This window comes from Heptranchias perlo, chromosome 12 (genome assembly GCF_035084215.1).
Source record: "Heptranchias perlo isolate sHepPer1 chromosome 12, sHepPer1.hap1, whole genome shotgun sequence".
In the NCBI taxonomy this organism is placed as follows: Eukaryota; Metazoa; Chordata; class Chondrichthyes; order Hexanchiformes; family Hexanchidae; genus Heptranchias; species Heptranchias perlo.
The window spans coordinates 74,489,310-74,561,149 of NC_090336.1; the positions used below are offsets into that span (position 1 = coordinate 74,489,310).

The window sequence follows — 71,840 nt, forward strand, 5'->3', positions numbered from 1 at the left end:
CCGGCCTCGCCAGCGACGCCCACATCCCATGAACGAATAAAAAAAAAATCCAGATCCATCAATTCCCTGCTGAATGGGAACCAGCCCATGCTGCTCCTGTTGGCCAGAGTGTGTTACACACAGAGCTGTTTCAGGTAGTGGAGTTCCTGTTAGTATTTTCTTGCGATGCTGTTAAAAGTTTCAGGGCGGATTCCTCAGCACTGGGACAATGGGGAGACAACTGTGATGTTCATGTCTTAGTTTGTACTAAAAAAAAAGTTTTAATCACATACCATAATAGTGGACATTTAAATATATATTTTTGAGGCTTCTAAGGATCTATGCCCCCTGCCCGCTCTGCCCCCTCTCTCCCCGCTCTGCCCCCTCTCTCCCCGCTCTGCCCCCCTCTCTCCCCGCTCTGCCCCCTCTCTCCCCGCTCTGCCCCCTCTCTCCCCGCTCTGCCCCCTTCTCGCCCCGCTCTGTCCCCCTCTCTCCCCGCTCTGCCCCCCTCTCTCCCCGCTCTGCCCGCTCTCTCCCCGCTCTGCCCCCTCTCTCCCCGCTCTGCCCCCCTCTCGCCCCGCTCTGCCCCCTCTCTCCCCGCTCTGCCCCCCTCTCGCCCGGCTCTGCCCCCCTCTCTCCCCGCTCTGCCCCCCTCTCGCCCCGCTCTGCCCCCCTCTCGCCCCGCTCTGCCCCCCTCTCGCCCGGCTCTGCCCCCCTCTCGCCCGGCTCTGCCCCCCTCTCGCCCGGCTCTGCCCCCCTCTCGCCCGGCTCTGCCCCCCTCTCGCCCGGCTCTGCCCCCCTCTCGCCCGGCTCTGCCCCCCTCTCTCCCCGCTCTGCCCCCTCTCTCCCCGCTCTGCCCCCTCTCTCCCCGCTCTGCCCCCTCTCTCCCCGCTCTGCCCCCTCTCTCCCCGCTCTGCCCCCCTCTCGCCCGGCTCTGCTCCCTCTCGCCCCGCTCTGCCCCCTCTCTCCCCACTCTGCTCCCTCTCTCCCCGCTCTGCCCCCCTCTCTCCCCGCTCTGCCCCCTCTCTCCCCGCTCTGCCCCCTCTCTCCCCGCTCTGCCCCCTCTCTCCCCGCTCTGCCCCCCTCTCGCCCCGGTCTGCCCCCTCTCGCCCCGCTCTGCCCCCTCTCGCCCCGCTCTGCCCCCCTCTCTCCCCGCTCTGCCCCCCTCTCGCCCCGCTCTGCCCCCCTCTCTCCCCGCTCTGCCCCCCTCTTGCCCCCCTCTCTCCCCGCTCTGCCCCCTCTCTCCCCGCTCTGCCCCCTCTCTCCCCGCTCTGCCCCCTCTCTCCCCGCTCTGCCCACTTTCTCCCCGCTCTGCCCACTTTCTCCCCGCTCTGCCCCCTCTCTCCCCGCTCTGCCCCCCTCTTGCCCCCCTCTCTCCCCACTCTGCCCCTCTCTCCCCGCTCTGCCCCCCTCTCGCCCCGCTCTGCCCCCTCTCTCCCCGCTCTGCCCCCTCTCTCCCCGCTCTGCCCCTCTCTCCCCGCTCTGCCCCTCTCTCCCCGCTCTGCCCCCTCTCTCCCCACTCTGCCCCTCTCTCCCCGCTCTGCCCCCCTCTCGCCCCGCTCTGCCCCCTCTCTCCCCGCTCTGCCCCCCTCTTGCCCCCTCTCTCCCCACTCTGCCCCTCTCTCCCCGCTCTGCCCCCCTCTCGCCCCGCTCTGCCCCCTCTCTCCCCGCTCTGCCCCCTCTCTCCCCGCTCTGCCCACTTTCTCCCCGCTCTGCTTCCTGTTTCCCCGCTCTGCTCCCTCTGTCCCCGCTCTGCCCCCCTCTCGCCCCGCTCTGCCCCCCTCTCTCCCCGCTCTGCCCCCCTCTTGCCCCGCTCTGCCCCCTCTCTCCCCGCTCTGCCCCCCTCTCTCCCCGCTCTGCCCCCCTCTCTCCCCGCTCTGCCCCCCTCTCGCCCCGCTCTGCTCCCTCTCTCCCCGCTCTGCCCCCTCTCTCCCCGCTCTGCCCCCCTCTCTCCCCGCTCTGCCCCCCTCTCTCCCCGCTCTGCCCCCCTCTCTCCCCGCTCTGCCCCCCTCTCTCCCCGCTCTGCCCCCTCTCGCCCCGCTCTGCCCCCTCTCTCCCCGCTCTGCCCCCTCTTGCCCCGCTCTGCTCCCTCTCTCCCCGCTCTGCCCCCTCTCTCCCCGCTCTGCCCCCTCTCTCCCCGCTCTGCCCCCTCTCTCCCCGCTCTGCCCCCTCTCTCCCCGCTCTGCCCCCTCTCTCCCCGCTCTGCCCCCTCTCTCCCCGCTCTGCCCCCTCTCTCCCCGCTCTGCCCCCTCTCTCCCCGCTCTGCCCCCTCTCGCCCCGCTCTGCCCCCCTCTCTCCCCGCTCTGCCCCCCTCTCTCCCCGCTCTGCCCCCTCTCTCCCCGCTCTGCCCCCTCTCTCCCCGCTCTGCCCCCCTCTCTCCCCGCTCTGCTCCCCTCTCTCCCCGCTCTGCTCCCTCTCTCCCCGCTCTGCCCCCTCTCGCCCCGCTCTGCCCCCTCTCGCCCCGCTCTGCTCCCTCTCGCCCCGCTCTGCTCCCTCTCGCCCCGCTCTGCTCCCTCTCGCCCCGCTCTGCCCCCTCTCTCCCCGCTCTGCCCCCTCTCTCCCCGCTCTGCCCCCTCTCTCCCCGCTCTGCCCCCTCTCTCCCCGCTCTGCCCCCTCTCTCCCCGCTCTGCCCCCTCTCTCCCCGCTCTGCCCCCTCTCTCCCCGCTCTGCCCCCCTCTCGCCCCGCTCTGCCCCCTCTCGCCCCGCTCTGCCCCCCTCTCGCCCCGCTCTGCCCCCCCTCTCTCCCCGCTCTGCCCCCTCTCTCCCCGCTCTGCCCCCCTCTCTCCCCGCTCTGCCCCCCTCTCGCCCCACTCTGCCCCCCTCTCGCCCCGCTCTGCCCCCTCTCGGTCTCCCCAGGTCACATACCAGTTGAGGCCCCGGAGAATGGCCGAGGACCCCACCCCACAGTGGCACTCTGCAGCTGGGGGATGTACGAGAAGGGGCCTTGGGATGGCTCTCCGTCTGACCATTCTCTCCCCGTTGCGTGAAGGTCCAAGGTCTCTACCCTGGTACCCTACGCAGTATAGCTGCGATCCAGAACTCAGTGGCAAAATGCTGCACCGAGGGCCATGCGTGCAGGAAGGCCACGGTGGTCTTCTGAACCTTGGTCTCTCGGTTTGGTATAAAGGTAGACATCCTGCTTTCAGTCCCTCGGTAATGACCACGGGTGTAAATGTCATAGGAGCATAGGAACAAGAGCAGGCCATTCAGCCCCTCGAGCCTGTTCCGCCATCCAATTAGATTATGGCTGACCTGCACCTCAACTCCATTTACCCGCCTTGGTTCCATATCATTTAATCCCCCCAAAAAAATCAATCTCAGTTTTGAAATTTTCAATGGACCCCCAGCCACAACAGCTTTTTGGGGGAAAGAGTTCCAGATTTCCACTCCCCTTTGTGTGAAGAAGTGCTTCCTGACATCACCCCTGAACGGCCTGGCTCTAATTTTAAGGTCATACCCCCTTGTTGTGAATAGTAGACGGGTTGAGACTCGGCGTGTGGCACAATGTCGGGCCCTGCAATGATCTTCTCAGTTTCCCCGTTCCCGTTCCCATCTGATTCATTATCCAATTCACAAATTCCAATGAGACAATCACCTGGGCATTCAGTCACTTGTTGATATAATTCTTATTGTAAATATATCTGAAAGTTGTAACCAAAATGCAGCCACATTATTGGAATATTAAACCCACCTGGATCTGATTGTGTTTCTCTTAACACATATTGTGGTTGAAATTCATCCTGTGCTCGCTGACCGACATTGGCTCCCGGTCTGGGAACGTCTCGATTTTAAAATTCTCATCTTCGTGTTCAAATCCATCCATGGCCCTCGCCCCTCCCTATCTCTGTAACCTCCTCCAGCCCTACATCCCTCCGAGATCAGAAGAACATAAGAACATAAGAAATAGGAGCAGGAGTAGGCCAATCAGCCCCTCGAGCCTGCTCCGCCATTCAATAAGATCATGGCTGATCTGGTCCTAACCTCAAATCTAAATTCATGTCCAATTTCCTGCCCGCTCCCCGTAACCCCTAATTCCCTTTACTTCTAGGAAACTGTCTATTTCTGTTTTAAATTTATTCAGGATGGTATGTTGCCTCCCTGGTGCAAGGGTCAGGGATGTCTCGGAGCGGCTGCAGGACATTCTGGAGGGGGAGGGTGAACAGCCAGTTGTCGTGGTGCATATAGGCACCAACGATATAGGTAAAAAACGGGATGAGGTCCTACAAGCTGAATTTAGGGAGTTAGGAGTTAAACTAAAGAGTAGGACCTCAAAGGTAGTAATCTCAGGATTGCTACCAGTGCCACGGGCTAGTCAGAGTAGGAATGACAGGATAGCTAAGATGAATACGTGGCTTGAGAGATGGTGCAAGAGGGAGGGATTCAAATTCCTGGGCCATTGGAACCGGTTCTGGGGGAGGTGGGACCAATACAAATTGGACGGTCTGCATCTGGGCAGGACTGGAACCAATGTCCTAGGGGGAGTGTTTGCTAGTGCTGTTGGGGAGGGTTTAAACTAATGTGGCAGGGGGATGGGAACCGATGCAGGAAGTCAGTGGGAAGTAAAGTGGTGACAGAAACAAAAGGCAGTAAGGGAGAGTGTACAAAACATGACCGGACAGATGGTCTGAGAAAGCAGGGCAAAGACCAAGGGAAGTCTAGATTAAACTGCATTTATTTCAATGCAAGAAGTCTGATGGGCAAGGCAGATGAACTCAGGGCATGGATGGGTACATGGGACTGGGATGTTATAGCTATTACTGAAACATGGCTAAGGGAGGGGCAGGACTGGCAGCTCAATGTTCCAGGGTACAGATGCTATAGGAAAGATAGAGCAGGAGGTAAGAGAGGAGGGGGAGTTGCGTTCTTGATTAGGGAGAACATCACGGCAGTAGTGAGAGGGGATATATCCGAGGGTTCGGCAGCTCAATGTTCCAGGGTACAGATGCTATAGGAAAGATAGAGCAGGAGGTAAGAGAGGAGGGGGAGTTGCGTTCTTGATTAGGGAGAACATCACGGCAGTAGTGAGAGGGGATATATCCGAGGGTTCGCCCACTGAGTCTATATGGGTAGAACTGAAAAATAAGAAGGGAGAGATCACTTTGATAGGATTGTACTACAGACCCCCAAATAGTCAACGGGAAATTGAGGAGCAAATATGTAAGGAGATTACAGACAGCTGCAAGAAAAATAGGGTGGTAATAGTAGGGGACTTTAACTTTCCCAACATTGACTGGGACAGCCATAGCATTAGGGGCTTGGATGGAGAGAAATTTGTTGAGTGTGTTCAGGAGGAATTTCTCATTCAGTATGTGGATGGCCCGACTAGAGAGGGGGCAAAACTTGACCTCCTCTTGGGAAATAAGGAAGGGCAGGTGACAGAAGTGTTAGTGAGGGATCACTTTGGGACCAGTGATCATAATTCCATTAGTTTTAAGATAGCTATGGAGAATGATAGGTCTGGCCCAAAAGTTAAAATTCTAAATTGGGGAAAGGCCAATTTTGATGGTATTAGACAGGAACTTTCAGAAGTTGATTGGGAGAGTCTGTTGGCAGGCAAAGGGACGTCTGGTAAGTGGGAGGCTTTCAAAAGTGTGTTAACCAGGGTTCAGGGTAAGCACATTCCTTATAAAGTGAAGGGCAAGGCTGGTAGAAGTAGGGAACCTTGGATGACTCGGGAGATTGAGGCACTAGTCAAAAAGAAGAAGGAGGCATATGACATGCATAGGCAGCTGGGATCAAGTGGATCCCTTGAAGAGTATAGAGATTGCCGGAGTAGAGTTAAGAGAGAAATCAGGAGGGCAAAAAGGGGACATGAGATTGCTTTGGCAGATAAGGCAAAGGAGAATCCAAAGAGCTTCTACAAATACGTAAAGGGCAAAAGAGTAACCAGGGAGAGAGTAGGGCCTCTTAAGGATCAACAAGGTCATCTATGTGCGGAACCACAAGAGATGGGTGAGATCTTGAATGAATATTTCGCATCGGTATTTACGGTTGAGAAAGGCATGGATGTTAGGGAACTTGGGGAAATAAATAGTGATGTCTTGAGGAGTGTACATATTACAGAGAGGGAGGTGCTGGAAGTCTTAACGCGCATCAAGGTAGATAAATCTCCGGGACCTGATGAAATGTATCCCAGGACGTTATGGGAGGTTAGGGAGGAAATTGCGGGTCCCCTAGCAGAGATATTTGAATCATCCACCGCTACAGGTGAGGTGCCTGAAGATTGGAGGGTAGCAAATGTTGTGCCTTTGTTTAAGAAGGGCGGCAGGGAAAAGCCTGGGAACTACAGACCAGTGAGCCTGACATCTGTAGTGGGTAAGTTGTTAGAGGGTATTCTGAGGGACAGGATCTACAGGCATTTGGAGAGGCAGGGACTGATTAGGAACAGTCAGCATGGTTTTGTGAGTGGAAAATCATGTCTCACGAATTTGATTGAGTTTTTTGAAGGGGTAACCAAGAAGATAGATGAGGGCTGTGCAGTAGACGTGGTCTACATGGACTTTAGCAAAGCCTTTGACAAGGTACCGCATGGTAGGTTGTTACATAAGGTTAAATCTCACAGGATCCAAGGTGAGGTAGCCAATTGGATGCAAAATTGGATTGACGACAGAAGACAGAGGGTGGTTGTAGAGGGTTGTTTTTCAAACTGGAGGCCTGTGACCAGCGGTGTGCCTCAGGGATCGGTGCTGGGTCCGCTGTTATTTGTTATTTATATTAATGATTTGGATGAGAATTTAGGAGGCATGGTTGGTAAGTTTGCAGATGACACCAAGATTGGTGGCATTGTGGACAGTGAAGAAGGTTATCTAGGATTGCAACGGGATCTTGATAAATTGGGCCAGTGGGCCGATGAATGGCATATGGGGTTTAATTTAGATAAATGTGAGGTGATGCATTTTGGTAGATCGAATCGGGCCAGGAGCTACTCCGTTAATGGTAGGGCGTTGGGGAGAGTTATAGAACAAAGAGATCTAGGAGTACAGGTTCATAGCTCCTTGAAAGTGGAGTCACAGGTGGATAGGGTGGTGAAGAAGGCATTCGGCATGCTTGGTTTCATTGGTCAGAACATTGAATGCAGGAGTTGGGATGTCTTGTTGAAGTTGTACAAGACATTAGTAAGGCCACACTTGGAATACTGTGTACAGTTCTGGTCACCCTATTATAGAAAGGATATTATTAAACTAGAAAGAGTGCAGAAAAGATTTACCAGGATGCTACCGGGACTTGATGGTTCGACTTATAGGGAGAGGTTGGATAGACTGAGACTTTTTTCCCTGGAGAGTAGGAGGTTTAGGGGTGATCTTATAGAAGTCTATAAAATAATGAGGGGCATAGATAAGGTAGATAGTCAAAATCTTTTCCCAAAGGTAGGGGAGTCTATAACGAGGGGACATAGATTTAAGGTGAGAGGGGAGAGATACAAAAGGGTCCAGAGGGGCAATTTTTTCACTCAAAGGGTGGTGAGTGTCTGGAACGAGCTGCCAGAGGCAGTAGTAGAGGCGGGTACAATTTTGTCTTTTAAAAAGCATTTGGACAGTTACATGGGTAAGATGGGTATAGAGGGATATGGGCCAAGTGCAGGCAATTGGGACTAGCTTAGTGGTATAAACTGGGCGACATGGACATGTTGGGCCGAAGGGCCTGTTTCCATGTTGTAAACTTCTATGATTCTATGTAGCTTCCACAGCTTCCTGGGGCAGCAAATTGCATAGACCTACTACCCTCTGAGTGAAGAAGTTTCTCCTCATCTCAGTTTTGAAAGAGCAGCTCCTTATTCTAAGATTATGCCCCCTAGTTCTAGTTTCACCCATCCTTGGGAACATCCTTACCGCATCCACCCGATCAAGCCTCTTCACAATCTTATATGTTTCAATAAGATCGCCTCGCATTCTTCTGAACTCCAATGAGTGGAGTCCCAATCTACTCAACCTCTCCTCATATGTCCACCCCCTTATCCCCGGGATTAACCGAGTGAACCTTCTTTGTACTGCCTCGAGAGCAAGTATGTCTTTTCTTAAGTATGGAGACCAAAACTGTGTGCAGTATTCCAGGTGCGGTCTCACCAATACCTTATATAACTGCAGCAATACCTCCCTGTTTTTATATTCTATCCCCCTAGCAATAAAAGCCAACATTCCGTTGGCCTTCTTGATCACCTGCTGCACCTGCATACCAACTTTTTGATTTTCTTGCACTAGGACCCCCAGATCCCTTTGTACTGCAGTACTTTCCAGTTTCTTGCCATTAAGATAATAACTTGCTCTCCGATTTTTCCTGCCATAGTGCATAACCTCACATTTTCCAATATTGTATTGCATCTGCCAAATCTCCGCCCACTCACCCAGCCTGTCTATATCCCCTTGTAGGTTTTTTATGTCCTCCTCACTCTCTACTTTCCCTCCCATCTTTGTATCATCTGCAAACTTTGATATGTTGCACTCGGTCCCCTCCTCCAAATCGTTAATATAGATTGTAAAGAGTTGGGGACCCAGCACCGACCCCTGTGGAACACCACTGGTTACTGGTTGCCAGTCCGAGAATGAACCATTTATCCCAACTCTCTGCTTCCTGTTAGATAACCAATCCTCCACCCATGCCAGAATATTACCCCCAATTCAGTGATTCTTTATCTTGAGCAATAATCTTTTATGTGGCACCTTGTCGAATGCCTTCTGGAAGTCCAAATACACTACGTCCAATGGTTCCCCTTTTTCCACCCGTTCCTTTTGCGTTCCTCCAATTCCGGCCTCTTGCGCGTCCCTGATTTTAATCACTCCACCATTGGCGGCCGTGTCTTCAGCCATCTGGGCCCTGAGCTCTGGAATTCCCTCCCTAAACCTCTCCGCCTCGCTACCCCTCCCTCCTCCTTTAAGACGCTCCTTAAAACCTACCTCGGGATGTAAATCGGGCGGGATGTAAATCAGATTGCTGATTCGCTATTGCCCAAGATGGACTCCACCCCAATGTTTTAATCCGACCCTGCCCTCTTTTGATGACCTCGCTGCTTTGCATCCTAATGCCACCCCTGTTTGGATTTTGCGGATTATATATTTCCGAGCACCTGCGATTTGTTTCGGGCGGTTTGCTCAGTCGCTGTCTGCTGCTCTTGCCCTATATTTACAAACTCATCCCCGGCACCAGGCAGCTCTGCGAGATCAGACCAACCCCCAACCTCCGGCGCGAGAGAGATTACTGAAGCTTGCGAAAGCTTTTTTTAACGACGAGTTTCACTGTCTGTGCATTAAATGGGCCTCTTCGGTTTGTGTAAAACTCAGAGAGAGAAAACTCTTGATAAAGGAACTACTTTTATACCAGTTGTTTGTGTTTTTAAGTGTAGTCGGTACTGCCGTCTCAGACAGTGTTACTTCTGCAGCTCTCAGCTGAAGGGAGGTGGGGTACTGGAAGGGTTAATGTTTGACGGGCGGTATCTCGCTGATCCCCACTCCATAGCAACCCCTAGAAACAAGAAAAACGAGAGTGGTTGGGTAGATTATAGCGATGAATAGAGATTAATCCTTTGCTTCGAGCCGGCACTGTAATTGTTCAGATATGAGCTTAAATTGAACAGATACATGGGGGTCAGAGCTCAGGGGTCAGAGCTATGTAACATTGCCTGACCTTTTGGACGTATTCATCCGTTCTGACCCCGCCCGGTCAAACAGCCTTTTCTCCCATCTCCAATGTTTTTATAACTTTAATGAACTTTTTCTAATGCCCCCTAGATTTTTCTCCTGGGTTGCTCGGGGCAAGTTTCCAGGAGATTACGATCAGTGGGCATCGCTGGCATTTATTGTCCATTCCTAGTTGCCCTGGGAGTGTCTCGCTCGGCCACTTCAAAGGGCAGTTAAGAGTCAACCACATTGGTGTGGGGACTGGCGTCACACATGTCCCTTCAGGGAAGGAAGCCTGCCGTCCTTACCCGGTCTGGGCCCATTCGTGAACCGGTTGGGTTTTTAACGTCAATCCGGCAGCTTCATGGGCGGCTGAAGCACTTTCCTGTTTCAGGTGGTAGATCCCTTTTTAACATGCGAATCAGCATCCCATGACAGGCACAAGACCTAGTTTGCCATTTTAGGACAGAGCTGGTTGGCGCCTGCGCCCTGCGACCAACTTAACAGGCACTAGAGTTTAAGCGGCCCTATTTTTTGTGAGTCCAGGAATGCGTCTCTGGGGGCTGCCTTTCGGCGGAGACGCTAAACCGAAGCCCCCGTCTACCCCCTCTCGGGTGTTTGTAGAAGATCGCGTAACACTATTCGGAGATTTATTGGAGCACCTGCTCATTTGTCGCCTTGTTGTTTGTGGGCTCTTCCTGTGCACAAATTGGCTGTTATGGCTGTTGTTTTATAGGAAACACAACAATTCAAAATAAATTAATTGTGTGTAAAACACTTTGGGATGTCCTGCGGATGTAAAAAGTAACACGGGGAGATCTGCTTGGAGTAGACACTGGTGCGGCCAACCCCGGGCCACTGGTGCGGCCACACCTCGACTACTGGATACACATCTGGAACTTGATGTACACGCGGTGCAGTTTAACGATACGAAACCAGACATGTTATTACTGATCCAAGAAAACGCAGGACGTGCAATTTTCGCTCTATGTTTTAATAAACTCTAATAAAACTTTGAACAGTAACAAATGTTTTAAAGACAAAGATACAGAAAGGGAGGAATTTATTCACTTCACCCTTCGAGACCCATGGAAGTGGGTCAGGCTTTGTTGCTTTAAGGGTTTCTCCAAAGTGCAGAGATTGAAAGGGTACAAGTGGGGTTTTCTCTGTGGAAGGAGCCTTGGTCAGTGAGATAACCTGGAATGTGCCCTCCTCGTTCATTTGGCTCCCCCTCCACCCCTTTTATTTTGGGGATCTGTTAAATTCAGCCAGCATGTCTCCTGGACGTGCAAAGTGTTCCTGCTCTCGGAGACACCACCACCTGGTTCTGCCTCCTTACACCGAAACCAAAAACCGTGCCGTGCCAGGAGTGAATGTCACAAAAGTGGCACATTTCTAAACTGAATTCTCTACATATGGAATTCATCGATGGCCTGCTAGCCTCGCAGCTCAATAAACTCTCTCCCTAAATATTTCATTGGGAGATGGAATGTATCTACAACGTCTGGTAGAACAAGTTTTGCTTGTTAGGGAATCTGTGATCCCACGACTGTGCCTCGAGCAATTCCCGTCCCCATTAATGAGCACCTGGTCCATCCCCAAAACCCAGTGGGACCCCGGTCAGATCTATTTTATAACGAGTGGCAGTTTAACCAAAACTCTACCATTGAACAAGTTCCCTGAATGGTCGGCCCCAGCTGCAATGAACAAATGGAACCCAATCGGCCGTTTCGTCATCTGTTTTTTTCTAACTGGCGCTCCCACTGAAGGTTTGCTGGAGGCTTGGACTGAAGACGTGTCTTTCACACGCGAGGCTGAGCGCTGATCAGCGGGGCTGTTATAGACCGCGAGGTCAGCGGAAGGGGAAAACAGAACGTGTGTAACGGGCAGGGCGAATAATGAGGTGGTCAATCCACAATCACTGAATGATAAAATCAGCCTTGTGGAGAAGAGCGTTTAATGGGTAATTCTAAAATATCAACAATCTGCGAGATTAAATAGCACAAAATGGTATTTCTGTGCTAATTCGTGTCTTGGGAAGGTTGACGATTACTGAAATGAATGATTGATTCCATATTTCTGATCAATCAGTGGTCACACCTTCACAGCGCTGATCAGATCCAGTGCAGCCTGGGTGCTTATTGCAGTACAGTCAGCTTCTGATTCACAGTTAATCCCTAATCTACCTCTGTGCTACCTGAGGAATGTTAACTTTCTGCGATGATGGCCAGTCTCAGTAAACCCTTCACCGTGAGACGATCGCCACTTTTAATGCCTAAAATTCGTTTCAAGATCAAACCGTGTCAACTCACAAAAGGAGCTGAAAATTTCAGAGTCAGTAACAATAAAATATTAAACTAAATTAAAAATAAATAAATAAGTGCCAACTGGAGGCTTTCTCTCAAACTTCCTGACAGCCCTATAATGACGGATTCCGCCTTGGAATTAATCTTTGATTATCAGCCTATGGACTTTTAATGTGCTTGTGTGAAATTACTACCGCTGTTACTTTATCTCAATGAGCCAGCAGCTGTTGAAGGAAAGCATGCCCTGGGTTCAGAACAAATAAAGGAACTTCATACAAATACGTTCAGCGTTTACAATATTTGAAGAGGCGGTTTTGAAGTCAGAGTCCAATCTTCCCCTCCCGATCCACAGACACTGTTAAACTGACCTTCTGAGAGCCTTTCTAGAATTTTCTGCTTTGTTTCGTTTCAATTTCTCGCTCCTTTTCAATCTCGAAATTTAAGTAAACAATTTTACAACACCAAGTTATAGTCCAGCAATTTTATTTTAAATTCACAAGCTTTCGGAGGCTTCCTCCTTCGTCAGGTAAATGACGAAGGAGGAAGCCTCCGAAAGCTTGTGAATTTAAAATAAAATTGCTGGACTATAACTTGGTGTTGTAAAATTGTTTACAATTGTCAACCCCAGTCCATCACCGGCATCTCCACATCATAAATTTAAGTAGACTTTGCGAGTTCATTAGTTCAATGTCAAGTGTTTATTTTACGGTTAATAATTTCGACGTTAAAAAGATGTCGGATTTAAATGAGCCGAGGTGGGATTTGTCTGTGTTTTATTTCCCTCCCAGAAACAGGGCTCGGGGACTTTGACAAACAAAAAACCTTTTCCTAAACGTTGGGATCACAAAGGAGGAAACTCCGTTTGCTGAGAACCAGTTCCTACCCTCAGGCTAACAGAGGGCAGTGCCTCCGACCACAGACCGAAGAACAGACAGACGTTAGCCCTGGGACTGGCCTCGCGCCCAGTAGGTGACCTATCGGAGGCTGTGTAAGGGTTGCCCCTCCCAGATCTCACCCGAGAATTAATCTCACTCTGTGGCTCTCCCGATTGGGAAGATTCACTTGGGGCCTTTGTGAATAGTTTTGCCATCGCTTTGAAAAAAAAGTCTACCACGTTTGGGAATTCTGTGGGGTCCGATTTTAACAAACATTCATCAAATTATCTTACATTTTTTTTGGCGGTACCTCCCAAACCCGCGACCTCTACCACCTAGAAGGACAAGGGCAGCAGGCACATGGGAACAACACCACCTGCACGTTCCCCTCCAAGTCACACACCATCCCGACTTGGAAATATATCGGCCGTTCCTTCATCGTCGCTGGGTCAAAATCCTGGAACTCCCTTCCTAACAGCACTGTGGGAGACCGTCACCACACGGACTGCAGCGGTTCAAGAAGGCGGCTCACCACCACCTTCTCAAGGGGCAATTAGGGATGGGCAATAAATGCCGGCCTCGCCAGCGACACCCACGTCCCGAGAATGAATTTAAAAAAAAGACTTACAACTAATTTCAAATCAGGACCCTAGGCTGTAATTGACTGAAAGATCTTTAGTTCAGAGGGGAAAAATGAGGGACTTTCAAACTTACAAAAATAGATCATTTTATAAATAAAAATCGTAACTCTTTAAAAATATTTCTTTTGACCATTTTCTACAACGCAATCTCAATGCTGGTGCATGAAAAGAATATCAGATGCAGCTCTGGGCCGTGCAGTTCGAAATCCCAGTCCCATTTCTTTACCGCGTCTGGTTTATCTGGTCATTTATCACGTTGCTGTTTGTGGGATCTTGCTGTGCGCAAATTGACTGCCGCGTTCCCTACATTACAACAGTGGCTACACTTCAAAAAGTACTTCGATGGCTGTAAAGTGCTTTGGGACGTCCTGAGGACGTGAAAGGCTCTAAATAGATTCAAGTTCCTTTCTTTCTTTCTGGTGAGGGAGCTGTTGGGACCCTCATGAGGGACACCCGTTTGCAGCTCTGTTTCTCTTCCTCCCCTGCTTTCTGCCTTTAATGCAAACGGTGCCAGAGAGACCCTGCTGTGTGGGGATTGGACTGTCTTTTGGAACGTCATTTTCATTTATTAGTAAGAACGGGATGACGGGGCTGGGTGAGGGAAAGAAAGGCAGCTTTAGATCAGACTGTCGGCCACTTGCGACTGATCCAAATACATTGACTAGATGCTAAAAAGAAGTAAAAGGTGCAGCTACTCATAGACGCAGTGAGAGCCTCCTTCGAGGCGGGAAGATGAAGCTTAAGGTTTGCCCAGACTCCGATGCGCAAAGATTTAAAAAAACAGTGACGAGTTCTAGAAGATTCTTCCGGATAAGAATTTTAGGAATTGGGGCAGAGTGTTTTGTAGCTACACGTTTAGACAGGATTAAGACAACGCTCGTGACAAGCTGTCAGTGTAGATGTTTGATGTCCATCGTTTGGGACCAGTGCTCCATCTACGGTAGCTCCATGTCCATGCTGTCCAACTCTTTGATCATGGCGAGTAAGCTCTCGGTGGACGAGGTGTTGGAGAGCTGCAGGCTGACGTTCTCGCTGTTCAGTGACGACGCTCCTCCCTGATAGGCTATTTCATTCAACCAGTTGCAGACTTTGGGGACGACCTGAGGGGCGGGGGGGTGGAAAACACGATGGAGAAACGGACGGCCAAAGGAAGAAGAAGAAAAAAAAAAAACGCTTTCAAATTCCGTGAACGGTTTTTAATTAAAGTTGTTTATTGACCGGGAATCTCTGCCTCTCTGATTTGCCTTCACCCCCGGGGGGAGGGGAGCACCCCACCGCTGAAGGGGCTGGAAACCTGGCCACAGAGCGACCGGCCGGGGGGTTTAAGCGGGAGGGGGAGAAACCACAGGGTCGCTCCTTTCATAGAGTCTTACAGCACAGGAGGAGGCCGTTCGGCCCGTCGTGCCTGTGCCGGCTCTTTGAACGTGCTATCCAATTAGTCCCACTCCCCCCCCCCTGCTCTTTCCCCCAGAGCCCTGTAATTTTTTTTTCCTTTTAAAGTATTTTATCCAATTCCCTTTTGAAAGTTATTATTGAATCTGCTTCCACCGCCCTTTCAGGCAGCGCGTTCCAGATCAGAACAACTCGCTGCGTAAAAATAAATTCTCCTCATCTCCCCTGTGGCTCTTTTGCCGATCACCTTAAATCTGTGTCCTCTGGTCACCAACCCTCCTGCCACTGGAAACAGTTTCTCCTTATTCACTCTATCAAAACCCCTCATGATTTTGAACACCTCTATCAAATCTCCCCTTAACCTTCTCTGCTCCAAGGAGAACAATCCCAGCTTCTCCAGTCTCTCCACATAACTGAGGTCCCTCATCCCTGGAACCATTCTAGTAAATCTCCCCTGCACCCTCTCCGAGGCCCTGACGTCTTTCCTAAAGTGCGGTGCCCAGAACTGGACACAATGCTCCAGCCGGGGCCGAACCAGTGATTTATCAAGGGGCCCTCTTTAGAAATAATAATTTTTTAAAAAACCTGGCCTTAAATCTTTAGTTTCATTTTCACTGGTTTATAAAAACTGGTTTTAAAAATAAATTTTGAAAACAAAACCAGAATCAAAGAAAAGGCCCAAGAAGCCTCATTGGATGGCATCATTTAAATGGTGGGTAAACTAGCTGCTCGATGCCATCTTCACAAGATCGACTGTCGGTTCAAAACCTGTCACCTTCTGAATATCATCGAATTATATAGAATGTACAGCACAGAAACAGGCCATTCGGCCCAACCGGTCTATCCCGGTGTTTGTGCTCCGCACGAGCCTCCTCCCTCCCTACTTCATCTCACCCTATCAGCATATCCTTCGATTCCTTTCTCCCTCATGTGTTTATCCGGCTTCCCCTTAAATCCATCTCCACTATTCACCTCAACTACTCCTTGTGGGAGCGAGTTCCACATTCTCACCGCTCTCTGGGTAAAGAAGTTTCTCCTGAATTCCCGATTGGATTTATTAGCGACTCTCTTATATTTATGACCTCTAGTTCTGGTCTCCCCCCACAAGTGAAAACATCTCCTCCACGTCCACCCTATCAAACCCTTCGTAATCCTAAAGACCTCTCTCAGGTCACCCCTCAGCCTTCCCTTTCCGAGACGAAAGAGCCCCGGCCCGTATTCCCGACCGGATCGTTGGAGACGTCCTTACCTTGACGAGGATGAGCTTCTTGCTCGGGGTTCCCAACAATAAGTGTTGACCGAAGCAGAGGTACACGGATGAGAGGGGAGAGCCGCGTGTCTGCTCCGTGAACGCAATGATATCTGAAGAAAGAGACGCCAGGTTTTAGTTGTGTCGGTCGTGTTTGGCATTTTAACCAAGGGTCAGTTTTCAGCAGGTGAGCAATTTTAAGCTCCGTTGGCTTGGTTGGAAAACAAGGGGATTGGGAGCAACATTGCTTTAGCCCCTCGCCCGATTTTAGTCAATAATAACAGGTTGGGGTGGTAAATCCAGCGTTCTACCCGATCCCGTGGGTTACCCGCCCCTGGCCAGTTAGGTTAAAATTGCCCCTCACAGCCCTCCCACAGCAGCAAAGAAATAAAGCAGCTCCAGGGGAATTTTAACGCCCGAGTCTCACTGAAATCCTGCCGGCCGATTTTGCACCCGTTCCAGGCGCGGAGCGTTGGGAATTGGCACGGCTACTGGGGGATCCCACGATCGAGAGAGAAGGAGGGGGGGGCGGGGGGGTCGGGGGTTTGTTGTGGGGGAGATTGCGGCCGAGCAGCACTCCCATCCACTTCCTCGCTGGGTTGGCCAGGCCGGAAACTGACCAACAGTCAGGCCACTGAGTTAAAATTGAGATCGGGTCCCGATGATGTCACGGGGACCCGACACGCCTGTGTTAAGAAGGGCCTCAGTAGAGCAGGTTAAAATAGCAGCAAGTTCGAGGCTGCCTTTAGGCTGGGTAAGACGCCCGGGGCGATTTTAACTGCCCACTTGCCAGATCTCCAGCGTTAAAAGGGGACATGTGGCAAAGTGGCTTGAAAAAACGTTGAAGACTTTAAAGAGAGGGGGGAGCAGCAGAGTGATCGTTCACTCCCGTCCCTCGGAGAACAGAGTGAAGCAGTGGGAGGATTCACAGGCTGATTAACAGTCTGACGGGCCGAGACGTGAACACTCCTCCCATGGCCGTGAGCATCTTTATGTCGGCCGATAGGGGGGTTAGTCCTATCCGGGGGGGAGGGTATTCTGGGCTCCCACGGCCCGTACGATGAGGGGGGGCCTCCCACACCCACCGGACACGAGAATCCCGCTGGATGTCAACCCAGAATTCAGAGCCTGAGCTCCGGTCTCTGCCCCCCCGGCACCGTCTGGAGCTCCGGTCTCCGCTCCCCGGGACTGTCTGGAGCTCCGGTCTCCGCTCCCCAGGACTGTCTGGGGCTCCGGTCTCCGCTCCCCGGGACTGTCTGGCGCTCCGGTCTCCGCTCCCTGGGACTGTCTGGAGCTCCGGTCTCCGCCCCCCCGGGACTGTCTGGAGCTCCGGTCTCCGCTCCCCGGGACTGTCTGGAGCTCCGGTCTCCGCCCCCCCGGGACTGTCTGGAGCTCCGGTCTCCGCTCCCTCGGACCGTCTGGAGCTCCGGTCTCCGCTCCCTCAGACCGTCTGGAGCTCCGGTCTCCGCCCCCCCGGGACTGTCTGGGGCTCCGGTCTCCGCTCCCCGGGACCGTCTGGAGCTCCGGTCTCCGCTCCCTGGGACCGTCTGGAGCTCCGGTCTCCGCCCCCCCGGGACTGTCTGGAGCTCCGGTCTCCGCTCCCTGGGACCGTCTGGGGCTCCGGTCTCCGCCCCCCCGGGACTGTCTGGAGCTCCGGTCTCCGCTCCCCGGGACCGTCTCGGGCTCCGGTCTCCGCTCCCTGGGACTGTCTGGAGCTCCGGTCTCCGCTCCCCGGGACCGTCTGGAGCTCCGGTCTCCGCCCCCCCGGGACTGTCTGGAGCTCCGGTCTCCGCTCCCTGGGACCGTCTGGGGCTCCGGTCTCCGCCCCCCCGGGACTGTCTGGAGCTCCGGTCTCCGCTCCCTCGGACCGTCTGGAGCTCCGGTCTCCGCTCCCTGGGACCATCTGGAGCTCCGGTCTCCGCTCCCCGGGACCGTCTGGGGCTCCGGTCTCCCCTCCCCGGGACCGTCTGGGGCTCCGGCCTCCACCCCCCCCCCCCCCGGGACTCTCCGGAGCGGGGATTTCACATTCTGAATCAGGAGGCGGGAATGCGACTGAGCTGAAGGCTCTCGCTCTGTTTCGAATAGTTAAAATTAAAAAAAAAGTTAAATTTTTCTTTTTAAAACGAGCTTTCCTCTGAGTTTGAGGAACAGTCTGTTGACACACAAAAGCCCCTCAGAAGTGTGGGCGGGCCGAGGGGAGGAAGAAAATAATAAAACTTACGAGAACCACCATCACCGAACTCTCCCCCTCCAAAAAAAAAAATGCGTCTGTGAACCGTCAGAAACTATTCGAAGACATTGAATATGGAAAGTGAAAAGCGCAAGTGAAAGTCTCAGAGTGTCCCATTATGAGGATGCGGTCTTGTGGCAGGATGGGATTCGTTACACGAGGACGTTTTAGATATTCATCCTGGCCAGGGATGGGAGGTGAGACCTCGGGTAACTTGTCCAAGGAGGGCAGGGAGGAAGAGCGAGAGAGAGAGAAACCAATCGCAAGGAATTCACAAGCTTCCGGAGGCTTCCTCCTTCCTCAGGTGAATGTTGAGGAAGGAGGAAGCCTCCGAAAGCTTGTGAATTTCAAATAAAATTGCTGGACTATATCCTGGCGTTGTAAAATTGTTTACAATTGTCAACCCCAGTCCATCACCGGCATCTCCACATCACAATCACAAGGAAGCTCACCCCTTATGAAATCTTTCAGGCTGAATATTTTGGTCACCTCGTCTCGGTTCAACTTGTGCGAATCCTGATTCTCCGATGTTTCGGAGAGGGAGTAAAACACTTGGCATTTTCCCAGCCTCTTGCCGTACAGGTCTCCGTGTTTGCACCACAAGACGAGGCCTCCTTCCATGTTTGACAAGAGGCAGTTGGTGTATTCTCTCTGTTTGTGATCACTGATGATCTCGGTACCGGGGAACTTGATGTGCTGTAAATTGGCGAATCTCTCGTCCTCTTGATCGTGGTAAAGACGGCAGCCCAGGCTGTCACTGACCATTGTATGAAGAACCTCTTTCCCTCTGTAGTAAACGGTGATGTCCAGATCACTTGGGACTGCCGGAGAGGAAGAGCTTTGATCAGCAAACTGCTTTGATTTTGCCCTGAGATACTGATTCATCGATCAGAACGACACTGGGGCTAACAGGGTGAAATTACGAGGGCAGCTTGCATTCCCTCGAGAATAGACGATTGAGGGGTGATCTAATCGAGGCGTTTAAGGCGATTGAAGGATTCGATAGGGTCGATAGAGAGAAACTATTCCCTCTGGTGGGGGGGAGTCCAGAACAAGGGGGGCAGAACCTTAAAATCAGAGCCAGGCCGTTCAGGGGTGATGTCAGGAAGCACTTCTTCACACAAAGGGGAGTGGGAATCTGGAACTCTCTCCCCCCAAAAAGGCTGTTGAGGCTGGGGGGTCAATTGGAAATGTCAAAACTGCGATCGATAGATTTTTGTTGGGTGAGGGGATTAAGGGTTACGGAACCAAGGCGGGTAAATGGAGTTAAGATACAGATCAGCCACGATCCCACTGAATGGCAGAACAGGTCTGAGGGGCTGAATGGCCTCCTCCTGTTACTAAGTTCCACACACAAGCCAGAAGTTTTATGAAAATCGCAATGCTGCTCCATGTGCTGGCTCTGAGGGGACGACAGGAAGAGAGTTTGGACGGTCTCAACCCATTTCAGACTGGGCGAGTCCCACAGTACGATGGCCCCTTATTGCTAAACGGACTCTGGCTGGTGTGTGGGAAATGGATGATTCTACATTGGTTCAGTCGAGGCCGGTCTGGAGATTGATGGTGAGGCAGTTACTGGAACGAGGTGTAGACACAGGGTGATCCAGCACAGAAACAGGCCAATCGTCCCCCCGAATCCGCCCCCATGTTTTTCTCCACATGAGTCACCCAGAAGGTTAAAGTCAGAAGGTCGTAGGTCCCAGCCCCACTCCTGGGACTTGAGCCCATAATCCAGGCTGACTCGCCCAGTGCAGCGCTGAGGGAGCGCCGCGCTGTCGGAGGGTCAGTACTGAGGGAGCGCCGCGCTGTCGGAGGGTCAGTACTGAGGGAGCGCCGCACTGTCGGAGGGTCAGTACTGAGGGAGTGCCGCACTGTCGGAGGGTCAGTACTGAGGGAGCGCCGCACTGTCGGAGGGTCAGTGCTGAGGGAGTGCTGCACTGTCAGAGTGTCAGTACTGAGGGAGCGCCGCACTGTCGGAGGGTCAGTACTGAGGGAGTGCCGCGCTGTCGGAGGGTCAGTACTGAGGGAGCGCCGTGCTGTCGGAGGGTCGGTACTGAGGGAGTGCCGCACTGTCGGAGGGTCAGTGCTGAGGGAGTGCTGCACTGTCAGTGTCAGTACTGAGGGAGCGCCGCACTGTCGGAGGGTCAATGCCGAGGGAGCGCCGCACTGTCGGAGGGTCAGTGCTGAGGGAACGTCGCACTGTCGGAGGGTCAGTGCTGAGGGAGCGCCGCACTGTCGGAGGGTCAGTACTGAGGGAGTGCTGCACTGTCAGAGGGTCAGTGCTGAGGGAGTGCTGCACTGTCAGAGTGTCAGTACTGAGGGAGCGCCGCACTGTCGGAGGGTCAGTACTGAGGGAGTGCCGCGCTGTCGGAGGGTCAGTACTGAGGGAGCGCCGTGCTGTCGGAGGGTCGGTACTGAGGGAGTGCCGCACTGTCGGAGGGTCAGTGCTGAGGGAGTGCTGCACTGTCAGTGTCAGTACTGAGGGAGCGCCGCACTGTCGGAGGGTCAATGCCGAGGGAGCGCCGCACTGTCGGAGGGTCAGTGCTGAGGGAACGTCGCACTGTCGGAGGGTCAGTGCTGAGGGAGCGCCGCACTGTCGGAGGGTCAGTACTGAGGGAGTGCTGCACTGTCAGAGGGTCAGTACTGAGGGAGCGCCGCACTGTCGGAGGGTCAGTACTGAGGGAGCGCCGCACTGTCGGAGGGTCAGTACCGAGGGAGCGCCGCACTGTCGGAGGGTCAGTACTGAGGGAGTGCTGCACTGTCGGAGGGTCAGTACTGAGGGAGCGCCGCACTGTCGGAGGGTCAGTACTGAGGGAGCGCCGCACTGTCGGAGGGTCAGTACCGAGGGAGCGCCGCACTGTCGGAGGGTCAGTACCGAGGGAGCGCCGCACTGTCGGAGGGTCAGTGCTGAGGGAACGTCGCACTGTCGGAGGGTCAGTACTGAGGGAGTGCTGCACTGTCAGAGTGTCAGTACTGAGGGAGCGCCGCACTGTCGGAGGGTCAATGCCGAGGGAGCGCCGCACTGTCGGAGAGTCAGTGCCGAGGGAGCGCCGCACTGTCGGAGGGTCAGTACTGAGGGAGCGCCGCACTGTCGGAGAGTCAGTGCCGAGGGAGCGTCGCACTGTCGGAGGGTCAGTACTGAGGGAGCGCCGCACTGTCGGAGGGTCAGTACTGAGGGAGCGTCGCACTGTCGGAGGGTCAGTGCTGAGGGAGTGCTGCACTGTCGGAGGGTCAGTACTGAGGGAGCGCCGCACTGTCAGAGGGTCAGTACTGAGGGAGCGCCGCACTGTCGGAGGGTCAGTACTGAGGGAGCGTCGCACTGTCGGAGGGTCAGTACCGAGGGAGCGCCGCACTGTCGGAGGGTCAGTACTGAGGGAGCGCCGCACTGTCGGAGGGTCAGTACCGAGGGAGCGCCGCACTGTCGGAGGGTCAGTACCGAGGGAGCGCCGCACTGTCGGAGGTCAGTACTGAGGGAGCGCTGCACTGTCGGAGGGTCAGTACTGAGGGAGGGCTGCACTGTCGGAGGGTCAGTACTGAGCGAGCGCTGCACTGTCGGAGGGTCAGTACTGAGGGAGCGCCGCAGTGTCGGAGGGTCAGTACTGAGGGAGCGCTGCACTGTCGGAGGGTCAGGACTGAGGGAGTGCTGCACTGTCGGAGGTGCCGTCTTTCAGATGAGACGTAAAACCGAGGCCCCGTCTGCCCTCTCAAGTGGATGTAAAAGATCCCACGGCCACTATTTATCCCTCAACCAACACTAAAAACACATCATTTGGTCATTATCACATTGCTGTCTGTGGGATCTTGCTGTGCGCAAATCGGCTGCCGCGTTTCCTACATAACGACAGTGACCACACTTCAAAAGCACTCCATTGGCCGTGAAACGCTTTGGGGACGTCCTGAGATCGTGAAAGGCGATATATAAATGCAAGATCTTTCGTGTCGGACAGGACGAGGGTTCCAGTGTTGGTCTGTCTTACGTACATTGTGTGGAGAGCTGAGCTGGAGTTTCGAGCTCTACTCCCCGGACCGAATCCAGAGGGAGTTCGGGAGCAGGAAACTCGACTGGTACCTCCTGGGACAAGTCCTCCATCTCCTGGGCACTTTGGTTAAGGATTGGCTCCCAGTGCTGGCCTGATATTAGGAAGAGAAAACACCATTTCTTAAAGTGTTCAACAAGTCAAATTAACATGCAAAGTTCCCACTCCTCTCTCTCCAAAGGGTGGGGGAGGTGAGGGCGGAGACAAGTGGGACACGAGGTAAAGTCGACAGGACAATAATTCTCAATCTTTGACTGAGGGAGACCTCCCCTCGGTCAGGCCTGGTGGGTCAGGGTCGGAGGGCCAAAGGTCGAAGGAGTTTCTGGAATTAAAACAAACCATATTCCGGTCAATGGCGAGTCGACCAAACGATAATGGATCCTTGGGGAGTCAGCAATCGGGCTATACCCCCCTCCCCTCGTTACACCTTGTGTCCCCCCTCCTCGTTACACCGTGTCTCCCCCGTTACACCTTGTGTCCCCCCTCCTCGTTACACCGTGTCTCCCCCGTTACACCTTGTGTCCCCCCTCCCCTCGTTACACCGTGTCTCCCCTCGTTACACCTTGTGTCCCCCCCTCCTCGTTACACCGTGTCTCCCCCGTTACACCTTGTGTCCCCCCTCCCCTCGTTACACTGTGTCTCCCCCATTACACCTTGTGTCCCCCCTCCTCGTTACACCGTGTCTCCCCCATTACACCTTGTGTCCCCCCTCCTCGTTACACCGTGTCTCCCCCATTACACCTTGTGTTCCCCCCTCCCCTCGTTACACCGTGTCTCCCCCGTTACACCTTGTGTTCCCCCCTCCCCTCGTTACACTGTGTCTCCCCCATTACACCTTGTGTCCCCCCTCCTCGTTACACCGTGTCTCCCCCATTACACCTTGTGTTCCCCCCTCCCCTCGTTACACTGTGTCTCCCCCATTACACCTTGTGTCCCCCCTCCTCGTTACACCGTGTCTCCCCCGTTACACCTTGTGTCCCCCCTCCTCGTTACACTGTGTCTCCCCCATTACACCTTGTGTCCCCCCTCCTCGTTACACCGTGTCTCCCCCATTACACCTTGTGTTCCCCCCTCCCCTCGTTACACTGTGTCTCCCCCATTACACCTTGTGTCCCCCCTCCCCTCGTTACACCGTGTCTCCCCCATTACACCTTGTGTCCCCCCTCCTCGTTACACCGTGTCTCCCCCATTACACCTTGTGTTCCCCCCTCCCCTCGTTACACCGTGTCTCCCCCATTACACCTTGTGTTCCCCCCTCCCCTCGTTACACCGTGTCTCCCCCATTACACCTTGTGTTCCCCCCTCCCCTCGTTACACCGTGTCTCCCCCGTTACACCTTGTGTCCCCCCTCCTCGTTACACCGTGTCTCCCCCATTACACCTTGTGTCCCCCCTCCTCGTTACACCGTGTCTCCCCCATTACACCTTGTGTCCCCCCTCCCCTCGTTACACCGTGTCTCCCCCATTACACCTTGTGTCCCCCCTCCTCGTTACACCGTGTCTCCCCCATTACACCTTGTGTCCCCCCTCCCCTCGTTACACCGTGTCTCCCCCATTACACCTTGTGTCCCCCCTCCCCTCGTTACACTGTGTCTCCCCCATTACACCTTGTGTCCCCCCTCCCCTCGTTACACCGTGTCTCCCCCGTTACACCTTGTGTCCCCCCTCCTCGTTACACCGTGTCTCCCCCGTTACACCTTGTGTTCCCCCCTCCTCGTTACACCGTGTCTCCCCCATTACACCTTGTGTCCCCCCTCCCCTCGTTACACTGTGTCTCCCCCATTACACCTTGTGTCCCCCCTCCCCTCGTTACACCGTGTCTCCCCCGTTACACCTTGTGTTCCCCCCTCCCCTCGTTACACTGTGTCTCCCCCGTTACACCTTGTGTCCCCCCTCCTCGTTACACTGTGTCTCCCCCGTTACACCTTGTGTCCCCTCCCCTCGTTACACCGTGTCTCCCCCGTTACACCTTGTGTTCCCCCCTCCCCTCGTTACACCGTGTCTCCCCCATTACACCTTGTGTCCCCCCTCCTCGTTACACTGTGTCTCCCCCATTACACCTTGTGTCCCCCCTCCCCTCGTTACACCGTGTCTCCCCCATTACACCTTGTGTCCCCCCTCCTCGTTACACCGTGTCTCCCCCGTTACACCTTGTGTCCCCCCTCCCCTCGTTACACTGTGTCTCCCCCATTACACCTTGTGTTCCCCCTCCCCTCGTTACACCGTGTCTCCCCCGTTACACCTTGTGTCCCCCCTCCCCTCGTTACACCGTGTCTCCCCCGTTACACCTTGTGTTCCCCCCTCCTCGTTACACCGTGTCTCCCCCATTACACCTTGTGTTCCCCCCTCCCCTCGTTACACCGTGTCTCCCCCATTACACCTTGTGTCCCCCCTCCCCTCGTTACACCGTGTCTCCCCCGTTACACCTTGTGTTCCCCCCTCCTCGTTACAATGTGTCTCCCCCATTACACCTTGTGTCCCCCCTCCCCTCGTTACACTGTGTCTCCCCCATTACACCTTGTGTCCCCCCTCCCCTCGTTACACCGTGTCTCCCCCGTTACACCTTGTGTTCCCCCCTCCCCTCGTTACACTGTGTCTCCCCCGTTACACCTTGTGTCCCCCCTCCTCGTTACACTGTGTCTCCCCCGTTACACCTTGTGTCCCCTCCCCTCGTTACACCGTGTCTCCCCCGTTACACCTTGTGTTCCCCCCTCCCCTCGTTACACTGTGTCTCCCCCATTACACCTTGTGTCCCCCCTCCTCGTTACACTGTGTCTCCCCCGTTACACCTTGTGTCCCCCCTCCTCGTTACACTGTGTCTCCCCCATTACACCTTGTGTCCCCCCCTCCTCGTTACACCATGTCTCCCCCGTTACACCTTGTGTCCCCCCTCCTCGTTACACTGTGTCTCCCCCATTACACCTTGTGTCCCCCCTCCTCGTTACACTGTGTCTCCCCCGTTACACCTTGTGTCCCCCCTCCTCGTTACACCGTGTCTCCCCCGTTACACCTTGTGTCCCCCCTCCCCTCGTTACACTGTGTCTCCCCCATTACACCTTGTGTCCCCCCTCCCCTCGTTACACTGTGTCTCCCCCGTTACACCTTGTGTCCCCCCTCCCCTCGTTACACCGTGTCTCCCCCGTTACACCTTGTGTCCCCCCTCCCCTCGTTACACCGTGTCTCCCCCATTACACCTTGTGTCCCCCCTCCTCGTTACACCGTGTCTCCCCCATTACACCTTGTGTCCCCCCTCCCCTCGTTACACCGTGTCTCCCCCGTTACACCTTGTGTCCCCCCTCCCCTCGTTACACTGTGTCTCCCCCATTACACCTTGTGTCCCCCCTCCTCGTTACACCGTGTCTCCCCCATTACACCTTGTGTTCCCCCCTCCTCGTTACACCGTGTCTCCCCCGTTACACCTTGTGTCCCCCCTCCTCGTTACAATGTGACTCCCCCATTACACCTTGTGTCCCCCCTCCTCGTTACACCGTGTCTCCCCCATTACACCTTGTGTCCCCCCTCCTCGTTACACCGTGTCTCCCCCGTTACACCTTGTGTTCCCCCCTCCCCTCGTTACACCGTGTCTCCCCCATTACACCTTGTGTCCCCCCTCCCCTCGTTACACCCTGTGTTCTCCTCCCCCCACCCCGCGTGCCCTGTGGGCAGTTTGGGGGAGTGAACGACTCACCTGCTCCCCAGAGGCGGGCCCCTTATGAAGACGTGGTAACAAGACTCCGTGCCCCAGGGCTCGGGACACCACGCAACCCGTTTGTCGACACATCGGTGGCTGTATGTTAAGGTTCGCGCCGTGCCGAGGGGCCGTGAGAGACGAGCGGTGAAGGTACTGAGTTTTGGTGAATCTGATCTAATTAATGCCAATCCCATCCCAATGATAATCAGCAGATTCTGCTTTGCATTTACTGGCTGGGCGGAGGGGGCAGAGGACCAGGGGAATGTCGACATCCCCTTTACATCGTCCTGGGACCTCTGGGGCGTCCCCCAGGGGGGAGAGATGGGGGGAGACGGTTGCGGGGGCCTCTCTACCTACAATAGCCCAGGTTGTGGGCTGCTCGGGAACAAGCCCCAAGAGGGAGACCCTGCCTCATTTTTTTCCCTCCCTGCCTGTATCTGATCAGACGATTGGATCCGAGGAGCCGCGTCAACTCCTGGATATCCCTCGGGGACGGAGAGTGGGTCCGCAGGCCTTCACGGGTTGGAAGGAAGGTCCCTCGCGGGCCCTGTCATTTCTGCACCTTCGCCCCCGTCTCCAGGGCAAGGCCCCCGCCAGGAGTCGGGCCTGTGTCAGGGTAACGATCAGAGCCCTCAGTCGACAGGCCGAAGCCCAAGGTCAGGGGGGACACGTGAATCCGATCTGCAGTTTGAAACAATCTCTGCCATCCCATTCCCCGGGGCCCATCACTGTGGTTCCAGCAATAACTTGTGTTATTTATACGTGCGGCCGACTTATGTTCACTGCTTACCACTTGGCACAACCTGGGCTGGAGACAAACACTGTGCTTCCTGGTGAGAGGCCCTCAGAGGCATCTGTGCATTGGCCAGTCCTTCCATCACCTGGGCGTAGGGGTTCAGTGGACCAGGCACCGAGAGGGGAGGCCTTTGGCCTTCATTGGCAACACCAAGAAGGAAAGAATGAACGAACTTAGAATCATAGAATCATAGAAGTTTACAACATGGAAACAGGCCCTTCGGCCCAACATGTCCATGTCGCCCAGTTTATACCACTAAGCTAGTCCCAATTGCCTGCACTTGGCCCATATCCCTCTATACCCATCTTACCCATGTAACTGTCCAAATGCTTTTTAAAAGACAAAATTGTACCCGCCTCTACTACTGCCTCTGGCAGCTCGTTCCAGACACTCACCACCCTTTGAGTGAAAAAATTGCCCCTCTGGATCCTTTTGTATCTCTCCCCTCTCACCTTAAATCTATGTCCCCTCGTTATAGACTCCCCTACCTTTGGGAAAAGATTTTGACTATCTACCTTATCTATGCCCCTCATTATTTTATAGACTTCTATAAGATCACCCCTTAACCTCCTACTCTCCAGGGAATAAAGTCTCAGTCGATCCAACCTCTCCCTATAAGTCAAACCATCAAGTCCTGGTAGCATCCTAGTAAATCTTTTCTGCACTCTTTCTAGTTTAATAATATCCTTTCTATAATAGGGTGACCAGAACTGTACACAGTACTCCAAGTGTGGCCTCACCAATGCCCTGTACAACTTCAACAAGACATCCCAACTCCTGCATTCAATGTTCTGACCAATGAAACCAAGCATGCTGAATGCCTTCTTCACCACCCTATCCACCTGTCTACAGAGCCTTTCACCACCTCAGGACGTCCCAAAGCTCTTTACAGCCAATTAAGTACTTTTTGAAGTGTAGTCACTGTTGTAATGTAGGAAATGTGGCAGCCAATTGGCGCACAGCAAGATCCCACCAACAGCGATGTGAGACATGACCAGAACATCTGTTGGTTGAGGGATAAATATTGGTGAGGACACCGGGGAGAACTCGTCGGCTCTTCTTCGAATTGTGCCGTGGGATCTTTTACATCCACCTGAAAGGGCAGACGGGGCCTCCAAAAGACGGCCCCTCCGACAGTGCTGCCCTCCCTCAGTACTGACCCTCCGACAGTGCGGTGCTCCCTCAGTACTGCCCCTCCGACAGTGCTGCCCTCCCTCAGTACTGACCCTCCGACAGTGCGGCGCTCCCTCAGTACTGACCCTCCGACAGTGCGGCGCTCCCTCAGTACTGACCCTCCGACAGTGCGGCGCTCCCTCAGTACTGACCCTCCGACAGTGCGGCGCTCCCTCAGTACTGACCCTCCGACAGTGCGGCGCTCCCTCAGTACTGACCCTCCGACAGTGCGGCGCTCCCTCAGTACTGACCCTCCGACAGTGCAGCGCTCCCTCAGTACTGACCCTCCGACAGTGCGGCGCTCCCTCAGTACTGACCCTCCGACAGTGAAGCGCTCCCTCAGTACTGACCCTCCGACAGTGCGGCGCTCCCTCAGTATCGACCCTCCGACAGTGCGGCGCTCCCTCAGTACTGACCCTCCGACAGTGCAGCACTCCCTCAGTACCGACCCTCCGACAGTGCGGCACTCCCTCAGTACTGACCCTCCGACAGTGCGGCGCTCCCTCAGTACCGACCCTCCGACAGTGCGGCGCTCCCTCAGTACTGACCCTCCAACAGTGCGGCGCTCCCTCAGTACCGACCCTCCGACAGTGCGGCGCTCCCTCAGTACTGACCCTCCGACAGTGCGGCGCTCCCTCAGTACCGACCCTCCGACAGTGCGGCCCTCCCTCAGTACCGACCCTCCGACAGTGCGGCGCTCCCTCAGTACCGACCCTCCGACAGTGCGGCCCTCCCTCAGTACCGATCCTCCGACAGTGCGGCCCTCCCTCAGTACCGATCCTCCGACAGTGCAGCGCTCCCTCAGTACCGACCCTCCGACAGTGCGGCGCTCCCTCCGTACCGACCCTCCGACAGTGCGGCGCTCCCTCAGTACTGACCCTCCGACAGTGCGGCGCTCCCTCCGTACCGACCCTCCGACAGTGCGGCGCTCCCTCAGTACTGACCCTCCGACAGTGCAGCGCTCCCTCAGTACTGACCCTCCGACAGTGCAGCGCTCCCTCAGTACTGACCCTCCGACAGTGCAGCACTCCCTCAGTACCGACCCTCCGACAGTGCGGCGCTCCCTCAGTACTGACCCTCCGACAGTGCAGCACTCCCTCAGTACTGACCCTCCGACAGTGCAGCACTCCCTCAGTACTGACCCTCCGACAGTGCGGCGCTCCCTCAGTACCGACCCTCCGACAGTGCGGCGCTCCCTCAGTACCGACCCTCCGACAGTGCGGCGCTCCCTCAGTACTGACCCTCCGACAGTGCAGCGCTCCCTCAGTACTGACCCTCCGACAGTGCGGCGCTCCCTCAGTACCGACCCTCCGACAGTGCGGCGCTCCCTCAGTACTGACCCTCCGACAGTGCGGCACTCCCTCGGTACTGACCCTCCGACAGTGCAGCGCTCCCTCAGTACTGACCCTCCGACAGTGCGGCGCTCCCTCAGTACTGACCCTCCGACAGTGCAGCACTCCCTCAGTACTGACCCTCCGACAGTGCGGCGCTCCCTCAGTACCGACCCTCCGACAGTGCGGCGCTCCCTCAGTACCGACCCTCCGACAGTGCGGCGCTCCCTCAGTACTGACCCTCCGACAGTGCAGCACTCCCTCAGTACTGACCCTCCGACAGTGCGGCGCTCCCTCAGTACCGACCCTCCGACAGTGCGGCGCTCCCTCAGTACTGACCCTCCGACAGTGCGGCACTCCCTCGGTACTGACCCTCCGACAGTGCAGCGCTCCCTCAGTACTGACCCTCTGACAGTGCGGCGCTCCCTCAGTACCGACCCTCCGACAGTGCGGCGCTCCCTCAGTACCGACCCTCCGACAGTGCGGCGCTCCCTCAGGACTGCACCAGGGATGTCAGACTGGAATATGGGGCTCAGGTTTCTGGAGCGAGTCTTGAACCCATGACCTCCTGACTCTGGGGTGAGGGACCTGCCCACTGAGTTACGGCCGACACCTTAAGAGTCACATAACGTTTCACATCGCGGTTCGCAGTTTGCACACAGTAAGGTCCTGATTTTAACTTGGGCCGTATCCAAGGGGAGTAGGGAACACCGGCAGAGAGAGTTTACCCGAGCAATTTTAACTCCTGGGCCTCCTCCGAATATTGCTGAACCGTCTGCTGCCCGAAACCAGTGGGAATGACAACAACAGCAACGAGTGGGAGTGGGGAGATTGGGGATGGGAGCCAGAAAACACAGGGAACAGTAATCAGGAAGAAAGGAAGGGGGGTTGTGGGGTCGGAGGGGTATAGGGTGCAGGGGGGGAAGAGACCGTGAGCAGAGGAGGCCACACGGACGTTAACTGTGCCTCACTCCAGCCTCGCTGCGCCGCGTGGGACTCCTGAGTTTTGAACTTAAAATCGGGGTGCGTGAGTTTTGCCTGTAATGTTGGCCCCACCAGCCCGGGCCGAGACTCCCCCACTCCCCCCTCTCCTAGCCGCCAGGTCAGTTTTATGCGGAGCAACAATCGCGTCGGGCGGGAACGCGTCAGGAATGCACGGCACAAACTCTCCGTCCGCCATTTTAACTACTCTCTCTCCCGGGGTTCCCCACTCCCCTTGGATACGGCCCAAGTCAAAATCAGGACCTTACTGTGTGCATGACCGAGGCCCGAGAACCGCGCCGGGTTAAAATCGGGGCACGTATCTTCCTCAATTCCTCGACAGTCCACGAAACGAAGAGCTGCAGAGCCAGCGGGCCAGAGAAGACGATCGAAGTTCTCCGTCACCTCCCGATCGCCGAGTGCGGGTCCCTTCAGCTGGTGTCGGGGCAAGGACAGACCACCGGGGGGTCGTCATTTTACCGAGGGCCAGGCCGCCGGGAGATCTCGTCCTCAACTGTTCCCATCGACACCGATTCATTGGGTAGATCAAACACGGAGGGCCCATCACACGAGAGGGAGACCCCGGGAGGGTCAGTACTGTGGGGACCAGGGAGACCCCGGGGGGAGGGGGGGGTGGTCAGCACTGTGAGGACCAGGGAGACCCCGGGGGGAGGGGGTCAGTACTGCGGGGGATCAGTACTGCGGGCCGGTACTGCCGATAGATATTACTTTATCCCTAGATGCGCCCTCTTATTTTTAAGTGGGCGCATCCCTTTAAATTTAACCACTAGCCTTTGTAGGCAGCACAGGCTGACCGTGCCAAATCAGGTGGGTCTGTCGGGGAGGGAGCTAATTTTCGGGGTGGGGGGATGAGCGAATCTTCGGGGGGCGGGAGGGGGGGGGGGGAGGAGGGGGGAGGGCGAATGTTCGGGAGTGGAGGGGGCAATGAGTGGGTCAGCACGATATTGGTCAGGGCGGGGGCCGGTGATAATCACTCTCTCCGTATCGAGGGATTGCTGGTGATACCCTCTGCAATCTCGACCCCAACATTTCAGGCAGACACACCTCACTGAGGTAACTATGGAACAGACACCCAATCAGATCAAAATAACACCAACCTTCAGGACTGTCGGATAGTTTCATCAAATTAAAATCTGGCATGAATTCTTGCAGCGGTTCCTAGTTCAACAGATACAAAGGGACACATCTGGACTTTAGTCTCTCATCTCAAATCACCAAGTTTTTAATCATTACCGTTCATATTTAGGTCATAGAACCTCAAAGTGATTCGAATGATATTCTTATGTCACAAGTGTGACTGTGTTTACCAAGGAGTTTCTAATCTCTGTGGGTGGACCTTCTCTCACTGGTTGCCTTTCGTCTGGAAAGATCGGGTCGGGTGTTAACTGGGGCTCAGTGGGGAGCTGTCTCGCCTCGGGTTCATAGTCTCACTCCGGACTTGATCTCATAATCTAGGGCTGACACTCCCACTGCAGTACTGAGGGAGCGCCGCACTGTCGGAGGGTCAGTACTGAGGGAGCGCCACACTGTCGGAGGGTCAGTACTGAGGGAGCGCCGCACTGTCGGAGGGTCAGTACTGAGGGAGCGCCGCACTGTCGGAGGGTCAGTACTGAGGGAGCGCCGCACTGTCGGAGGGTCAGTACTGAGGGAGCGCCGCACTGTCGGAGGGTCGGTACTGAGGGAGCGCCGCACTGTCGGAGGGTCAGTACCGAGGGAGCGCCGCACTGTCAGAGGGTCAGTACTGAGGGAGTGCTGCACTGTCGGAGGGTCAGTACTGAGGGAGAGCTGCACTGTCGGAGGTGCTGTCTTTTGGATGAGACATTAAACCGAGGCCCCCTCTGCCCTCTCAGGTGGATGTAAAAGATCCCACGGCCACTATTTTGAAGAAGAGCAGGGGGGAGTTCTCCCCGGTGTCCTGGGGTCAATATTTACCCCTCAACCAACATGACTAAAAACAGATGATCCGATCATTATCTCGTTGCTGTTTATGGGATCTTGCTGTGCGCACATTGGCTGCCACGTTTCCTACATTACAACAGTGACTACACTTCAAAAGCACTTCATTGGCTGTAAAGCGATTTGGGACGTCCTGAGGCAGTGAAAGGCGATATATAAATGCAAGTCCCTTCTTTATCCTCCTCCCTCGTTCTAGGCTGTAATCTGAGTGCTGTCAAAAAATGTATTGTTTCTTCATAAGGAAGTGACATTAGTGATGCTGTTTGCCTTCACGGATCACTCGATAGCCTGTCGGTAACGGTAAACCTTTTGACTGGTGACAAATAAAAACCTTTGTACTTTTTTTCGATGTGATAAGAGATAGAATAAATTAATGAACGACTGGCTCCAGCTAGCTGTAACCAAGGAGTCGCTGTGCTCGTTGCCAATACACAAACACGTCCAAAGTTCCAGAGTTTCAATCAGAGGCGGCCAGGCTTTGATTAGAGTGACACTCCCTGAACTCGAAAACCGTGAGTTCAAAGGTGGTAGGGCGATGGATCTTTGAATTGTAAAAGGTGCTGGCAGATTGGGGCAAGCAGATGAAATCCATTATCTCAACTGGCTGAACTAGCAGGGCGAAGTCAGGTCTCCAAACCACGTGGGCAGCCCGTGTGGAGAGACCTCCTGCCACTCACACGTTATCTGCTCGAGTGTTTGGGTGATGTTTAAAATCCTAACGGCCTGGCCGCTGACGGAGAATTCATTTATCATCGCATGAACTTTCTTTAACATCGAAGTGACGATGGATATTTAACCGAAGTGCAGCCCTGCGGTCCCCTACTCCCTCGCTTTGTTTTGCCTCAACCACGAGGCGGGGGTGGGGGGAGAGTCGAACAGCACCTCTGACAATCCAGAACAAGGGAGCAGAATATTCGAGATCGCTCTCAGCTGCTTCGAAGTGAATCTGGGGAAAAAAAAAAACTGCTTCACAGGAAAAAGTTTGTGAGGATGTGAAATTTCCCCAGAAGGTCACAGATATAAAGTCAATTAAAAGGGAGACAGGGGGTGAGAAGTGAGAAAAAATGGAGAAACGGAGCTGAATTAGGAGCAGAGCTGCCAGATTGGGCCAATGAGGGCTGAAAATACCCAAACAGCCCACTCCTGGAGCACTGGTCTCTAATTTAAGTTCAGCTTTCTCCGTAATTCCCTCCTTTTTGTCTGACACATTTCCTGATGGTTTAAAGATCAGCACAAGCCACGTACCTGACAGTGGGACACCGGGTAAAAATGCTGGTGCTGCTCGGATGCGAAGCTGGGAAGCGGAGGGTCAGTCTGGGGGCTGATGTATAATTTCGGTTCCAGGTAATCGTCTTCATCCGGAACGCCAGCGATTTTCGGGTCTGAAACTGCAGCGTCGGAAAAACATTTTAAGGCTGAACGTATTTTGAGGCTTTTCCTTTCCCCCCCGTTACTTAGACTCACGGAGCACAGGAGGAGGCCGTTCGGCCCGTCGTGCCTGTGCCGGCTCTTCGAAAGAACAATCCAATTAGTCCCACTCTCCCCCCCCCCTGCTCTTTCCCCCAGAGCCCTGCAAATTTCTCCCCTTTGAGTATTTATCCAATTCCCTTTTGAAAGTTATTATTGAATCTGCTTCCACCGCCCTTTCAGGCAGTGAATTCCAGATCAGAACAACTCGCTGCGTAAAAAAAATGTTCCTCATCTCCCCTCTGGTTCTTTTGCCGATTACCTTAAATCTGTGCCCTCTGGTTACTCAGTTTCTCCTTATTTACTCTGTCAAAACCTTTCATGATTTTGAACGCCTCTATTAAATCTCCCCTTAACCTTCTCTGCTCTAGGGAGAACAATCCCAGCTTCTCCAGTCTCTCCACATAACTGAAGTCCCTCATCCCTGGAACCATTCTGGTAAATCTCCCCTGCACCCTCTCCGAGGCCATGACGTCTTTCCTAAAGTGCGGTGCCCAGAATCGGACACAATTCTCCAGCTGCGGCCTAACCAGTGATTTATAAAGCTACTTCTGATTTTTGCACCAACCTATGCAAATAATTAAAGGGGCAGATTCAAATATTTGGGATTGTTGCATGATTCAGCAATGCTTCCCCAAACAGCCAGGGCAAGGCATTCTAGAAAACTCCACGTTTCTACGTTCATTTTGAAGCAGGCAAAGCTTTGTAACGCGACTCCCTCGGGGCTTCTGCGGTGCCTCCAGGGGGCAAGCACGTTCCGAGTTCAGTCCCTGCTCTGTGTTGAGTCGGTGGATCTGGGCTCGGGCTGTGGTAGAGTCGGAGAGATGGAAGGATAAGTGATTAAGGTTATTATCATCTGGGGGGACCTTGGATGCTCGGTCAGGACAAGATCAGGCTTGGGCGCGATGCCCCGTGTAGCCGAATTGCCGGTTGTACTGAAGTGTGCCAGTCACTGATGGGCCACACCCAGCAATGAGCCCACTCCTTGAGCGGGGGGAAAGGGCAAACTTGATAGAAAAAGGAATTGGAAGAGGGGGAATTTTAAAAAGAAAATTTGGAGCAGGGGCACTGATGATGGCAGGGCTTAATAGAGTGAGTCGGCAACCTCTGCTCAGAATGAAATCAGAATGAAATGGTGAGACCGCACCTGGAATACTGCGTACAGTTTTGGTGTCCATACTTAAGAAAAGACATACTTGCTCTCGAGGCAGTACAAAGAAGGTTCACTCGGTTAATCCCGGGGATGAGGGGGCGGACATATGAGGAAAGGTTGAGTAGATTGGGACTCTACTCATTGGAGTTCAGAAGAATGAGAGGCGATCTTATTGAAACATATAAGATTGTGAAGGGGCTTGATCGGGTGGATGCGGTAAGGATGTTCCCAAAGATGGGTGAAACTAGAACTAGGGGGCATAATCTTAGAATAAGGGGCTGCTCTTTCAATACTGAGATGAGGAGAAACTTCTTCACTCAGAGGGTGGTAGGTCTGTGGAATTTGCTGCCCCAGGAAGCTGTGGAAGCTACATCATTAAATAAATTTAAAACAGAAATAGACAGTTTCCTAGAAGTAAAGGGAATTAGGGGTTACGGGGAGCGGGCAGGAAATTGGACATGAATTTAGATTTGAGGTTAGGGTCAGATCAGCCATGATCTTATTGAATGGCGGAGCAGGCTCGAGGGGCCGATTGGCCTACTCCTGCTCCTATTTCTTATGTTCTTATGTTCTTAGTGTCTCAGGCCAGAAGGTGAGGTTGCAGTTAACTGAACCATGAAATACCAGTGAACACAGTGTCCTGTACAACTGGACGCAAGACGATAAAACACATGGGATGGGGATTACTGAACGGGCGGGATTGGTCTCACAAAGAGCTGACAGGGTGCCGTAACGAGTCTGTGAATCTACATCACACGCGCACACGCACACACGCACACGCAATCGCTTTGAAGCTTGAGCTTTTCAGGGATTGCCTTTAAGGGGCGTGATTTTAAGGTGCACAAATGAAAAATGGTTTTGATTTCAATTGCTGTTCTTATGATAACAGGTTAACTCAGCGGCCGCTGGGTGAAGTGCTGGGGGCTTTGTTCCCACATTAAACACCTCAGTCCTTTTTCTGTGAATTGGATCATTTAACACGGACGCTAACTTTTGCGTACAAACCACACGTACCTCGAGCCGCAGTGCGATTGTGGCCGGTGATGGAGTAGACTTTATGTGGGTCCGAGGAGTCCTTCGAGTTGTCCGTCAATAAATCGAATGATTCGATGCTGTTCAGGGCGCATCGAAAGTTAGTTTTCCATTTGGGTGGGTCAGCGGTCTCCCCGTCGGTGAATTTCCCACTCGCTATCGCCCATCCCTGCAAGAAGAGGCACAGTCCTGACCAACAAGCAGCGTTGATGGGTTCGATTGGCCCAGGTAGAGGGTATGGAGAGAGTGCAGCTAGCTCGTGTACAGGACGATCATTACATCGCAACTTGACCGAGCTTGTGGAACCCGTCACTAGAAAACACCTGACCTCGAAAAGGCCCGTTGGACATACTACTGCCCAAAGACCAACTCATGCTGAACTGTCAGAGGTTCTGTCTCTCAGATGAACGAACTTGCATTTGTATAGCGCCTTTCACGACCTCAGGGTGTCCCAAAGCACTACCTCATCCGAAAGACGGCCCCTCCGACAGTGCGGCGCTCCCTCAGTACTGACCCTCCGACAGTGCGGCGCTCCCTCAGTACTGACCCTCCGACAGTGCGGCGCTCCCTCAGTACTGACCCTCCGACAGTGCAGCACTCCCTCAGTACTGACCCTCCGACAGTGCGTTGCTCCCTCAGCACTGACCCTCCGACAGTGCGGCGCTCCCTCAGTACTGACCCTCCGACAGTGCAGCACTCCCTCAGTACTGACCCTCCGACAGTGCAGCACTCCCTCAGTACTGACCCTCCGACAGTGCGCTGCTCCCTCAGCACTGACCCTCCGACAGTGCAGCACTCCCTCAGTACTGACCCTCCGACAGTGCAGCACTCCCTCAGTACTGACCCTCCGACAGTGCAGCACTCCCTCAGTACTGACCCTCCGACAGTGCAGCACTCCCTCAGTACTGACCCTCCGACAGTGCGGCGCTCCCTCAGTACTGACCCTCCGACAGTGCGGCGCTCCCTCAGTACTGACCCTCCGACAGTGCGGCGCTCCCTCAGTACTGACCCTCCGACAGTGCGGCGCTCCCTCAGTACTGACCCTCCGACAGTGCGGCGCTCCCTCAGTACTGACCCTCCGACAGTGCGCTGCTCCCTCAGCACTGACCCTCCGACAGTGCAGCGCTCCCTCAGTACTGACCCTCCGACAGTGCAGCACTCCCTCAGTACTGACCCTGAAATGTCAGCCTGGATTATACGCTAAGTCTCTGGAGTGGGTCTTGAACCCATGACCTTGTGACTCGGAGGCGAGAGTGCTGCCCACTGAAGCAAGGTTGGACATTGATGAGACGTTAAACCGAGGCCCCGTCTTCCCTCTCGGGTGGATGTAAAGATCCCACGGCCACTATTCGAAGAAAAGCAGGGGGTGTTCTCCCCGATTTCCTGGCCAATATCTATCCCTCAACCAACACCAATAAAACCTGCTTCACACCTCGGGCCGGGGGCCGAGGGCGATGGGCTCTGGGCGCTGGGCTCTGGGCTCTGGGCGCTGGGCTCTGGGCTCTGGACTCTGGGTGCTGGGCTCTGGGCTCTGGGTGCTGGGCTCTGGGCTCTGGGCTCTGGACTCTGGGTGCTGGGCTCTGGGCTCTGGGCTCTGGACTCTGGGTGCTGGGCTCTGGGCTCTGGGTGCTGGGCTCTGGGCTCTGGGCTCTGGGCTCTGGGCTCTGGGCTCTGGGTGCTGGGCTCTGGGCTCTGGACTCTGGGCGCTAGGCTCTGGGCTCTGGGCGCTGGGCTCTGGGCTCTGGGTGCTGGGCTCTGGGCTCTGGACGCTGGGCTCTGGAATCTGGGTGCTGGGCTCTGGGCTCTGGGCTCTGGGTGCTGAGCTCTGGGCTCTGGGTGCTGGGCTCTGGGCTCTGGACTCTGGCCGCTGAGCTCTGGGCTCTGGGCTCTGGACTCTGGGCGCTGGGTTCTGGGCTCTGGGCGCTGGGTTCTGGGCTCTGGACGCTGGGCTCTGGGCTCTGGACTCTGGGTGCTGGGCTCTGGGCTCTGGGCGCTGGGTGCTGGGCTCTGGGCGCTGGGCTCTGGGCGCTGGGCTCTGGGCTCTGGACTCTGGGTGCTGGGCTCTGGGCGCTGGGTTCTGGGCTCTGGGCTCTGGGCGCTGGGCTCTGGGCTCTGGACTCTGGGCGCTGGGGTCTGGGCTCTGGGTTCTGGGCTCTGGGCTCTGGGCTCTGGGTGCTGGGCTCTGGGCTCTGGACGCTGGGCTCTGGGCTCTGGACTCTGGCCGCTGAGCTCTGGGCTCTGGACTCTGGGCGCTGGGTTCTGGGCTCTGGGCGCTGGGCTCTGGGCGCTGGGGTCTGGGCTCTGGGTTCTGGACTCTGGACGCTGGGCTCTGGGCTCTGGACTCTGGGTTCTGGGATCTGGGCTCTGGACTCTGGCCGCTGAGCTCTGGGCTCTGGACTCTGGGCGCTGGGTTCTGGGCTCTGGCCGCTGAGCTCTGGGCTCTGGACTCTGGGTTCTGGGCTCTGGGCTCTGGACGCTGGGCTCTGGGCTCTGGACTCTGGGTTCTGGGATCTGGGCTCTGGACTCTGGCCGCTGAGCTCTGGGCTCTGGACTCTGGGTTCTGGGCTCTGGGCTCTGGACGCTGGGCTCTGGGCTCTGGACTCTGGGCGCTGGGGTCTGGGCTCTGGGTTCTGGGCTCTGGGCGCTGGGCGCTGGGATCTGGGCTCTGGGCTCTGGGCTCTGGGCGCTGGGCGATGGGAGGGTAGGTTGTTTTACTGAGATTAAAGTTGATTCACATTATTGGACTGGAGGGAATTTACCCCATCTGCTCTGGAAATGAAAAGCTGGTACAAGTGACCATGAAACTGTCGGATTGTTGTAAAAACCCAACTGGTTCACTGATGTCCTTTCGGGAAGGAAACCTGCCGTCCTTACCCGGTCTGGGCCTATACGTGACTCCAGTCCCCCACGCCAACGTGCCCTCTGAAGTGGCCGAGCGAGACGCTCAGTCGTATCAGAATCGAAACCTCAGGGCAACTAGGGATGGGCAATAAATTCACAGGGCTCTGGGGAAAGAGGAGGGGAGTGGGACTAACTGGATAGCTCTTTCAAAGAGCCAGCACAGGCCCGATGGGCCGAACGGCCTCCTCCTGTTCTGTATCATTCTATGTTCAATTTAAGTCATAACTGGGTTGCATTATGTGGAAATAAATGTTACTTTGAAGTTTTTAATTTTACTTTTCGGGCTCCGTTTTATGATCGCGTACCCGTACCGAGCTTTATGTGAGGTGCTGCAGTCCCTGCGTCCAATTTGCTGCTCACGTGATTTTCCACCCACTGATCGGGCGCAATGAACTCCCGTTGGGCAAAGCTCTGCACTGGGAGTGTTAAATCCTCTTAATAATAATGCTATACCTTCCGTCTGAGCTGAGATGGCAGCTGTTTGCCAGCTGTGCCAGGCGTCTGGGCGAGCTGGCGTAAAACACGCCACTGACCTCGTGAGCTGCTAACCACAGCACAGCCGACCCTTCACACTGGCAGGAAGGCAGCAGCCTCACTGCGGCAGCTGGGGAACGTCTGCAGCTTGATGTTTGCATAAAATCAACTGTCAAATCAGCGCATAAAAGACGGACGCACAGAGATATACATGCAGACACGCCCAGGGATATACACACACACATATACAGGCAGGGGTAGATCTCTACTGACCGACAGGCACGAACACACAATCTCATTTTCAGCAGTGCCCAGTTAACAGATGCCAGGCTGGTGACTTTCGAAGTTTGATCAGTAAAATCGATGATAGAGTCATAGAGTCATAGAGTTATACAGCACGGATAGAGGCCCTTCGGCCCATCGTGTCCGCGCCGGCCATCAAGCCCTGTCTACTCTAATCCCATATTCCAGCATTTGGTCCGTAGCCTTGTATGCTATGGCATTTCAAGTGCTCATCCAAATGCTTCTTGAATGTTGTGAGGGTTCCTGCCTCCACAACCCTTTCAGGCAGTGAGTTCCAGACTCCAACCACCCTCTGGGTGAAAAAGTTCTTTCTCAAATCCCCTCTAAACCTCCCGCCTTTTACCTTGAATCTATGTCCCCTTGTTATAGAACCCTCAACGAAGGGAAAAAGCTCCTTAGTATCCATCCTATCTGTGCCCCTGATAGTAAAATTGAGGAGAGTCCTGTGATATTAATGATCTGATAACTCAAGTCTCAACCGATCCGCAAAATCTGTAAACACATCTCAAACGTGTTCATTTTTAAAGGCCCTTCTTGCTCCGATGTATTGGCCCAAAGATCTTTTTGCCCGAAATCTCGGCCCAGGGATTTCCTTCATTTAGAACCGAGATGAGGAGAAATTTCTTCACTCAGAGGGTGGTGAACCTGTGGAATTCTCTACCACAGAAGGCAGTGGAGGCCAAGTCATTAGATGTATTCAAGAAGGAGATAGATATATTTCTTAATGCTAAAGGGATCAAGGGATTATGGGGAAAAAGCAGGAACAGGGTACTGAGTTAGACGGTCGGCCATGATCATTTTGAATGGCGGAGCAGGCCCGAGGGGCCGAATGGCCTACTCTTGCTCCTATTTTCTATGTTTCTGTGTTTCTCCTCTGTTGGGTAGCGCATCGTATGTTGGCACACACCCTGCCACAGGGGCCAGCTGCTCTCTGATGTCTCACCCAAATGGCCATTGCCCATATTTGAGCCCAGGGAGCAGGGGGTTAGAGGGCACTCCGGACCAGCCAGGCCCTGCCCATCACGCACCTGCGGTGTCCAGCGACCCTGAGCAGAGGCCCCGCTGACTCCCACCTCGGTAAACCCACGAGATGGGCCGGGGACATTGCAGCACCCCCACTGCCCCCAGCAAACTCCAGGGGTCAAACCTGGGACCCATCTCGCCTGTACGAGACAGTCAGGCACCAAGCATCTGCCAAGCCAGCGGGGGAATCAGTGGTTTTGTTTGAAAGCTCCTCAGGGGTAAGGTGGCATTGACAAGCCGAGCTGTCCTGTGGGTGCAAGTCATCGAACAGACTATTTATTAGCCTAGATTTACTGGTTGGTGTTAAGTGGATTACTGCCAGCGTCAGAGTGATGCCAATGTTAGAATAACGCCCATTTACAAATATAGGCTCCAATCAGAATTGGAACTCAATTACAAGATAATTTAACCCATCGGTGGCCACTCTTGCCAAACCCCTCCAACTGAAACAGGAAACAATGCAGTGAGAGATCCAACCGACAAGGGTGCAAATCCATGAAAGAAAGAGTTTCCCATTTCTCTGGGGCCTTCCATGGCCTCAAGACATCCCAAAATATTTTACAGCCGATTGAGCACTTTTGAAGCTCAGTCACTGTTGTAATGTAGGAAACGCATTTGCGCACAGCAAGAGCCCACAAACAGCAATGTGATAATGACCAGATAATCTCTTTTAGTGATGTTGGTTGAGGGATAAATATTGGCCCCAGGACACTGGGGAGAACTCCCCCCACCCTGCTCTTCTTCAATTAGTGTCATGGGATCTTTTACATGAGAGGGCAGACGGGGCCTCGAATTAATGTCTCATCCGAAAGACTGACCCTCCGACAGTACAGCGCTCCCTCAGTGCTGACCCTCCGACACTCCCTCAGTACTGACCCTCCGACAGTACAGCGCTCCCTCAGTGCTGACCCTCCGACAGTGCAGCGCTCCCTCAGTACTGACACTCCGACAGTGCAGTGCTCCCTCAGTACTGACACTCCGACAGTGCAGTGCTCCCTCAGTACTGACCCTCCGACAGTGCAGCGCTCCCTCAGTACTGACCCTCCAACAGTGCGACGCTCCCTCAGTACTGACCCTCCGACAGTGCAGCATTCCCTCAGTACTGACCCTCCGACAGTGCAGCACTCCCTCAGTACTGACCCTCCGACAGTGCAGCGCTCCCTCAGTACTGACCCTCCGACAGTGCAGCGCTCCCTCAGTACTGACCCTCCGACAGTGCAGAGCTCCCTCAGTACTGAGCCTCCGACAGTGCAGCGCTCCCTCAGTACCAACCCTCCGACAATGTAGAGCTCTCTCAGTACTGACCCTCCGACAGTGCTGCACTCCCTCAGTACTGACCCTCCGACAGTGCAGCGCTCCCTCAGTACCAACCCTCCGACAATGTAGAGCTCTCTCAGTACTGACCCTCCGACAGTGCTGCACTCCCTCAGTACTGACCCTCCGACAGTGCGGCGCTCCCTCAGTACTGACCCTCCGACAGTACCGCGCTCCCTCAGTACTGACCCTCCAACAGTGCGGTGCTCCCTCAGTACTGACCCTCCGACAGTGCAGCGCTCCCTCAGTACTGACCCTCCAACAGTGCGACGCTCCCTCAGTACTGACCCTCCGACAGTGCAGCATTCCCTCAGTACTGACCCTCCGACAGTGCAGCACTCCCTCAGTACTGACCCTCCGACAGTGCAGCATTCCCTCAGTACTGACCCTCCGACAGTGCAGCACTCCCTCAGTACTGACCCGCCGACAGTGCAGCACTCCCTCAGTACTGACCCTCCGACAGTGCAACACTCCCTCCATAATGACCCTCCAACAGTGCAGCGCTCCCTCAGTACTGACACTCCGACAGTGCAGCACTCCCTCAGTACTGACCCTCCGACAGTGCAGAGCTCCCTCAGTACTGACCCTCCGACAGTGCAGCGCTCCCTCAGTACCAACCCTCCGACAATGTAGAGCTCTCTCAGTACTGACCCTCCGACAGTGCAGCACTCCCTCAGTACTGACCCTCCGACAGTGCAACACTCCCTCCATAATGACCCTCCAACAGTGCAGCGCTCCCTCAGTACTGACCCTCCAACAGTGCAGCGCTCCCTCAGTACTGACCCTCCGACAGTGCAGCGCTCCCTCAGTACTGACACTCCGACAGTGCAGTGCTCCCTCAGTACTGACCCTCCGACAGTGCAGCATTCCCTCAGTACTGACCCTCCGACAGTGCAGCACTCCCTCAGTACTGACCCTCCGACAGTGCAGCGCTCCCTCAGTACTGACCCTCCGACAGTGCAGAGCTCCCTCCATAATGACCCTCCAACAGTGCAGCGCTCCCTCAGTACTGACCCTCCGACAGTGCAGCACTCCCTCAGTACTGACCCTCCGACAGTGCAGAGCTCCCTCAGTACTGACCCTCCGACAGTGCAGCGCTCCCTCAGTACCAACCCTCCGACAATGTAGAGCTCTCTCAGTACTGACCCTCCGACAGTGCAGCACTCCCTCAGTACTGACCCTCCGACAGTGCAACACTCCCTCCATAATGACCCTCCAACAGTGCAGCGCTCCCTCAGTACTGACCCTCCGACAGTGCAGCACTCCCTCAGTACTGACCCTCCGACAATGCAGAGCTCCCTCAGTACTGACCCTCCGACAGTACAGCGCTCCCTCAGTACCAACCCTCCGACAATGCAGAGCTCTCTCAGTACTGACCCTCCGACAGTGCGGCGCTCCCTCAGTACTGACCCTCCGACAGTACAGCGCTCCCTCAGTACTGACCCTCCGACAGTGCGGCGCTCCCTCAGTACTGACCCTCCGACAGTGCAGCGCTCCCTCAGTACTGACCCTCCGACAGTGCAGCACTCCCTCAGTACTGACCCTCCGACAGTGCAGCACTCCCTCAGTACTGACCCTCTGACAGTGCAGCGCTCCCTCAGCACTGCCCCTCCGACAGTGCAGCGCTCCCTCAATAATGCACTGGGAGTGTCGGCCTGGATTATGGGCTCAAGTCTCTGGAGTGGGGCTCGAACCCACGACCTTCTGACTGAAAGAATTACAAAGAATGTACAGCACAGAAACAGGCCATTCGGCCCAACTGGTCTATGCTGGTGTTTATTCTCCACACGAACCTCCTCCCTCCCTACTTCATCTCACCCTATCAGCATATCCTTCTATTCCTTTCTTCCTCATGTGTTTATCCAGCTTCCCCTTAAATCCATCTCCACTATTCACCTCAACTACTCCTTGTGGTAGTGAGTTCCACATTTTCACCACTCTCTGGGTAAAGAAGTTTCTCCTGAATTCCCTATTGGATTTATTAGTGACTGTCTTATATTTATGACCTCTAGTTCTGGTCTCCCCCACAAGTGAAAACATCTTCTCTACGTCCACCCTATCGAACCCTTTCATAATCTTAAAGACCTCGATCAGGTCACCCCTCAGTCGTCTCTTTTCTAGAGAAAAGAGCCGCAGCCTGTTCAATCTTTCCTGATAGTTATAACCTCTCAGTTCTGGTATCATCCTAGTCAATCTTTTTTTGCACCTTCTCCAGTGCCTCTATATCCTTTTTATAATATGGAGACCAGAACTGTTCACAATACTCCAAGTGTGGTCTAACCAAGGTTCGACACAAGTTTAACATAACTTCTCTGCTTTTCAGTTCCCTCCCTCTAGAAATGAACCCCAGTGTTTGGTTTGCTTTTTTATGGCCTTATTAACCTGAGTGATTACTTTTAATGATTTGTGTATCTGTACCCCTAAATCCTTCTGCTCCTCTATCCCTTTTAGGCTCTTGATTTCCAAGGACTATTCCCACCCACAGAGCCATGGCTGTTTGACAAGTTGTTTATCATAAAATCATGGAAATTTATGGCACAGAAGGCGGCCATTCGGCCCATCGTGTCTGTGCCAGCCAAGAAAGAGCCACCCAGCCTAATCCCACTTTCCCACACTTGGTCCGTAGCCCTGTAGGTTTCGGCTCTTCAGGTGCACATCCAGGTACTTTTTAAATGAGTTGGGGGTTTCTGCCTCTCCCACCCTCTCAGGCAGTGAGTTCCAGACCCCCCACAACCCTCTGGGTGAAAACATTTCTCCTCAGCTCCCCTCTAATCCTTCCACCAATTACTTAAATCTATGCCCCCCTGGTTATTGACCTCTCTGCTAAGGGAAATAGGGCCTTCCTGTCCACTCTATCTCGGCCCCTCATAATTTTATACACCTCAATTAAATCTCCCCTCAGCCTCCTCTGTTCCAATGAAAACAACCCCAGCCTATCCAATCCTTCCTCATAGCTAAAATTCTCCAGTCCTGGCAACATCCTCGTAAATCTCCTCTGCACCCTCTCTAGTGCAATCACATCCTTCCTGTAATGTGGTGACCAGAACTGTACACAGTACTCAAGCTGTGGCCTAACCAATGTTTTATACAGTTCGAGCATAACCTCCCTGCTCTTATATTCTATGCCTCAGCTAATAAAGGAAAGTATCCCGTTTGCCTTTTTAACCACCTTATCTACCTGTCCTGCTACCTTCAGGGATCTGTGGACATGCACTCCAAGGTCCCTCTGTTCCTCTCAGTATCCTCCCATTTATTGTGTGCTCCCTTTCCTTGTTTGCTCTCCCCAAATGCATTACCTCACACTTCTCCGGATTGAATTCCATTTGCCACTTTTCTGCCCACCTGACCAGTCCATTGATATCTTCCTGCAGTCTACAGCTTTCCTCCTCACCATCAACCACACGGACAATTTCTGTATCATCTGCAAACTCCTTGATCACGGCCCTCTTTACTTGGGGACAAAACAAAAAAACATTCTCGTGAAGACTTTAATACTTCCTGGGACAAACGGAACTGACCCCGGAAAGGATTGAGTCTGTGCGCAGCGAGGGGAGCGAAGGCGCTTTTTTTTTTCAAAACCAGCTCTGCCCACCCTACCTTGAAGATGCTGTAGTCGTTCTCACGGAGATCCTGTCTGGATGCATGTTTCCAGGGGATTCGGAACGTGGTCCTGTCCTGGTCCAGCCAGCACAGCCCGTGGTAACGGCCACTGTTAATCTGCTCGATTAACCAGGGGCGCAGTTGCGGCTTCTGGTTGTTCATTCTGCACAGTGTTAAAAAGACAGGGTTTTGTTTTTATTGCCGCGAGCCAGTGCAGAGGAGAGGAAAGAACTGCAACTGGGCACAAGTTACAATCCGCAGAAAGCTCGTTGCCGCTGCCAGAGCAGATGATTCACTCACCTCTGTTTACCCATTGCTGGGAGAAGAAGGAGCGTTTTCAATTCAAAGCCGATCTCAAGGCTGCAGCCTGTTTTATACTGGCCGCAGTCACCACCCACCCTCGATATCACAGGCTGTAAAACCCCGAGGAGGAGGCGCAGAGTCCTCGGTTTGAGACACAAAGCATCTTCTCACCACCAGCCCATCCTCTCCTGCCCAAAAGCCAATTTACCATATATGGCAAATCCTCTTCCCTTCCCAGAAATCACATGCGCCCGCCTGAAGCCTGCAGCTTTTTATTTCTTTTTTTAAGTTTCACTTTCTTTTGCAGCCCTGATGTTAATTCAGAAGGAAGAGATAATTACTCAGTCTGGGAGCGTCAGCAACCTGAAAACACAACATTAAAAAAACACTTGTTTAACAGGCATGGAGCAACGAGAAGTGTGAGAAGGGAGGGCAGGATTGGGAATCATTGTTTTGCTTCCTGGAAACGTTGTCAGCAGATCATTCAAATACCACTCAGCCCCTCCTCCTGGATCCTATCCCTCCCCTCGAGGCCCATCTCTCCTCTACCCTAACTCTCCCCTCGAGGCCCATCTCTCCTCTACTCTAACTCTCCCCTCGAGGCCCATCCCTCCTCTACCCTAACTCTCCCCTCGAGGCCCATCCCTCCTCTACCATAACCCTCCCCTCGAGGCCCATCCCTCCTCGACCCTAACTCTCCCCTCGAGGCCTATCCCTCCAAACCCTCCGATCGAGGCCCATTCCTCCTCTAACCAAATTCTCCCCTTGAGGCCCATCCCTCCTTGACCCTAACTCTCCCATCGAGGCCCATCCCTCCTCCACCCGAACCCTCCCCTCGAGGCCCATTCCTCCTCCACCCTAACTCTCAGTTGAGGCCTATCCCTCCTCCTCCCTAACTCCCCCCTCGAGGCCCATCTCTCCTCGACACAAACCCTCCCCTCGAGGCCCATTCCTCCTCCACCCTAACCCTCCCCTCGAGGCCTATTCCTCCTCTAACCAAATTCTCCCCTCGAGGTCCATCCCTCCTCCACCCTAACTCTCCCCTCGAGGCCCAGCCCTCCTCTACCCTAACTCTCCCCTCGAGGCCCATCCGTCCTCTACCCTAACTCTCCCCTCGAGGCCCATCCCTCCTCTACCCTAACTCTCCCCTCGAGGCCCATCCCTCCTCGACCCTAACTCTCCCCTCGAGGCCCATCCCTCCTCGACCCGAACTCTCTCATCGAGGCCCCTCCCTCCTCGACCCGAACTCTCCCCTCGAGGCCCATCCCTCCTCGACCCTAACTCTCCCCTCGAGGCCCCTCCCTCCTCGACCCTAACTCTCCCCTCGAGGCCCATCCCTCCTCGACCCTAACTCTACCATCGAGGCCCATCCCTCCTCGACCCTAACTCTTCCCTCGAGGCCCATCCCTCCTCTACCCTAAACCTCCCCTCGAGGCCCAACCCTCCTCTACCCTAACTCCCCCCTCGAGACCCATCCCTCCTCGACCCAAACCCTCCCATCGAGGCCCATCCCTCCTCCACCCGAACTCTCCCCTCGAGGCCCCTCCCTCCTCGACCCAAACCCTCCCATCGAGGTCCATCCCTCCTCTACCCTAACTCCCCCCTCGAGGCCCATCCCTCCTCTACCCTAACTCCCCCCTCGAGGCCCAGCCCTACTCTACCCGAACTCCCCCTTCGAGGTCCATCCCTCCTCTACCCTAACTCCCCCCTCGAGGCCCATCCCTCCTCTACCCTAACTCCCCCCTCGAGGCCCATCCCTCCTTTACCCTAACTCTCTCATCGAGGCCCCTCCCTCCTCGACCCTAACTCTCTCATCGAGGCCCCTCCCTCCTCGACCCTAACTCTCTCATCGAGGCCCCTCCCTCCTCGAACCTAACTCTCCCATCGAGGCCCATCCCTCCTCTAACCTATCCCTCCCATCGAGGCCCATCCCTCCTCTACCCTAATTCATCCCTCGAGGCCCATCCCTCCTCTACACTAACTCTCCCCTCGAGGCCCATCCCTCCTCTACCCTAACTCTCCCCTCGAGGCCCATCCCTCCTCTACCCTAACCCTCCCCTCGAGGCCCATCGCTCCTCTACCCTAACTCTCCCATCGAGGAACATCCCTCCTCGACCCAAACCCTCCCCTCGAGGCCCATCCCTCCTCTACCCTAAACCTCCCCTCGAGGAGCATCCCTCCTCGACCCAAACCCTCCCCTCGAGGCCTATCCCTCCAAACCCTCCGATCGAGGCCCATCCCTCCTCTACCCTAACCCTCCCCTCGAGGCACATCCCTCCTCTACCCTAACCCTCACCTCGAGGCCCATCCCTCCTCGACCCGAACCCTCGCATCGAGGCCCATCCCTCCTCTATCCTAAACCTCCCCTCGAGGACCATCCCTCCTCGACCCAAATCCTCCCCTCGAGGCCTATCCCTCCAAACCCTCCGATCGAGGCCCATTCCTCCTCTAACCAAATTCTCCCCTCGAGGCCCATCCCTCCTCTACCCTAAACCTCACCTCGAGGAGCATCCCTCCTCGACCCAAATCCTCCCCTCGAGGCCTATCCCTCCAAACCCTCCGATCGAGGCCTATTCCTCCTCTAACCAAATTCTCCCCTCGAGGCCCATCCCTCCTCTACCCTAACTCTCTCATCGAGGCCCATCCCTCCTCTTCCCTTACTCTCCCCACGAGGCCCATCCCTCTTCTACCCTAACTCCCCCCTCGAGGCCCATCCCTCCTCTACCCTAACTCTCCCCTCGAGGCCCATCCCTCCTCTACCCTAACCCTCCCCTCGAGGCCCATCCCTCCTCGACCCTAACTCTCCCCTCGAGGCCCATCCCTCCTCTACCCTAACTCCACACTCGAGGCTCATCCCTCCTCTACCCTAACTCTCCCATCGAGGCCCATCCCTCCTCTACCCTAACTCTTCCCTCGAGGCCCATCCCTCCTCGACCCGAACCCTCGCATCGAGGCACATCCCTCCTCTACCCTAACTCTCCCCTCGAGGCACATCCCTCCTCTCCCCTAAACCTCCCCTCGAGGCCTATCCCTCCTCCACCCTAATTCTACCCTCGAGGCCCATCCCTCCTCGACCCAAACCCTCCCCTCGAGGCCTATCCCTCCAAACCCTCCGATCGAGGCCCATTCCTCCTCTAACCAAATTCTCCCCTCGAGGCCCATCCCTCCTCTACCCGAACTCTCCCCTCGAGGCCCATCCCTCCTCTACCCTAACTCTCCCATCGAGGCCCATCCCTCCTCTACCCTAACTCTCCCCTCGAGGCCCATCTCTCCTCGACCCGAACTCTCCTCTCGAGGCCCATCCCTCCTCGACCCGAACTCTCCCCTCGAGGCCCATCCCTCCTCTCCCCTAACTCTCCCCTCGAGGCCCATCCCTCCTCCACCCTAACTCTCCCCTCGAGGCCCATCCCTCCTCTACCCTAACTCTCCCCTTGAGGCCCATTCCTCCTCCACCCTAACTCTCCCCTCGAGGCCCATCCCTCCTCTACCCTAACTCTCCCCTCGAGGCCCATCCCTCCTCTACCCTAACTCTCCCCTCGAGGCCCATCCGTCCTCGACCCTAACCCTCCCCTCGAGGCCCGTCCCTCCTCTACCCTAACCCTCCCCTCGAGGCCCATCCCTCCTATACCCTAACCCTCCCCTCAAGGCCCATCCCTCCTCTACCCTTACTCTCCCCTCGAGGCCCATCCCTCGTCTACCCTAACTCTCTCATCGAGGCCCCTCCCTCCTCGACCCTAACTCTCCCATCGAGGCCCATCCCTCCTCTAACCTATCCCTCCCATCGAGGCCCATCCCTCCTCTAACCTATCCCTCCCATCGAGGCCCATCCCTCCTCGACCCTAACTCTCCCATCGAGGCCCATCCCTCCTCTAACCTATCCCTCCCATCGAGGCCCATCCCTCCTCTACCCTAACTCTTCCCTCGAGGCCCATCCCTTCTCTACACTAACTCTCCCCTCGAGGCCCATCCCTCCTCTACCCTAACCCTCCCCTCGAGGCCCATCCCTCCTCTACCCTAACTCTCCCCTCGAGGCCCATGCCTCCTCTACCCTAACCCTCCCCTCGAGGCCCATCCCTCCTCTACCCTAACCCTCCCCTCGAGGCGCATCCCTCCTCCACCCTAACTCTCCCATCGAGGCCCATCCCTCCTCGACCCGAACCCTCGCATCGAGGCCCATCCCTCCTCTACCCTAACTCTCCCCTCGAGGCCCATCCCTCCTCTACCCAAACCCTACCCTCGAGGCCCATCCCTCCTCTACCATAACTCTCCCCTCGAGGCCCATCCCTCCTCGACCCAAACCCTCCCCTCGAGGCCTATCTCTCCAAACCCTCCGATCGAGGCCCATTCCTCCTCTAACCAAATTCTCCCCTCGAGGCCCATCCCTCCTCTACCCTAACTCTCCCCTCGAGGCCCATCCCTCCTGGACCCTAACTCTCCTCTCGAGGCCCATCCATCCTCTACCCTAACCCTCCCCTCAAGGCCCATCCCTCCTCTACCCTAACCCTCCCCTCGAGGCCCATCACTCCTCTACCCTAACCCTCACCTCGAGGCCCATCCCTCCTCGACCCGAACCCTCGCATCGAGGCCCATCCCTCCTCTACCCTAAACCTCGCCTCGAGGACCATCCCTCCTCGACCCAAACCCTCCCTCGAGGCCTATCCCTCCAAACCCTCCGATCGAGGCCCATTCCTCCTCTAACCAAATTCTCCCCTCGAGGCCCATCCCTCCTCTACCCTAAACCTCCCCTCGAGGAGCATCCCTCCTCGACCCAAACCCTCCCCTCGAGGCCTATCCCTCCAAACCCTCCGATCGAGGCCCATCCCTCCTCTACCCTAACTCTCCCCTCGAGGCCCATTCCTCCTCCACCCTAACTCTCCCATCGAGGCCCATCCCTCCTCTACCCTAACCCTCCCCTCGAGGCCCATTCCTCCTCCACCCTAACTCTCACCTGAGGCCTATCCCTCCTCTACCCTAACTCTCCCCTCGAGGCCTATCCCTCCAAACCCTCCCCTCGAGGCCTATCCCTCCAAACCCTTCGATCGAGGCCTATTCCTCCTCTAACCAAATTCTCCCCTCGAGGCCCATCCCTCCTCTACCCTAACTCTCTCATCGAGGCCCATCCCTCCTCTACCCTAACTCTCCCCTCGAGGCCTATCCCTCCAAACCCTCCGATCGAGGCCTATTCCTCCTCTAACCAAATTTTCCCGTCGAGGCCCATCCCTCCTGTACCCTAACTCCCCCCTCGAGGCCCATCCCTCCTCGACCCTAACTCTCCCCTCGAGGCCCATCCCTCCTCAACCCTAACTCCCCCCTCGAGGCCCATCCCTCCTCTTCCCTTACTCTCCCCACGAGGCCCATCCCACTTCTACCCTAACTCCCCCCTCGAGGCCCATCCCTCCTCTACCCTAACTCTCCCCTCGAGGCCCATCCCTCCTCTACCCTAACCCTCCCCTCGAGGCCCATCCCTCCTCGACCCTGACTCTCCCCTCGAGGCCCATCCCTCCTCTACCCTAACTCCCCCCTAGAGGCTCATCCCTCCTCTACCCTAACTCTCCCCTCGAGGCCCATCCCTCCTCTACCCTAACCCTCCCCTCGAGGCCCATCCCTCCTCTACCCTAACCCTCCCCTCGAGGCCCATCCCTCCTCTACCCTAACCCTCCCCTCGAGGCCCATCCCCCCTCGACCCTAACCCTCCCCTCGAGGCCCATCCCCCCTCGACCCTAACCCTCCCCTCAATGCCCATCCCTCCTCTACCCTAACTCTCCCCTCGAGGCTCATCCCTCCTCTACCCTAACTCTCCCATCGAGGCCCATCCCTCCTCTACCCTAACTCTCCCCTCGAGGCCCATCCCTCCTCTTCCCTAACCCTCCCCTCGAGGCCCATCCCTCCTCGACCCTAACTCTCCCCTCGAGGCCCATCCCTCCTCTACCCTAACTCCCCCCTTGAGGCTCATCCCTCCTCTACCCTAACTCTTCCCTCGAGGCCCATCCCTCCTCTACCCTAACTCTCCCCTCGATGCCCATCCCTCCTCGACCCGAACCCTCGCATCGAGGCACATCCCTCCTCTACCCTAACTCTCCCCTCGAGGCACATCCCTCCTCTCCCCTAAACGTCCCCTCGAGGCCCATCCCTCCTCCACCCTAATTCTCCCCTCGAGGCCCATCCCTCCTCTACCCAAACCCTCCCCTCGAGGCCTATCCCTCCAAACCCTCCGATCGAGGCCCATTCCTCCTCTAACCAAATTCTCCCCTCGAGGCCCATCCCTCCTCTACCCGAACTCTCCCATCGAGGCCCATCCCTCCTCCACCCTAACTCTCCCCTCGAGGCCCATCTCTCCTCGACCCGAACTCTCCTCTCGAGGCCCATCCCTCCTCGACCCGAACTCTCCCCTCGAGGCCCATCCCTCCTCTCCCCTAACTCTCCCCTCGAGGCCCATCCCTCCTCTCCCCTAACTCTCCCCTCGAGGCCCATCCCTCCTCTCCCCTAACTCTCCCCTCGAGGCCCATCCCTCCTCCACCCTAATTCTCCTCTCGAGGCCCATCCCTCCTCGACCCTAACTCTCCCCTCGAGGCCCATCCCTCCTCTACGCTAACTCTCCCATCGAGGCCCATCCCTCCTCTAACCTATCCCTCCCATCGAGGCCCATCCCTCAACTAACCTATCCCTCCCCACGAGGCACATCCCTCCTCTACCCTAACTCTCCCCTCGAGGCCCATCCCTCCTCTACCCTAACTCTCCCCTCGAGGCCCATCCCTCCTCTACCCTAACTCTCCCCTCGAGGCCCATCCCTCCTCTACCCTAACTCTCCCCTCGAGGCCCATCCCTCCTCTACCATAACTCTCCCCTCGAGGCCCATCCCTCCTCTACCCTAACTCTCCCCTCGAGGCCCATCCGTCCTCGACCCTAACCCTCCCCTCGAGGCCCGTCCCTCCTCTACCCTAACCCTCCCCTCGAGGCCCATCCCTCCTATACCCTAACCCTCCCCGCAAGGCCCATCCCTCCTCTACCCTAACCCTCCCATCGAGGCCCATCCCAACTCGACCCAAACTCCCCCCTCGAGGCCCATCCCTCCTCGACCCTAACTCTCCCCTCGAGGCCCGTCCCTCCTCTACACTAACTCTCCCCTCGAGGCCCATCCCTCCTCGATCCTAACTCCCCCCTCGAGGCTCATCCCTCCTCTACCCTAACTCTCACTTGATGCCCATCCCTCCTCTACCCTAACTCTCCCCTCGAGGCCCATCCCTCCTCTACCCTAACTCCCCCCTCGAGGCCCATCCCTCCTCTAACCTATCCCTCCCATCGAGGCCCATCCCTCCTCTACCCTAACTCTTCCCTCGAGGCCCATCCCTCCTCTACCCTAACTCTCCCCTCGAGGCCCATCCCAACTCTACCCTAACCCTCCCCTCGAGGCCCTTCCCTCCTCCATCCGAACTCTCCCATCGAGGCCCATCCCTCCTCTACCCTAACTCTCCCCTCGAGGCCCATCCCTCCTCGACCCTAACCCTCCCCTCGAGGCCCATCCCTCCTCTACCCTAACTCTCCACTCGAGGCCCATCCCTCCTCTACCCTAAATCCCCCCTCGAGGCCCATCCCTCCTCGACCCGAACCCTCGCATCGAGGCACATCCCTCCTCTACCCTAACTCTCCCCTCGAGGCACATCCCTCCTCTCCCCTAAACGTCCCCTCGAGGCCCATCCCTCCTCCACCCTAATTCTCCCCTCGAGGCCCATCCCTCCTCTACCCAAACCCTCCCCTCGAGGCCTATCCCTCCAAACCCTCCGATCGAGGCCCATTCCTCCTCTAACCAAATTCTCCCCTCGAGGCCCATCCCTCCTCTACCCGAACTCTCCCCTCGAGGCCCATCCCTCCTCTACCCTAACTCTCCCCTCGAGGCCCATCCCTCCTCTACCCGAACTCTCCCCTCGAGGCCCATCCCTCCTCTACCCTAACCCTCCCCTCGAGGCCCATCCCTCCTCTACCCTAACTCTCCCCTCGAGGCCCATCCCTCCTCTACCCTAACTCTCCCCTCGAGGCCCATCCCTCCTCTACCCTAACTCTCCCATCGAGGCCCATCCCTCCTCTACCCTAACTCTCCCCTCGAGGCCCATCCCTCCTCTACCCTAACTCTCCCCTCGAGGCCCATCCCTCCTCTACCCTAACTCTCCCATCGAGGCCCATCCCTCCTCTACCCTAACTCTCCCATCGAGGCCCATCCCTCCTCTACCCTAACTCTCACTTGAGGCCCATCCCTCCTCTACCCTAACTCACCCCTAGAGGCTCATCCCTCCTCTACCCTAACTCTCCCATCGAGGCCCATCCCTCCTCTACCCTAACTCTCCCCTCGAGGCCCATCTCTCCTCGACCCGAACTCTCCTCTCGAGGCCCATCCCTCCTCGACCCGAACTCTCCCCTCGAGGCCCATCCCTCCTCTCCCCTAACTCTCCCCTCGAGGCCCATCCCTCCTCCACCCTAACTCTCCTCTCGAGGCCCATCCCTCCTCGACCCGAACTCTCCCCTTGAGGCCCATCCGTCCTCGACCCGAACTCCCCCCTCGAGGCCCATCCCTCCTCGACCCTAACTCTCCCCTCGAGGCCCGTCCCTCCTCTACACTAACTCTCCCCTCGAGGCCCATCCCTCCTCGATCCTAACTCCCCCCTCGAGGCTCATCCCTCCTCTACCCTAACTCTCACTTGAGGCCCATGCCTCCTCTACCCTAACTCTCCCCTCGAGGCCCATCCCTCCTCTACCCTAACTCCCCCCTCGAGGCCCATCCCTCCTCTAACCTATCCCTCCCATCGAGGCCCATCCCTCCTCTACCCTAACTCTTCCCTCGAGGCCCATCCCTCCTCTACCCTAACTCTCCCCTTGAGGCCCGTCCCTCCTCCACGCTAACCCTCCCCTCGAGGCCCATCCCAACTCTACCCTAACCCTCCCCTCGAGGCCCGTCCCTCCTCTACCCTAACTCTCCCATCTAGGCCCATCCCTCCTCGACCCTAACTCTCCCCTCGAGGCCCATCCCTCCTCGACCCTAACCCTCCCATCGAGGCCCATCCCTCCTCTACCCTAACTCCCCCCTCGAGGCCCATCCCTCCTCTACCCTAACTCCCCCCTCGAGGCCCATCCCTCCTCGACCCAAACTCTCCCATCGAGGCCCATCCCTCCTCGACCCTAACTCTCCCCTCGAGGCCCATCCCTCCTCTACCCTAACTCTCCCCTCGAGGCCCATCCCTCCTCTACCCTAACTCCCCCCTCGAGGCACATCCCTCCTCGACCCGAACTCTCCCCTCGAGGCCCATCCCTCCTCTACCCTAACTCCCCCCTCGAGGCCCCTCCCTCCTCGACCCAAACTCTCCCATCGAGGCCCATCCCTCCTCGACCCTAACTCTCCCCTCGAGGCCCATCCCTCCTCTACCCTAACTCTCCACTCGAGGCACATCCCTCCTCTACTCTAAACCTCCCCTCGAGGCCCATCCCTCCTCTACCCTAACTCCCCCCTCGAGGCCCATCCCAACTCGACCCGAACTCTCCCCTCGAGGCCCGTCCCTCCTCTACCCTAACCCTCCCCTCGAGGTCCATCCCTCCTCGACCCTAACCCTCCCATGGAGGCCCATCCCTCCTCCACCCGAAATCTCCCCTCGAGGCCCATCGCTCCTCAACCATAACTCTCCCCTCGAGGCCCATCCCTCCTCTACCCTAACTCTCCCCTCGAGGCCGCTCCCTCCTCTACCCTAACTCTCCCATCGAGGCCCATCCCTCCTCTACCCTAACTCTCCCCTCGAGGCCCATCCCTCCTCCACCCTAACTCTCCCATCGAGGCCCATCCCTCCTCTACCCTAACTCTCCTCTCGAGGCCCATCCCTCCTCGACCCTAACTCTCACTTCGAGGCCCATCCCTCCTCGACCCAAACCTTCCCCTCGAGGCCTATCCCTCCAAACCCTCCGATCGAGGCCCATTCCTCCATTAACCAAATTCTCCCCTCGAGGCCCATCCCTCCTCTACCCTAACTCTCCCCTCGAGGCCGCTCCCTCCTCTACCCTAACCCTCCCCTCGAGGCCCATCCCTCCTCTACCCTAACTCCCCCCTCGAGGCCCATCCCTCCTCTTCCCTTACTCTCCCCTCGAGGCCCATCCCTCTTCTACCCAAACCCTCCCATCGAGGCCCATCCCTCCTCGACCCTAACTCCCCCCTCGAGGCCCATCCCTCCTTTTCCCTTACTCTCCCCTCGAGGCCCATCCCTCCTCCACCCTAACTCCCCCCTCGAGGCCCATCCCTCCTCTACCCTAACTCTCCACTCGAGGGCCATCCCTCTTCTACCCAAACCCTCCCATCGAGGCCCATCCCTCCTCGACCCTAACTCTCCCCTCGAGGCCCATCCCTCCTCGACCCTAACCCTCCCCTCGAGGCCCAACCCTCCTCTACCCTAACTCCCCCCTCGAGGCCCATCCCTCCTCTACCCTAACTCTCCCCTCGAGGCCCATCCCTCCTCGACCCTAACTCCCCCCTCGAGGCCCATCCCTCCTCGACCCTAACCCTCCCCTCGAGGCCCATCCCTCCTCGACCCTAACCCTCCCCTCAAGGCCCATCCCTCCTTTTCCCTTACTCTCCCCTCGAGGCCCATCCCTCTTCTACCCAAACTCTCCCATCGAGGCCCATCCCTCCTCTACCCTAACTCCCCCCTCGAGGCTCATCCCTCCTCTACCCTAACTCTCCCCTCGAGGCCCATCCCTCCTCGACCCTAACCCTCCCCTCGAGGCCCATCCCTCCTCTACCCAAACCCTCCCATCGAGGCCCATCCCTCCTCGACCCGAACTCCCCCCTCGAGGCCCATCCCTCCTCGACCCTAACTCCCCCCTCGACGCCCATCCCTCCTCGACCCTAACTCTCCCCTCGAGGCCCATCCCTCCTCGACCCTAACCCTCCCCTCGAGGCCCATCCCTCCTCGACCCTAACTCTCCCCTCAAGGCCCATCCCTCCTCGACCCTAACTCCCCCCTCGAGGCCCATCCCTCCTCGATCCTAACTCCCCCCTCGAGGCCCATCCCTCCTCGACCCTAACTCCCCCCTCGAGGCCCATCCCTCCTCGACCCTAACTCTCCCCTCGAGGCCCGTCCCTCCTCCACCCGAACTCTCCCCTCGAGGCCCATCCCTCCTCGACCCTAACTCTCCCCTCGAGGCCCGTCCCTCCTCCACCCTAACTCTCCCATCGAGGCCCATCCCCCCTCCACCATAACTCTCCCTCGAGGCCCATCCCTCCTCCACCATAACTCTCCCTCGAGGCCCATCCCTCCTCCACCCTAAATCTCCCCTCGAGGCCCATCCCCCCTCCACCATAACTCTCCCTCGAGGCCCATCCCTCCTCCAACATAACTCTCCCTCGAGGCCCATCCCTCCTCCACCCTAACTCTCCCCTCGAGGCCCATCCCTCCTCTACCCTAACTCTTCCCTCGAGGCCCATCCCTCCTCTACCCTAAACCTCCCCTCGAGGCCCATCCCTCCTCCACCCTAACTCTCCCCTCGAGGCCCATCCCTCCTCTACCCTAACTCTTCCCTCGAGGCCCATCCCTCCTCTACCCTAACTCCCCCCTCGAGGCCCATCCCTCCTCGACCCTAACTCCCCCCTCGAGGCCCATCCCTCCTCGACCCTAACCCTCCCCTCGAGGCCCATCCCTCCTCGACCATAACCCTCCCCTCGAGGCCCATCCCTCCTCGACCCTAACCCTCCCCTCAAGGCCCATCCCTCCTCTTCCCTTACTCTCCCCTCGAGGCCCATCCCTCTTCTACCCAAACTCTCCCATCGAGGCCCATCCCTCCTCTACCCTAACTCCCCCCTCGAGGCTCATCCCTCCTCCACCCTAACTCTCCCCTCGAGGCCCATCCCTCCTCGACCCTAACCCTCCCCTCGAGGCCCATCCCTCCTCTACCCAAACCCTCCCATCGAGGCCCATCCCTCCTCGACCCGAACTCCCCCCTCGAGGCCCATCCCTCCTCGACCCTACCTCCCCCCTCGAGGCCCATCCCTCCTCGACCCTAACTCTCCCCTCGAGGCCCATCCCTCCTCGACCCTAACCCTCCCCTCGAGGCCCATCCCTCCTCGACCCTAACTCTCCCCTCAAGGCCCATCCCTCCTCGACCCTAACTCCCCCCTCGAGGCCCATCCCTCCTAGACCCTAACTCCCCCCTCGAGGCCCATCCCTCCTCGACCCTAACTCCCCCCTCGAGGCCCATCCCTCCTCGACCCTAACTCTCCCCTCGAGGCCCGTCCCTCCTCCACCCGAACTCTCCCCTCGAGGCCCGTCCCTCCTCCACCCTAACTCTCCCATCGAGGCCCATCCCCCCTCCACTATAACTCTCCCTCGAGGCCCATCCCTCCTCCACCATAACTCTCCCTCGAGGCCCATCCCTCCTCCACCCTAACTCTCCCTTCGAGGCCCATCCCCCCTCCACCATACCTCTCCCTCGAGGCCCATCCCTCCTCCAACATAACTCTCCCTCGAGGCACATCCCTCCTCTACCCTAACTCTCCCCTCGAGGCCCATCCCTCCTCGACCCTAACTCTTCCCTCGAGGCCCATCCCTCCTCTACCCTAAACCTCCCCTCGAGGCCCATCCCTCCTCCACCCTAACTCTCCCCTCGAGGCCCATCCCTCCTCTACCCTAACTCTTCCCTCGAGGCCCATCCCTCCTCTACCCTAACTCTTCCCTCGAGGCCCATCCCTCCTCTACCCTAACTCTTCCCTCGAGGCCCATCCCTCCTCTACCCTAACTCTTCCCTCGAGGCCCATCCCTCCTCGACCCTAACTCTCCCCTCGAGGCCCATCCTTCCTCGACCCTAACTCTCCCATCGAGGCCCATCCCTCCTCGACCCTAACTCCCCCCTCGAGGCCCATCCCTCCTCGACCCTAACTCTCCCCTCGAGGCCCATCCCTCCTCGACCCTAACTCCCCCCTCAAGGCCCATCCCTCCTCGACCCTAACTCCCCCCTCGAGGCCCATCCCTCCTCGACCCTAACTCCCCCCTCGAGGCCCATCCCTCCTCGACCCTAACTCTCCCCTCGAGGCCCGTCCCTCCTCCACCCGAACTCTCCCCTCGAGGCCCATCTCTCCTCTACCCTAACTCTCCCATCGAGGCCCATCCCTCCTCCACCATAACTCTCCCTCGAGGCCCATCCCTCCTCCACCCTAACTCTCCCCTCGAGGCCCATCCCCCCTCCACCATAACTCTCCCTCGAGGCCCATCCCTCCTCCACCATAACTCTCCCTCGAGGCCCATCCCTCCTCCACCCTAAATCTCCCCTCGAGGCCCATCCCTCCTCTACCCTAACTCTTCCCTCGAGGCCCATCCCTCCTCTACCCTAACTCTTCACTCGAGGCCCATCCCTCCTCTACCCTAACTCTTCCCTCGAGGCCCATCCCTCCTCTACCCTAACTCTCCCTCGAGGCCCATCCCTCCTCCACCCTAACTCTCCCCTCGAGGCCCATCCCTCCTCTACCCTAACTCTTCCCTCGAGGCCCATCCCTCCTCTACACTAAACCTCCCCTCGAGGCCCATCCCTCCTCCACCCTAACTCTCCCCTCGAGGCCCATCCCTCCTCTACCCTAACTCTTCCCTCGAGGCCCATCCCTCCTCTACCCTAACTCCCCCCTCGAGGCCCATCCCTCCTCGACCCTAACTCCCCCCTCGAGGCCCATCCCTCCTCGACCCTAACCCTCCCCTCGAGGCCCATCCCTCCTCGACCCTAACCCTCCCCTCGAGGCCCATCCCTCCTCGACCCTAACCCTCCCCTCAAGGCCCATCCCTCCTCTTCCCTTACTCTCCCCTCGAGGCCCATCCCTCTTCTACCCAAACTCTCCCATCGAGGCCCATCCCTCCTCTACCCTAACTCCCCCCTCGAGGCTCATCCCTCCTCTACCCTAACTCTCCCCTCGAGGCCCATCCCTCCTCGACCCTAACCCTCCCCTCGAGGCCCATCCCTCCTCTACCCAAACCCTCCCATCGAGGCCCATCCCTCCTCGACCCGAACTCCCCCCTCGAGGCCCATCCCTCCTCGACCCTACCTCCCCCCTCGAGGCCCATCCCTCCTCGACCCTAACTCTCCCCTCGAGGCCCATCCCTCCTCGACCCTAACCCTCCCCTCGAGGCCCATCCCTCCTCGACCCTAACTCTCCCCTCAAGGCCCATCCCTCCTCGACCCTAACTCCCCCCTCGAGGCCCATCCCTCCTCGACCCTAACTCCCCCCTCGAGGCCCATCCCTCCTCGACCCTAACTCTCCCCTCGAGGCCCGTCCCTCCTCCACCCGAACTCTCCCCTCGAGGCCCGTCCCTCCTCCACCCTAACTCTCCCATCGAGGCCCATCCCCCCTCCACCATAACTCTCCCTCGAGGCCCATCCCTCCTCCACCATAACTCTCCCTCGAGGCCCATCCCTCCTCCACCCTAACTCTCCCCTCGAGGCCCATCCCCCCTCCACCATACCTCTCCCTCGAGGCCCATCCCTCCTCTACCCTAACTCTCCCCTCGAGGCCCATCCCTCCTCGACCCTAACCCTCCCCTCGAGGCCCATCCCTCCTCTACCCAAACCCTCCCATCGAGGCCCATCCCTCCTCGACCCGAACTCCCCCCTCGAGGCCCATCCCTCCTCGACCCTACCTCCCCCCTCGAGGCCCATCCCTCCTCGACCCTAACTCTCCCCTCGAGGCCCATCCCTCCTCGACCCTAACCCTCCCCTCGAGGCCCATCCCTCCTCGACCCTAACTCTCCCCTCAAGGCCCATCCCTCCTCGACCCTAACTCCCCCCTCGAGGCCCATCCCTCCTAGACCCTAACTCCCCCCTCGAGGCCCATCCCTCCTCGACCCTAACTCCCCCCTCGAGGCCCATCCCTCCTCGACCCTAACTCTCCCCTCGAGGCCCGTCCCTCCTCCACCCGAACTCTCCCCTCGAGGCCCGTCCCTCCTCCACCCTAACTCTCCCATCGAGGCCCATCCCCCCTCCACCATAACTCTCCCTCGAGGCCCATCCCTCCTCCACCATAACTCTCCCTCGAGGCCCATCCCTCCTCCACCCTAACTCTCCCCTCGAGGCCCATCCCCCCTCCACCATACCTCTCCCTCGAGGCCCATCCCTCCTCCAACATAACTCTCCCTCGAGGCACATCCCTCCTCTACCCTAACTCTTCCCTCGAGGCCCATCCCTCCTCTACCCTAACTCTTCCCTCGAGGCCCATCCCTCCTCTACCCTAAACCTCCCCTCGAGGCCCATCCCTCCTCCACCCTAACTCTCCCCTCGAGGCCCATCCCTCCTCTACCCTAACTCTTCCCTCGAGGCCCATCCCTCCTCTACCCTAACTCTTCCCTCGAGGCCCATCCCTCCTCTACCCTAACTCTTCCCTCGAGGCCCATCCCTCCTCTACCCTAACTCTTCCCTCGAGGCCCATCCCTCCTCGACCCTAACTCTCCCCTCGAGGCCCATCCTTCCTCGACCCTAACTCTCCCATCGAGGCCCATCCCTCCTCGACCCTAACTCCCCCCTCGAGGCCCATCCCTCCTCGACCCTAACTCTCCCCTCGAGGCCCATCCCTCCTCGACCCTAACTCCCCCCTCAAGGCCCATCCCTCCTCGACCCTAACTCCCCCCTCGAGGCCCATCCCTCCTCGACCCTAACTCCCCCCTCGAGGCCCATCCCTCCTCGACCCTAACTCTCCCCTCGAGGCCCGTCCCTCCTCCACCCGAACTCTCCCCTCGAGGCCCATCTCTCCTCTACCCTAACTCTCCCATCGAGGCCCATCCCTCCTCCACCATAACTCTCCCTCGAGGCCCATCCCTCCTCCACCCTAACTCTCCCCTCGAGGCCCATCCCCCCTCTACCCTAACTCCCCCCTCGAGGCCCATCCCTCCTCGACCCTAACTCTCCCTCGAGGCCCATCCCTCCTCCACCCTAACTCTCCCCTCGAGGCCCATCCCCCCTCTACCCTAACTCCCCCCTCGAGGCCCATCCCTCCTCGACCATAACTCTCCCTCGAGGCCCATCCCTCCTCCACCATAACTCTCCCTCGAGGCCCATCCCTCCTCCACCCTAAATCTCCCCTCGAGGCCCATCCCTCCTCTACCCTAACTCTTCCCTCGAGGCCCATCCCTCCTCTACCCTAACTCCCCCCTCGAGGCCCATCCCTCCTCGACCCTAACTCCCCCCTCGAGGCCCATCCCTCTTCTACCCTAACTCTTCCCTCGAGGCCCATCCCTCCTCTACCCTAACTCTTCCCTCGAGGCCCATCCCTCCTCTACCCTAACTCTTCCCTCGAGGCCCATCCCTCCTCTACCCTAACTCTTCCCTCGAGGCCCATCCCTCCTCTACCCTAACTCTTCCCTCGAGGCCCATCCCTACTCCACCCTAACTTCCCCCTCGAGGCCCATCCCTCCTCGCCCCTAACTCTCCCCTCGAGGCCCATCCCTCCTCTACCCTAACCCTCCCATCGAGGCCCATCCCTCCTCTACCGTAACTCTCCCCTCGAGGCCCATCCCTCCTCGACCCTAACTCTCCCCTCGAGGCCCATCCCTCCTCTACCCTAACCCTCCCATCGAGGCCCATCCCTCCTCGACCCTAACTCCCCCCTCGAGGCCCATCCCTCCTCTACCCTAACTCTTCCCTCGAGGCCCATCCCTCCTCTACCCTAACTCCCCCCTCGAGGCCCATCCCTCCTCGACCCTAACTCTCCCCTCGAGGCCCATCCCTCCTCCACCCTAACTCTCCCCTCGAGGCCCATCCCTCCTCTACCCTAACTCTTCCCTCGAGGCCCATCCCTCCTCCACCCTAACTCTTCCCTCGAGGCCCATCCCTCCTCTACCCTAACTCTTCCCTCGAGGCCCATCCCTCCTCTACCCTAACTCTTCCCTCGAGGCCCATCCCTACTCCACCCTAACTTCCCCCTCGAGGCCCATCCCTCCTCGCCCCTAACTCTCCCCTCGAGGCCCATCCCTCCTCTACCCTAACCCTCCCATCGAGGCCCATCCCTCCTCTACCGTAACTCTCCCCTCGAGGCCCATCCCTCCTCGACCCTAACTCTCCCCTCGAGGCCCATCCCTCCTCTACCCTAACCCTCCCATCGAGGCCCATCCCTCCTCGACCCTAACTCTCCCATCAAAGCATGAAATCAGTTACAAATTTTTTTAAAATTAATTCTCGGGATGCGGGCGTCGCTGGCGAGGCCGGCATTTATTGCCCATCCCTAATTGCCCCTTGAGAAGGTGGTGGTGAGCCGCCTTCTTGAACCGCTGCAGTCCGTGTGGTGACGGTTCTCCCACAGTGCTGTTAGGAAGGGAGTTCCAGGATTTTGACCCAGCGACGATGAAGGAACGGCCGATATATTTCCAAGTCGGGATGGTGTGTGACTTGGAGGGGAGCGTGCAGGTGGTGTTGTTCCCATGTGCCTGCTGCCCTTGTCCTTCTAGGTGGTAGAGGTCGCGGGTTTGGGAGGTGCTGTCGAAGAAGCCTTGGCGAGTTGCTGCAGTGCATCCTGTGGATGGTACACACTGCAGCCACGGTGCGCCGGTGGTGAAGGGAGTGAATGTTTAGGGTGGTGGATGGGGTGCCAATCAATCACCCCGAAAGGAGTTTTAGTCTGAGCTGGAATTTCCCCACAGTCTGCAGCAATACCCAACATTCAGCATCAGCATCAGTAGCATCAACATCAGCATCAACATCAGCATCAACATCAGCATCAGCATCACCATCAGCATCAGCATCAACATCAGCCAAAATCAGCATCAGCATCAGCCAACATCAGCATCAGCATCAACATCAGCTTCAGCATCAACATCAGCCAACATCAGCATCAGCATCAACATCAGCATCAACATCAGCATCAGCATCAACATCAGCCAACATCAACATCATCAGCATCAACATCAACATCAACATCAGCATCAACATCAGCATCAGCATCAACAGCAGCATCAGCATCGACATCAGCCAACATCAGCATCAGCATCAACATCAGACAACATCAGCATCAGCATCAACATCAGCATCAACATAAGCCAACATCAGCATCAGCATCAACATCAGCATCAACATCAGCATCAGCATCAACATCAGCATCAGCATCAGCATCAGCATCAACATCAGCCAACATCAGCATCAGCATCAACATCAGCATCAACATCAGCATCAACATCAACATCATCAGCATCAACATCAGCATCAGCATCAGCATCAGCATCAACATCAGCCAACATCAGCATCAGCATCAACATCAGCATCAACATCAGCATCAACATCAACATCATCAGCATCAACATCAACATCAACATCAGCATCAACATCAGCATCAACATCAGCATCAACATCAACACCAACATCAACACCAACACCAACACCAACATCAACACCAACATCAACATCAGCCAACATCAGCATCAGGATCAACATCAGCCAACATCAGCATCAGCAGCAACATCAGCATCAACATCAGCATCAGCATCAACATCAGCATCAACACCAGCATCAACACCAACACCAACACCAACATCAACACCAACATCAACATCAGCCAACATCAGCATCAGGATCAACATCAGCCAACATCAGCATCAACATCAACATCAGCATCAACATCAGCATCAACATCAACATCAACATTAGTATCAACACCAACATCAGCATCAACACCAAAATCAGCATCAGCATCAACACCATCAACATCAGCATCAACACCAACATCAACATCAGCATCAACATCAACATCAGCATCAACACCAACATCAGCATCAGCATCAACACCAACATCAGCATCAACACCAACATCAGCATCAACACCAACATCAACATCAGCATCAACACCAACATCAGCATCAACACCAACATCAGCATCAGCATCAACACCAACATCAGCATCAACATCAACATCAACATTAGTATCAACACCAACATCAGCATCAACATCAGCATCAACACCAAAATCAGCATCAGCATCAACACCATCAACATCAGCATCAACACCAACATCAACATCAGCATCAACATCAACATCAACATCAGCATCAACACCAACATCAGCATCAGCATCAACACCAACATCAGCATCAACACCAACATCAACACCAACATCAACATCAACATCAACATCAACATCAACATCAGCATCAACTCAACATCAACATCAGCATCAACATCAGCATCAACATCAACATCAACATCAACATCAGCATCAACTCAACATCAACATCAGCATCAACATCAGCATCAACACCAACATCAACATCAACATCAGCATCAACTCAACATCAACATCAGCATCAACATCAACATCAACATCAACATCAACATCAGCATCAACTCAACATCAACATCAGCATCAACATCAGCATCAACATCAACATCAACATCAACATCAGCATCAACTCAACATCAACATCAGCATCAACATCAACATCAACATCAACATCAACATCAGCATCAACTCAACATCAACATCAGCATCAACATCAACATCATCCAACATCAACATCAACATCAACATCAGCATCAACTCAACATCAACATCAACATCAACATCAGCATCAACTCAACATCAACATCAGCATCAACATCAGCATCAACATCAACATCAACACCAACATCAACATCATCCAACATCAGCATCAGCATCAACATCAGCATCAACATCAGCATCAGCATCAGCATCAACATCAGCATCAACACCAGCATCAACATCAGCATCAACATCAACATCAACATTAGTATCAACACCAACATCAGCATCAACACCAGCATCAACATCAGCATCAACATCAACATCAGCATCAACATCAGCATCCACACCAAAATCAGCATCAGCATCAACACCATCAACATCAGCATCAACACCAACATCAACATCAGCATCAACATCAACATCAACATCAGCATCAACACCAACATCAGCATCAACATCAACATCAACATCAGCATCAACACCAACATCAGCATCAGCATCAACACCAACATCAGCATCAACACCAACATCAGCATCAACACCAACACCAACACCAACATCAACACCAACACCAACATCAACATCAGCATCAACATCAACACCAGAATCAGCATCAACACCAATACCAATATCAACATCAGCATCAACATCAACATCAACACCAGCATCAACATCAACATCAACATCAACATCAGCAGCAACATCAGCATCAACATCAGCATCAACATCAACATCAACATCAGCATCAACATCAACATCAACATCAGCATCAACACCAACATCAACATCAGCAGCAACATCAGCATCAACATCAGCATCAGCATCAACATCAGCATCAACATCAACATCAACATCAGCATCAACATCAGCATCAGCATCAACATCAACATCAACATCAGCATCAACACAAAAATCAGCATCAGCATCAACACCATCAACATCAGCATCAACACCAACATCAACATCAGCATCAACATCAACATCAACATCAGCATCAACACCAACATCAGCATCAACATCAACATCAACATCAGCATCAACACCAACATCAGCATCAGCATCAACACCAACATCAGCATCAACACCAACATCAGCATCAACACCAACACCAACACCAACATCAGCATCAACATCAACACCAGAATCAGCATCAACACCAATACCAATATCAACATCAGCATCAACATCAACATCAACATCAGCATCAACATCAACATCAACATCAACATCAGCAGCAATATCAGCATCAACATCAGCATCAACATCAACATCAACATCAGCATCAACATCAACATCAACATCAGCATCAACACCAACATCAACATCAGCAGCAACATCAGCATCAACATCAGCATCAGCATCAGCATCAACATCAGCATCAACATCAACATCAACATCAGCATCAACATCAGCATCAGCATCAACATCAACATCAACACCAACATTAGCATCAACATCAACACCAACATCAACACCAACACCAACACCAACATCAACACCAACATCAACATCAGCCAACATCAGCATCAGGATCAACATCAGCCAACATCAGCATCAGCAGCAACATCAGCATCAACATCAGCATCAGCATCAACATCAGCATCAACACCAGCATCAACATCAGCATCAACATCAACATCAACATTAGTATCAACACCAACATCAGCATCAACACCAGCATCAACATCAGCATCAACACCAAAATCAGCATCAGCATCAACACCATCAACATCAGCATCAACACCAACATCAACATCAGCATCAACATCAACATCAACATCAGCATCAACACCAACATCAGCATCAGCATCAACACCAACATCAGCATCAACACCAACATCAGCATCAACACCAACATCAACATCAGCATCAACACCAACATCAGCATCAACACCAACATCAGCATCAGCATGAACACCAACATCAGCATCAACATCAACACCAACACCAACACCAACATTAACATCAACATCAACACCAACATCAGCATCAACATCAACATCAACATCAGCATCAACATCAGCATCAGCATCAACATCAACATCAACACCAACATTAGCATCAACATCAACATCAACACCAACATCAACACCAACATCAGCATCAGCATCAACATCAACACCAACATCAACATCAGCCAACATCAGCATCAGCATCAACATCAGCCAACATCAGCATCAACATCAACACCAACACCAACACCAACATTAACATCAACATCAACACCAACATCAGCATCAACATCAACATCAACATCAGCATCAACATCAGCATCAGCATCAACATCAACATCAACACCAACATCAACACCAACATCAACATCAGCCAACATCAACACCAACATCAACATCAGCCAACATCAGCATCAGCATCAACATCAGCCAACATCAGCATCAGCAGCAACATCAGCATCAATATCAGCATCAGCATCAACATCAGCATCAACACCAGCATCAACATCAGCATCAACATCAACATCAGCATCAACATCAGCATCAACACCAAAATCAGCATCAGCATCAACACCATCAACATCAGCATCAACACCAACATCAACATCAGCATCAACATCAACATCAACACCAGCATCAACAACAACATCAGCATCAGCATCAACACCAACATCAGCATCAACACCAACATCAGCATCAGCATCAACACCAACATCAGCATCAACATCAACATCAACATCAACATCAACACCAACACCAACACCAACATCAACATCAGCATCAACACCAGAATCAGCATCAGCATCAACACCAATATCAACATCAGCATCAACATCAACATCAACATCAGCATCAACACCAACATCAGCATCAACACCAACATCAGCATCAGCATCAACACCAACATCAGCATCAACATCAACATCAACATCAACATCAACACCAACACCAACACCAACATCAACATCAGCATCAACACCAGAATCAGCATCAGCATCAACACCAATATCAACATCAGCATCAACATCAACATCAACATCAGCATCAACACCAACATCAGCATCAGCATCAACACCAACATCAGCATCAACATCAACATCAACATCAACATCAACACCAACACCAACACCAACATCAACATCAGCATCAACACCAGAATCAGCATCAGCATCAACACCAATATCAACATCAGCATCAACATCAACATCAACATCAGCATCAACACCAACATCAGCATCAACACCAACATCAACATCAGCATCAACACCAACATCAGCATCAACACCAACATCAACATCAGCATCAACATCAACATCAGCATCAGCAGCAACATCAACATCAGCATCAACACCAACATCAACATCAACATCAACACCAACATCAGCATCAGCATCAACATCAACATCAGCATCAGCAGCAACATCAACATCAGCATCAACACCAACATCAACATCAACATCAACACCAACATCAGCATCAGCATCAACATCAACATCAGCATCAACACCAACATCAACATCAACATCAACACCAATATCAACATCAGCATCAACATCAACACCAACATCAGCATCAACACCAACATCAGCATCAACACCAACATCAACATCAGCATCAACACCAACATCAGCATCAACACCAACATCAACATCAACATCAACACCAACATCAGCATCAGCATCAACATCAACATCAGCATCAGCATCAACACCAACATCAGCATCAACACCAACATCAGCATCAACACCAACATCAACATCAGCATCAACACCAACATCAGCATCAACACCAACATCAACATCAACATCAACACCAACATCAGCATCAGCATCAACATCAACATCAGCATCAGCATCAACACCAACATCAGCATCAACACCAACATCAGCATCAACACCAACATCAACATCAGCATCAACACCAACATCAGCATCAACACCAACATCAACATCAACATCAACACCAACATCAGCATCAACACCAACATCAACATCAACACCAACATCAACATCAGCATCAACACCAACATCAGCATCAACACCAACACCAACATCAGCATCAACACCAACACCAACATCAGCATCAACACCAACATCAACATCAACATCAACACCAACATCAGCATCAGCATCAACATCAACATCAGCATCAGCATCAACATCAACATCAGCATCAACACCAACATCAGCATCAACACCAACACCAACATCAGCATCAACACCAACATCAACATCAACACCAACATCAACATCAGCATCAACACCAACATCAGCATCAACACCAACACCAACATCAGCATCAACACCAACATCAACATCAACATCAACACCAACATCAGCATCAACACCAACATCAACATCAACATCAACACCAACATCAGCATCAGCATCAACATCAACATCAGCATCAGCATCAACATCAACATCAGCATCAACACCAACATCAGCATCAACACCAACATCAACATCAGCATCAACACCAACATCAGCATCAACACCAACATCAACATCAGCATCAACATCAACATCAGCATCAGCATCAACACCAACATCAGCATCAATACCAACATCAACATCAGCATCAACACCAACATCAGCATCAACACCAACATCAACATCAACATCAACACCAACATCAGCATCAGCATCAACATCAACATCAGCATCAGCATCAACACCAACATCAGCATCAACACCAACATCAGCATCAACACCAACATCAACATCAGCATCAACACCAACATCAGCATCAACACCAACATCAACATCAACACCAACATCAGCATCAACACCAACATCAACATCAACATCAACACCAACATCAGCATCAGCATCAACATCAACATCAGCATCAGCATCAACACCAACATCAACATCAGCATCAACATCAACATCAGCATCAGCATCAACACCAACATCAGCATCAACACCAACATCAACATCAGCATCAACACCAACATCAGCATCAACACCAACATCAGCATCAACACCAACATCAACATCAACATCAGCATCAACATCAGCATCAACACCAACATCAACATCAGCATCAACACCAACATCAGCATCAACACCAACATCAACATCAGCATCAACACCAACATCAGCATCAGCATCAACACCATCAACATCAGCATCAACACCAACATCAACATCAGCATCAACACCAACATCAGCATCAGCATCAACACCATCAACATCAGCATCAACACCAACATCAGCATCAGCATCAACACCATCAACACCAACATCAGCATCAGCATCAACACCATCAACACCAACATCAACATCAGCATCAACATCAACTTCAACAACTTGCATTTATATATCACCTTTAACGTAGTAAAACGTCCCAAGGTGCTTCACAGGTGCGATTATCAAAAAAAATTTGACACCGAGCCACATAAGGAGATATTAGGAGAGGTGACCAAAAGCTTGGTCAAAGAGGTAGGTTTTAAGGAGCGTCTTAAAGGAGGAGAGAGAGGCGGAGAGGTTTAGGGAGGGGATTCCAGCATTGGGACTGGACAGCTGAAGGCACGGTCACCAATGGTGGAGGGATTAAAACTGGGGATGATCAAGAGGCAATAATTGGAAGAGCACAGAGATCTCGGAGGTTTGTAGGGCTGGAGGAGGTTACAGAGATCGGGAAGGGTGAAGTCATGGAGGGATTTGAAAACAAGGATGAGAATTTTAAAATCGAGACGTTCCTGGACCTGGAACCAATGTAGGTCAGCGAGCACTGGGGGTGATGGGTGAACGGGACTTGGTGCGAGTTAGGAAAAGGGGGCAGCAGAGCTTTGGATGAGCTCAAGTTTACGGAGGGTGGAAGGATGGGAGGCCGACCAGGAGAGCATTGGAATAGTCGAGTCTGGAGGTAACAAAGGCATGGATGAGGGTTTCAGCAGTAGATAAGCTGAGGCAGGGCAGAGACGGGCGATGTTACAGTCTTAGTGATGGAACAGATATGGGGTTGGAAGCTCATCTCAGAGTCAAGTAGGACGCCAAGGTTGCGAACGGTCTGGTTCAGCCTCAGACAGTGACCGGGGAGAGGGATGGAGTCGGGGGGCGAGGGAACAGAGTTTGCGGTGGGGACCGAAGACAATGGCTTCGATCTTCCCAATATTTAGTTGGAGGAAATTTCTGCTCATCCAATACTGGATGTCAGACAAGCAGTGCGACAAATGAGAGACAGTGGAGGGGTCGAGGGAGGTGGTGGTGAGGTAGAGCTGGGTATCGTTAGCGTACATGTGGAATCTGACGTCGTGTTTTCGGATGATGTCGCCGAGGGGCAGCCTGTAGATGAGGAATAGGAGGGGGGCCAAGGATAGATCCTTGGGGGGACTCCAGAGGTAACGGTGCAGGAGTGGGAAGAGAAGCCGTTGCGGGTGATTCTCTGGCTACGACTGGAGAGATAACCCGTGATCAATGAATGGAAGGATACGGGCCAGTCCCGACAGAGGGCACTGCATTTGGCTCCGTGCCACATAAACGAGTGACATAATTTGTTTGTACAACACGAAAATGGCGGTACTGCTGTTGGGTGTGCAACATAATCAGGGACTTTCCTTATTCCGCCTGGAAATTTC

General features: G+C 55.1%; 1 protein-coding gene across 2 annotated transcripts; it reads right to left on the minus strand.

Moving 5' to 3' along the window:
* Window positions 1-9,090: 9,090 nt before the first annotated feature.
* Window positions 9,091-46,044, minus strand: irf7 (interferon regulatory factor 7). Of its 2 annotated transcripts, none has more exons than XM_067994272.1 (10): window positions 45,836-46,044; window positions 45,533-45,698; window positions 35,903-36,089; window positions 33,514-33,656; window positions 31,410-31,470; window positions 26,801-26,941; window positions 22,265-22,414; window positions 18,736-19,104; window positions 16,054-16,166; window positions 9,091-9,435 (listed from the first exon to the last, which is right to left on the minus strand). In XM_067994272.1, exons 1-10 carry the CDS (start codon window positions 45,847-45,849, stop codon window positions 9,331-9,333), a joined length of 1,449 nt encoding a protein of 482 aa, XP_067850373.1. In that variant the 5' UTR covers window positions 45,850-46,044; the 3' UTR covers window positions 9,091-9,330. The 2 variants fall into 2 exon arrangements, with proteins under 2 accessions (XP_067850373.1, XP_067850372.1); XM_067994271.1 differs by lacking the exon at window positions 9,091-9,435 and adding an exon at window positions 12,580-14,512 and having other exon boundaries at window positions 45,836-46,042.
* Between the last annotated feature and the right edge of the window lie 25,796 nt (window positions 46,045-71,840).

Coding starts and splice junctions, on each gene's coding strand:
- irf7 (XM_067994271.1), bottom strand. Junction 33,657..35,902: donor CAATCGCACTGCGGCTCGAG/GTACGTGTGGTT, acceptor CCGACGCTGCAG/TTTCAGACCCGAAAATCGCT. Junction 16,167..18,735: donor CCTGAAAGATTTCATAAGGG/GTGAGCTTCCTT, acceptor CTCTTTCTTCAG/ATATCATTGCGTTCACGGAG.